The sequence below is a fragment of the Hordeum vulgare genome, chromosome 1H (genome assembly GCF_904849725.1).
Source record: "Hordeum vulgare subsp. vulgare chromosome 1H, MorexV3_pseudomolecules_assembly, whole genome shotgun sequence".
NCBI lineage: Eukaryota > Viridiplantae > Streptophyta > Magnoliopsida > Poales > Poaceae > Hordeum > Hordeum vulgare.
In genome coordinates, this window is record NC_058518.1 from 250,181,650 (window position 1) to 250,253,738 (window position 72,089).

At 45.0% G+C, this 72,089-nt stretch overlaps 3 protein-coding genes across 5 annotated transcripts; 2 read left to right on the plus strand and 1 right to left on the minus strand.

Annotated features, from left to right (window-relative positions):
* The first annotated feature begins 5,566 nt into the window (after nucleotides 1–5,566).
* LOC123398292 lies at nucleotides 5,567–9,576 on the plus strand. Its single transcript, XM_045092775.1, has 5 exons — nucleotides 5,567–5,888; nucleotides 7,358–7,609; nucleotides 7,927–7,994; nucleotides 8,089–8,205; nucleotides 9,564–9,576. Exons 1-5 carry the CDS (start codon nucleotides 5,721–5,723, stop codon nucleotides 9,574–9,576), a joined length of 618 nt encoding a protein of 205 aa, XP_044948710.1. The 5' UTR covers nucleotides 5,567–5,720.
* Nucleotides 9,577–15,522: 5,946 nt separating this feature from the next.
* LOC123430036 (protein fluG-like) lies at nucleotides 15,523–21,293 on the plus strand. Its single transcript, XM_045113964.1, is given in 16 exon segments — nucleotides 15,523–15,553; nucleotides 15,648–15,804; nucleotides 15,884–15,944; nucleotides 15,947–15,978; nucleotides 16,735–16,783; nucleotides 17,379–17,404; nucleotides 17,406–17,645; nucleotides 17,984–18,156; nucleotides 18,325–18,445; nucleotides 18,561–18,613; nucleotides 18,697–18,826; nucleotides 18,975–19,120; nucleotides 19,471–19,659; nucleotides 19,877–20,109; nucleotides 20,808–20,950; nucleotides 21,095–21,293. Coding segments are annotated over 16 exon segments (1,833 nt in total). The 5' UTR covers nucleotides 15,523–15,536; the 3' UTR covers nucleotides 21,158–21,293.
* A 749-nt stretch (nucleotides 21,294–22,042) lies between these two features.
* LOC123430044 (ras-related protein RABC2a-like) lies at nucleotides 22,043–27,580 on the minus strand. 3 transcript variants are annotated; one of them, XM_045113972.1, is made up of 6 exons: nucleotides 27,123–27,580; nucleotides 24,626–24,694; nucleotides 23,838–23,903; nucleotides 22,914–23,035; nucleotides 22,607–22,735; nucleotides 22,043–22,410 (listed from the first exon to the last, which is right to left on the minus strand). In XM_045113972.1, exons 1-6 carry the CDS (start codon nucleotides 27,274–27,276, stop codon nucleotides 22,297–22,299), a joined length of 654 nt encoding a protein of 217 aa, XP_044969907.1. In that variant the 5' UTR covers nucleotides 27,277–27,580; the 3' UTR covers nucleotides 22,043–22,296. The 3 variants fall into 3 exon arrangements, with proteins under 3 accessions (XP_044969907.1, XP_044969911.1, XP_044969914.1); XM_045113976.1 differs by having other exon boundaries at nucleotides 22,316–22,432; XM_045113979.1 differs by having other exon boundaries at nucleotides 22,377–22,469.
* Between the last annotated feature and the right edge of the window lie 44,509 nt (nucleotides 27,581–72,089).

The following is a 72,089-nucleotide window of genomic DNA, read 5'->3' on the forward strand; positions in this document are numbered from 1 at the left end:
CACCTTTTACCAAGTATATAGGTGCATTAAATTAATTAGCATTTTAAATATGGTGATATGACAAGGAACCCATGTTATCACATGGCAGCATCTGCACCTGCAACTAGCAACGCTAACACCAAGGTTAAGCAAGCAGTAACATAGCCAATCAGTGGTTTGCTAGGTCGAACAGGTTGAAGGTAATCATGGTATTGTTGAGAGGCTGATATTTAGCAGGTGGTAGGCAACGAGACATAAATGGTAGCAACGGTAAAACTAGCATGACAATGATAGTAATGGTATCTGGGGAAATGATCATCTTGCCTGAGATCCCGCTTGGAAGAAGAACAACTCGGAGAAGTCGGCGAACCAACGTGGTCGAACGGTTCCTCACATTCCGACACGCTTGCGGAACTCTATCGGAACGGAGCAAACCGAAAACAACATCAACACAGATATTCACCACACGATGCACAACATGATGCACAGCCTACTATGATGCATGAACAGGTTAAAATGCAAGGCATGGCATGGCAATTCATCTCACGCAAACTCTACGCATTAAGTGAAGCTCGATATGCAACGGGTTACATATCGACGAAACTCCTCGATTAATTATTTAGTTCACTCCCGGTTATTTACATGGCAATATTACATTATTGTTATCATGGCAAGGGTGAAGCGATGGTCCTACAAGTCATCCTAGTCGGTTAACACGCGGAGCATAGAACGGAGCTATGACACAAGAACATGCAACACAAGATTATATGCCATGAATGTGTTATGCATGCAAGTACAACATCACGGCAAGAAGGGAAAGAAGCATATGTCGCCACGGCGAGCGAGAGGGAACCATGGCGGCAAGACGGAAACGATGCCACGACAACGTTCCTATCCCGATACTTGTCGAGATATCGTGCCAATGTATAGGAAGCGAGTGCGGGAACGTTAAATAAGGAATGGGGTGATCCCGTATCTCGGGTTCCCATGTGTCGAGCACAACATAGAGGGACAACGTGCAACGGCCAATCATACGGTGCAAACATACGGTTCAACATACAATACAACTCGTACAACACATGCATACGGTTCTCGGCCACGTCTCATCGTTATACCTTCGACGCATGTGAATCGGAGGGGATCGGGTCATAGCGGACCAACGGTCGTCGTGGAAGTCGTGGTCGTCGTGGAAGTAGTCGTACACGCGCCAGTAGTTGAAGTAGTGGTACACGGTCTCGTCGACGGTAGTCGTTCTCTTGTCGTCGGTGCACGGTCTTCGCGTCGGTAGTCGATCACGGGTCTTCGGCGACGTCGAGGAAGTCGAACTCGCTTTCGGAGTCGTCGAGGACGACGGGATTCTCGGCAAACTTGTCGACGCACCACGCCAGGCGGGGATGGTGCACGCGACAACGGCAGGCGACACACAGCAACAGCAACAACATCTACCTAGCAGCAGCAACCTACAACAGCTATCAGCTAGCAAACAGCAGCAAAATCTAATGGCTACAGGCAGCAACAGCGGCAGCAGGCTACGTAGCTATAGCACCACCATCGCACAGGCAAGCTCGGCAACAGCGAGCAGGCAGGCAGCAAGCAAGCAACAAGCAGCAATATGACAAGCAGCAGGACAGCAACATGCAAGGCAACTGGCAGAGCAACCACGACAACGGCACAGCTCGGGAGGGGAACGCCAAGGGGGCTCGACAGAAGTAGCAGCATCAAAATCAACTGGCTACAGGAACAACGTCTACGCTACAGCATCAGCAACACGCCGGCCAGCAGGAAGCAATGCAGGCTACACAGCAAAACGACGGCGACAGGGATGGCGAGCCCACGGCGGCGCGGCGAGGAGAGGAGGGAGACCTACAGGCGGGCGGCGAGGACGGGAGCCAGGGCGACGTCGAGCATCGGCGAGCACGACAGCGACCTAGGGGACGGCGGCGAGCTGCTGGCGCGCAGGGACGCTGGCGGGGAGCTGCTGCAGGCGGGCACTGACAGGGGCTCGCGCGGGAGACGGGCGACGGGGAGAGGCCATGGCGAGCGGGGCCGGCAGGGCGCGGCGACCGGTGCGGGCGGCGCGGCGACCTTGACGGGAAGGCCTGGAGGCGAGGGACGAGGCGGGGCCTCCAGCGGTTGAGGAAGAGGCGGCGCGCGGGCACGACAGGGCGGCGCGGGCAGGACGGCGCGGCGACGCTGCTGCGGCGGCTCGGGCGCCTCAGGGCTGCATCGCGAGCACGGGCACGCGGGGAGGCCAGCGAGGCCAGGCGGCGCGACGAGGCAGAGGGGACTCGCGCCTGGCTGCCATGGACACAGACACGGGAGGAGCTCGGGGAAGGAAGAGGCGGCGGCAGGGAAGGAGCTCGGCCCTGGCGTGGGAAGGGGCTCCTCGGGCAGAGGGTCCATGGGGGCGCAGGGAGGACGAGAGAGGCACGAGACGGGGGCGAGCATGACGCTAGGGTTGGAGGGGGCCTGGGCCTTGGTCAGGGTCCTCTCCTATTGGGTTTTTTCTTTTTTTTAAAACAGAGAACACCACAAAAGAAAAGGATTTAACAAAATAAAAGAAATACTTTTTTTGACTCCTTTAAAACATACCCCAACTATAAAACCAATTGGGCATTTTTTTAAAAGGACTAAAATAAAACCTTTTGAAGAAATAAAATTAAAACCCGTTTACAAAAGAATAAAAATCGAACCCCTTTTAAGAATTAAATAAAACCTCTTTATTTAAAGAATAAATAAAAACCTTTTAAAAGAGAAAATAAAATGGGAGGGTTTTAAAATAAAACAAACGGAGAAATAAAATAAAAACCTAAGGGTTGCCCCTACATTTAATAAAAGGGCTTTTATTAAAAAGAAGAAGACGCACCCTTTTGAATAGGGGTTTAAACAAATACTTTAGCAAAACCACAAAAAAGAAATGAGAGAGGAGAGAAGGGGAGAAGGTTTAGGTCGGCGGTGCAACAGGGTTTAGCGGTGGCTCTCACGCACCCGCTCTCAACACGCCAACAAACGACGTCACACTCACAAGCTCTAACACCCAACAACACGGCAACAAGCAACACCGACAAAACACCGATGATATGATGCCATGCATGATGCGATGATGCAAACTAAATGACGATGCAACAAACGAAAAAATAACCACACGACGGAAACGGAAAGAAAGGGGGATCTTCTGGGGCGTCGGCATCGGGCTGTCACATGATGGACCAACACGGCAGCCAATACCTCCTTCTCGTCATCGGACGACGAATCGTCGGAGTCGCAAAAGAAATTGTGAAAAAAGAACTCATCGGCAGAGTCCATTTTGTACCTTGGCAAACTGTCGAACAACTTGCGGACGTCGACGAAGAAGATGGTCGGCGAAGGGAGTCGTGACGCGCACGGACTAGCTAGCTGCCCTGCCGATGTCCCACGAGCGTGCCGGTGAGGATCTGACCGGGCGGCGAGGCGGCTCCCCGATGGGCTCTGTGGTGGGGGGCGCGGGAATGGGAAGCAGTTGGCTCCCCGGCGGCAAGACAGCGGCGGCGACGTGGGAGTGGGGCGGCGTTGCTGGGCGGATGTGGAGGCGCCGACAGCTGGCAGAGTCGCCGAAAAAATGGGCGGCGGCGGCAACAAAGGAGGTGGGGCGAGGGTTGGATGTGGGAAGGCCAATGTGCCTCCGACCAACGGGTCCGGAGGAAGAGAAGGCGAGCGTGCGCGCGTCTGTCGTCTGTCCGCGCCGAAGCAAATCCGGCTCAAAAATGGACCGGGAATGGGTCGTCCGCGGACGAAAATCGGACGCGCGTTCGTTTGGGTCGGCGCGTTGGACCCGTTGGACCCAAACGGACGACGGTGGGCGAAATGGGTAGCCCCATTGAAATTGCTCTAACATACTCATTTTTGTTTGAAATTACTTATCACATAAATGAATAAAAATGATTGTATCTAGAACTAAAATATATTTAGGGCCTGTTTGGTTTCAAATAAGTCACCAACTTATAAGTTCAAAAGTGCAAAAAATGACTTATTTTACCAAACAGACCCAACTTATAAGTCACCCCAACTTATAAGTCATAAGTTGCTCCACCCCAACTTAAAACTTATAAGTCATCCACTTTTGCATGGTCAGGTGACTTATAAGTCAGATGACAACCAAACAGACGTGACTTATAAGTCACTGGTTTTAAGTCACCTGATTTATTGAAACCAAACAGGGCCTTAAATACATCTACTTTTATAACAAGTATTTTTAGGATACATGCTTGCAAATCCGGACAAAAAACAGTCAACCATAGTGAACCATCGTGAATGAATAGGTCGATAAGTCCCACTCCCATTTCGCCATACCCTCCTTTTTTGAGTAAAATAGTGTATGTGGACAAATTTTCAGATGTATGTACCTACACATGTTTGCTTATCCTTTTATTTTTTAGATCATGATATTGTCTATACATGTGAACATTAAAGATCTTGTCACACGTTTCGTATGGTATGTAAGAGAAACAACCTGTACGTCTACGTGTGGACAAAATAGGTAGCGCCCACACATTCAGCCTCCTGCCTCGCGGTCCGCACGCCCACCTCCCATCTCGCGGTCACGCACGCCCGGCGTCCCACCTCGCGGCCCCGCGTGCCAGGCGTCCAACAAAACTGGAGCGGGTTCTCCGCGTGATGGTCACCACGCGTCCTCACCCCAAACCTGTCCAAACCATCTTCTATGTTTGTTTAACTATAGTTGTCATAGTTGTTGAACTGCAGTTGCCATGTCTGGACAACTACAGTTGCCATCTCAGGTCAAGTGCAGTTGTCATTTATGAACAACTACAGTTGTTGCCATGTATGGCCAACTGCAGCCACCATGACTTTTCACTTGTAGTTGTCATGCCTGGTCTACTACAGTTGTCATGATTTAAAAACTACGGGACTTGCCACCTACTAGCACTAGGCAGTTGCCATGTAATACTGGAAAGACAATGCAAAATAATATTTTCGGGTATACTGGGAGTTTTCATATGCTTCTAAGCACGCTAGGCAGATGCCACATAAACACTGTAAAAAAAACATGGCAAATAATATATCTGGGTAGGAAAGAGAGTTGTCATATGCTTACAAGCACACTAGACAGTTGCCTTGTACCACTAAAAAATGACAACTGACAGTTTGGGATAAAGCGAGAGTTGCGGAAGGAATGAAAAGAGGAGACGAGTGGCGATCGTACGGGTGTGTGGACGCGACGACAGTTTCACCGCACGTCAGGGTGGCAATCGGAAGCTCTGCGTACGTGAAACAGACGTGTGGACGAACTAATAAACGTCCACACATCAGTCCCTTTCTAGGTGCATACAAAATCTGCCAAATCGTGTCAGGATTCGTGCATACTTGAATGGTGTGTGGGCGAGTTGCAAAACGTCCACGTGTGGGCGTTTTTTTTTTAATGCTTGTGGCAACGCTTGACTACAAGATAAGAGGACACGTCCAAGTGGATCCCACCCCCGCTTCTACCCTACCCCACCCGTCACTAGCCGAGCAGAGCAGCGGCAGGAGACTGACCGGTAGTTGTGCCGCGCCTGCGTCGCGGAGCGCCCACTTCGTGCATAAAAAACCCTTCTCTGTTCCATTTGCAATACTACAATACTCCGTCCCCAGAGAGACACGCAAGACCGTTCGGGTTTCCGCACGGTCAAACAAGAAGGCGCCGCCCCCGGAAAATCTCCCAGCACTCCCCGGCTGAAGCGTGAGCGAGCGACCGGCGGCGGAGCATGGAGGCCAGGTACGCGGAGCTGCGACGCGCGGTGGAGGAGACGGCGGTGGTGGACGCGCACGCGCACAACCTCGTCGACACGGCGTCCTCCTTCCCCTTCCTCCGCTGCTTCTCCGAGGCCGACGGCGACGCGCTCGCCTTCGCTCCCCACTCCCTCTCCTTCAAGGTACTACTGTACTACGGTGACTAACTGACTGACCGCACGCACCCAAGCTTACACCTCACGCCGCTGCTATGCTCGTCCACGGTCCACTCCCCGGCCGGCCATCCTCGACCGCGCCGTCTTGCTTACATCCTGCTCGAGATCGCAACATTTTCTTTTTCCAAAGTAAGATAGCACTGACATTTACAACGCCATCCTTTAGTCTAGTGTGTATGTGTTTGCCCCTCCCTCTGTTGCTGCCTGCTGGGGAGTGGAGTGTGTGTGCTAGTTTGTGTCGGCCATAGAGTTAGGTGTGCTATCAGGGTCCTATACATGTTGGCGGGTTGATTTACAAATGTGTGCTCTTAAGTTTTGTCTAAGATAAATTGAGCTTTTTGAAGATTGGCCCATATCAACATAAGACCTTACGTTCTTGTGTGGTGGGTAAGATGTTGTCAATGATCATGCAGGGCTGGTATGGACATCACAGTTCCGTAAATCAGGAACTAAATTATGGTGCCATTAAAACATGAAGGAAAATAAGGAAATGTATGATTCTAGTTGTTAATGTTATATTTGCTTTCCAATCTTAGTTTTTTTTTCTTTTTTTGCAATTTTTTTCAATCTGGTTTGGTCACGCTAGATCATACACTATTCGCGTAGACGATGTGGCGTATGTAAGAAATGCACATGAATATACCATGCACGTGTTTAAAAATACATAAATATGTTAGCTATATATTAATCACATGATTAATTTAGAGAAACTATATTTTTTACATTAGAAACACATACACATAGAAACTATCATTAGACATACTTAAGTACAAACAACAAAATTATATTTAAGTGGCGTATCATATGTTTTTTCTTCTAAAACCGTGGGATGTCATAAGATTAAGAAAAAATATAATTCAAGCATAACTGGTTGGTTTTGGAGGGCACAGATGAAAATGAGTCCATATTTATTGTCTATGCTACCATGTTTGATCCGTTAGTTATTACTGACCGGGGGTATCGGCAGAATATGCGGATGAATGAGTTTGTCTTTTTCCTTTAACTGGTGGCACGGCGGAGATCGCCAGCTTTATGCCTGCTTGGCCAATCGCCATTGTATGGTGGGGCGCAGTAGGCCTTTTGCCCCGTCTCTTTGCCCTGCTGTGAGGTCCATTCCATGGATGGGCGTGTGTGCTTTTAATGGCACGCTGCTGGACCCATGGGAGGTGCTGGGGCTATTTGGCATGGCTCTTGCTTCTGAGCTTAAGATGTTCATGCCATCATGTGATGTGGGTTATTTCTTCAGTGCTCTGTCTACCTCTTATGCACCAGTAATTTTTCTGTGGTTCCAATTTCCAAATGCTTGCAATGGGAGTGCTGCTCTTTTGTCTATAAATAGGAATAATGTGCCAGTTGCTTGTTCCATAGCTATTGCATGGTATCCAAGGATAGATTTTCAGCAACTCATGACATCCTTGCAATATCATTCAATGCAGAGAAGCCTCAAGGACATCGCCGCCTTGTACGGCTGTGAAGCCTCACTTGAGAAGGTGGAAGAGTTCAGGAAGTCCCAAGGGCTGTCGTCTATCGGTTCGAAATGCTTCCAAGCTGCCAATATATCCACCATCCTCGTGGACGACGGCATAGCATTTGATAAAATGCTAGAGCTGGAAGCCCACAAGGAATTTGTTCCCACAGTCGGCAGAGTTCTGAGAATCGAATGGCTGGCGGAAACAATTATTAATGATGTGAGCCTCTCTCTGTACTCAACGATAAAATCTTTTTTTGGGGCCACCCTTGCAATAACTAGATTCTAATAATGGTAAATGACATTTAAGAATATTTTCTGTACGAATTAGTTGCCCACATTTTCTCCACAAAAAGATGTTGCCCACCGTTCATCATCTACCAGCACAATGGTTGATTTACATGACATTGTGAGCCTGAAATAACAGAATAACTAGGGTAGTTAAATATCCATGTTTGATTCATTTCTATGTTGGCGTACTCCCTTTGCAGCTAAAGATTATGATGAGCTACTGATGAAATTACTTACTGCTTTCAGGATTCATTCAGTGGATCAAGCTGGACGTTGGACTCATTCACTGAAACTTTTGAGGCTAAGCTCAAATCATATCCTCCAGATTTTTTATTTGGGACAAAGTGGAAGTTTTTTTTTCTCTTTTTGTTCTTTCAACTACATGGATATCCTTGACCAAGTTCTCACAGTTGCCAGTAAAGTTGTTGGGTTGAAAAGCATTGCTGCATACAGAAGTGGCTTAGAGATTGATCCATGTGTTAGCAAGACAGATGCAGAGGATGGTCTTCGTCAGCTGCAGAGATGGTACGTAGTAGCATGTGTTTGTTTTTGTGTGTGTGACCGTTGATGTTGATGGAAAGACCAGACCAGGTATACGTACGCACAGACTTGTATCTTAGGCGTAGTCATGCCACACCTGGCGACGCGTGTGTCGCTTTGGCCGGCACGTAGATTTTGTCTGCGTAACTACGACATTGACGTGTCCGGCCGGCCTCTCCAGGCTCCGACCGAGATGACGTGATCGATAATGTCATGTGACTCAGCATGCGCATGTTTTTCAAACAGAATCTTTGTAGACATATGATACAGTATGATATATTCTCTTTGTTTAAAAATATTCATCGTAGGAATAAATGTATCTAAATGTATTTCAATTTAAATATATTTATACAACAAATAAGTTTAAACGAAGGGAGTACTTACCGCTCCTTCCCTTTTTAAATATAAAATTTTAAAGGTTTTTAAAATATAGATTTATTGATTTTTTTATATGTAGTCATTTAGTAAAATTCTTAAAAAGATTTATATTTGCAAACGGAATATATTTCAGTTGTTGTCTTTAGTCTTATTAAGGTGTGGTAGTTTGGAAGGTGTAGCTTTCATATAACTGTGTGCACGCAACGGCACTCACCGGGAGACTTCTTTTGCCTTGTGGCGTGTTTTTTTTACGCTGAGAATTATGTTAACTTAGAGTATCTACGACTGGATATTGCAAATATGATCTTTAAACGTTTATGGACGCTTCGATCAGTGACTGGGCGTGTCTTTTATTTATTCATATGTGTGGTCATAGTTTTTATTTTCTTCCTTGTATGTCCGGTCACTTGCACGTGATTGATGAAGAGGAAAAGAATGAATAAATAAAAGAAAAAGGTAGTTCGGAGTAGGGCCGCGTCCTATGTGGCGGACTGACCGGCCACGTTCGGATGCGTCCGCGAACTCTTATATCCTCCCCATATTTGAGATGTATATGAGGGTTCGCAGACAGTCCGGACATATAAGAACGATATGAGGGGTCCAATTTGATCACTTTTTTTCTTTTTTTTCTCGTATTCGGTCACTGACCAGGCGCGTTCGTGGACGTGTAAGGGGTCATTTGAAAGGTCCAGCTATAGATACTCTTACAAATGTTCTCATGCATCAACCGACCCCGACGAAAATGTGTGTGAGCCTCGGGATCATAAATCATAGGGAGCTCTACGTGTTGCCTATTCTCTTCTTCACTGCCCCTATATACGTGCATGGCCCGATCACCACATGTTGTTGAGACCGCAATGCCTCATGTGGACTTCAGTTTCATCTCCTAAAACTACCCATAATAAGAAGTAACATAGAGTAGTACTTTCTCTGTCTGAGTTTACATGGCATGCGCGTGATTTTAGGTTGAAAATTTAACTAGCTAAATATATATCATATGTGATGAAAAATATATGTTTAGAAACTACATCCGCTTAAGAATCTAATGGTATATTTTTTGTGACATATAACGGATGTTTAGTTAGTCAAATCAATGACCTAGAACCACACGCATGTTTTGCAAACTAAGACGGGGCGTAACATACATATGCTATCAATCCAAGTTACTACTTTCATAGTGAGTAGTAATATTGAACCTTTTATTTATTATTAGCTTATAGACTCATCTTGTCTTGATATGTGTGATGTTACTCATAGTATGAGTAACTAGCTATGTTACTCAATTTCTCTTTCTGCTCATGAATTAGCTGTCACAACATATTATTCGATAGGGTGACATCTATGTTACTACATACTCCCTCCTTTTCGGTTTATAGGGCTCGTCTAAAAAAATAGATTTTTATTATATTAGGCTTAATTTTTAGTATAAATGAGTCAAAGTATTTTGAGTCTCACATTGTATTTAATTCATAGAGATAAGAGGAAGGAATTAGTGGCTATGCATGCATCTTTCCTACATGCATCATGCAAGTCCAATGAGAGGGAGAGTGCTACATTTATTGCTTCGGAAATCAAATTTGTGAGAAATATTTCACTGGCTAGTTAAAACTAGTGCCATCCACTCACAATTCATCTTGGTTGATGGGATTTTAGATTTGAGCCCTATACACCGGAAAAGAGGGAGTATATTACTCCCATTATGGGTAGTCTAAGTCGTTGAGAAGGTTGTGGTTATGGTGAATGTTGCCAACGAGAAAGCGAGGTGAACAGCAGGGGCGGCTCATGTATGGTGGACGGTCATGTTCTCATGCAACTAAGATGTCGTCTAGTACGTGGTCGATTGATCCTCATCTGATATAGTGGATGATGGATATCGATCGGTTGGGATGGGATGCCGCGTCCAACAAGCTGGTACGACTTGGTGGAGGAGGGCGATAGCCGATCAATTGCAGTAGGGTAGTGATGGGGTCATCAACTAGTGGTAGGATCATGGATCGGACATCCAGGGCCCACCTAGGGCCCCGCATGGTCATTAAAATCTCAGGACTACATATGCATTCACATGTACACATGGATCCTGTAGGATCGAAAGTATGTCTAGAGGGGGGTGATTAGACTACTTGACAAGATAAAAACTTAGCCTTTTTCCAATTTTAGCTGTGGGCCAGTTTTACAAATTATAACTAGTCAAGCACACCCTACATATGCACATCTAAGAGTATAGCAGCGGAAAGTAAGACATGCAAATATAAAGTAGAGGGTAAGGTAGGGAGATCAAACGCAAAGGTTGACACAACGATTTTTGGCATGGTTCCGATAGGTGGCGCTATCGTGCGCCCATGTTAGTGGAGACTTCAACCCATAGAGAGTAATGACTGCGTGCGTCCACGCACGACTCCACCCACAAGGGGTCCACGAAGAAGCGGCCTTGTCTATTCCACCACGGCTTTCGTCCACACAGGACTAGCCTCACTCACGGTAGATCTTCACGAAGTAGGCGATCTCCTTGCCCTTACAAACATCTTAGTTCAACTACACAACACGAAGTAGGAGGCTCCCAAGCAACACCTAACCAATCTAGGAGGCACCACCCTCCAAAAGGTAATAGATGCGGTAGAATGATGAACTCCTTGATCTTGTGCTTCTAAAGATAGTCTCCTCAACACTCGATCACTCTCTCCTAGATTTGGCAGGGGTAGGAGAGATTGATCTTGTGGAAAGCAACTTGGGAAGGCTAGAAATCAAGGTTCAAATGGTTGGAATGGATCTCTTGATCTCAACACATGAGTAGGTGGTTCTCTTTTAGAAAAAATGAATCCGGAAAGTGTAAGTGTGTCCTGAGTGCTTCCTCTTGAACAAGAAGTAGGTGGAGGGGTATATATAGGCATCCCCCAAAATCTAACCATTAAAACATTATTGCCCAACTCGGTGACACCGAAAAGAATCTCACTGGTATCGAGTTGCACTAAATGTGGCAACTTTTGAATTCTCGGTGGTACCGATACGATGACCTAGACTGGTTTCCAAATCTCGGTGAGACCGTTTTCAAACTCAAAAATCCGATTATTGAAATCTTCTCAACAGAAAGTTGGTCACTGAATCTCGGTGGCACCCATGTGAAAGTTGGTGGTACCGAGATGGTAGGGTTTGGCATAGGATGTGTGTGGCACCCTGATTCGAAGAACCGGATTACCAGTGTTTCCAACTCAGAGATCATGTCTTCTGGAAACACTCAACAACTAGGAACAGAACTGAGCTGACTTTATTGATAGCATAAGGATACAAGCACATATTTTACAATGATAGTGAGGCCAAAGGCACCCTTGGTGCTACAACAGTATCTACATTATTTATAAAAAAAGTGAGGCCTCGAGACTACTAAGTACTTCTACGACGTAGCAGAATATAGCGGCAACTCCATACACAGGGACACTGTTGTGGACACTTCCTAGTACGGACCATCAGGACCTCCGTCCTCGGCTTCTCCTGCATCTGGCATGATACGCCAGGTGAGTACTTGGAATGTACTCGCAAGCTCACAATAACCAAGTAATGCAGCAAACAATAGCATGGCAACAAGTTATAAATAATACCACTGGCTATACCGATTATCAACTTACTCATGCCCGGGGTTGTCTCACAACCACCGGGATACTCATCAAGCATCTCCACTCATTTGAAGAGTTCTTCCATCATTACTAATATTAACATGGTTGACCATCTACTGAGGTCTGGTCGGGCTGTCCATTACCGTGGACTTGGCTATTCGAATAGGTTTGACACTCTGCAGAGGTTGCACACTTTACCCACACCATGGAGCACTAACCTCGTGATCCCATTCGGGTGGACCAGCATTGCTCCAACGGAACTTGCCTGACCCGTGACTCTCTCATCGTACCACTGGCAATCATTCTCCCCCGGAGTCTTGCCCTGGGTGGCCCTGTGTCCTCATGACACCTGCCACTGTCGTGGCCAAACTGAACTGTCCCAACCAGGGACGGGCCCAATACAACTCAACTGGGCTCACAGGGTTATCACCGCCTATCGGGCCAAGGTAGCACGCATGCATAACCCTCCCTCTTTGGAGGTAGCGGTGAAAGATCACGCGACCAGCTCAAGTCACGGCCGTCCCATATCGGCAATATGTGGATGTACGGTTATGCCCGGACAGTTGACTCTAGATCAACCACTAAGTTATTGCAAACATAGTTATTTATAACAGTAAGCACATATTTATATTTGATAATTTATTATGCATTTATGTGTAGCAAATATGTGAGAATAATGCATGAAAAGAATATGCTATGCTATGCAATACTACACCACATGGATATACTAGCTTGCCTTATTCATTGGGGTTGTTCAAACACTCCTGGTCTTCAAAGTTTCCTTTGAAATATATTTGAAATAGCAAAAGAAAATAAAAATTCATATAACACCTTTTATTAATCAGAAGTTATATGAGTGTAAGAAAAATACCAAACTTTACCAGAAAATAGAGGGGATCAGTACCAACTCAATGCAAAAAACAATCAAGTGATTTGGACTTAAGAACAAAAAGATATAAATGGTCAAAGTTGTTGGTCAATTATGAAAATAAATAAAAAGAAAAAGAACCTGACAGAGGCCATGTCGAAGACGTAAAGTGGAGGGGCGCCTCCACTTACCGCTTCGGCCGCGGGCCTCAGCCACTGGCAGGTGGGGCCTGCCTCTTTTAAACAAAGAGAGGAAGGAGGAGACAGGGACGTGGTGGCTCTCCGGCAACGGTCGCCGGCGCTGGAGACGACGACGATGCCTGGGAAAAGGAGGAATGGAAGGCTGGTCTACGACGAACACGCACGTACCCGCGGCGCGACGAGAGATGGACAAACGGCGTCGTCCCCTTCTTCCCCGGCGGCGGCGGCTTCGTGTGGTCATCGGAGACAGTGGTTCTGGCGGAGATTGGCTCGGGCGAGGGGTCGAGGAGCACCAGGGGGAAGCCCTGAGCTCGATGGTGTGGTTGGAAGGGCTCTCGGGAGGGTGGTTGGAGCTGGCGACAGAGGGGCTGGAAGCGGCGGAGCTCCGACGATGACTCGAGGCCAGAGGGCCTCTTGGCCTTGGCTTGCTCTTTGGGAGGCCAATTGGAGGCTGCTGGAGGGGGATGGAGAGCTCGAAGGGGTCGGGGCGACCCTTAAATAGGCCGGCGACGAGCTCGGCCGATCTCTCCTGAAGCAACAAGGATAAGCTCGACCACTCGAGCAGGGGGGGTGAGCTGGCCGTCACTGAGCGACCTGAGGTGATGGAGGAGGGCAGAGCATCGATGGGACGCTTCCTACGCCATTAAGGACTCGCGGACGACCATAGTGGCCGGAGCCGACTGTTCGGTCCGCGGAGGAGCTTGGCAGGGAGCGGCGGCGACCTTCTCCGGCGACCCAGGGCCTTCTAGAGGTGCCACGCGGCTGCCAGGAACGCCCTCGACACCACGGACAAGGAGGGGGCAGTGAATGACGGCACGAGCGGCTCGGCTGCCACACGGACTGCACAGAGCGCGCGCTATGGCATGCTGATACGTCTCAAACGTATCTATAATTTTTGATGTTTTCACGCTGTTATCTTGCCTTCTTTGTATGTTTTATGTATTTTTTTATATCTTTTTGGGACTAACTTATTAATTCAGTGCCAAGTGCGAGTTCCTATTTTTTCCGTGTTTTTGACTCTTTTCGGATCTGATTTTGGAACGGAGTCCAAACGGAAGAAAAAACCCCGAAATGATTTTTTCCCAAACGGAAGAAGTCCACGGGGCTTTTGGGCCAAGCCAGGTGGGCTCCAGGGAGCCCACAAGCCCCCACTCAGCCACCAGGGGGGAGGCGGTGGTGGGCAGGCTTGTGGCCTCCCTGGCCGCCCCTGACCTAGGTCTTTGGCCTATAAGTTCCCAAATATTCCGCAAAAAATCAGGGGAGCCTCGAAAATACTTTTCCGCCGCCGCAAGCTTCCGTTTCCGCGAGATGTCATCTGGAGACCCTTCCCGGCACCCTGCCGGAGGGGACTTTGGAGTTGGAGGGCTTCTTCATCATCATCATCGCCCCTCCAATGACTCGTGAGTAGTTCACTTCAGACCTACGGGTCCGTAGTTAGTAGCTAGATGGCTTCTTCTCTCTCTTGGATCTTCAATACAAAGTTCTCCATGATCTTCATGGAGATCTATCCGATGTAATCTTCTTTGGCGGTGTGTTTGTCGAGATCCGATTAATTGTGGACTTGTGATCAGATTATCTATGATATATATTTGAGTCTTTGCTGATTTCTTATATGCATGATTTGATATCCTTGTAAGTCTCTCCGAGTCTTGAGTTTTGTTTCGCCAACTAGATCTATGATTCTTGCAGTGGGAGAAGTGCTTGGTTTTGGGTTCTGCCATGTGGTGACCTTTCCTAGTGACAGTAGGGGCAGCAAGGCACACATCAAGTAGTTGCCATCAAGGGTAAAAAGATGGGGGTTTTATCATTGGTTTGAGATTATCCCTCTACATCATGTCATCTTGCTTAAGGCGTTACTCTGTTCTTATGGACTTAATACACTAGATGCATGCTCGATAGCAGTCGACGTGTGGAGTAATAGTAGTAGATGCAGAAAGTATCGGTCTACTTGTTTCGGACGTGATGCCTATAGAAATAATCATTGCATAGATATCGTCACGACTCTGCACAGTTCAATCAATTGCTCGACAGTAATTTGTTCACCCACTGTCTACTTGCTTTCATGAGAGAAGCCACTAGTAAACCCCACCGTCTACTTGCTTTCATGAGAGAAGCCACTAGTAAACACTACGGCCCCCAGGTCTATTCACATCCATCGTTTACACCTCGCTTTTACTTTGCTTTGTTACTTTGTTGCTTTCAGTTCTCACTTGGCAAACAATCTATAAGGGATTGACAACCCCTTCACAGTTTCACTTGCCAATGCAGATCCACACAGGGTAATGACTGGCATTTCAGATTTTATGAAAGCACTTTCCTGTCTGATCTTTTTAAGATCTCAAGTATATACATCTTCCTTCTACACAATTTTAGCTTTGGAGATAAAGACCTTGACTTGCGGAAGTGCAATCCTCTACATCTCCGTGCTATTCTTGAGGATGAAAGATTCGCTAAGTGCCAACTGGTCCTTTTACATGCTTCTTATCCATATTCTAAGGAAGCATCCTATCTTGCATCTGTTTACTCTCAGGTTGGAGGCTCGTCTTCATGCAATTATTCACCCATTCTGTTTTAAGTTAAGTTAATGATCACAAACAATCCACAAACAGGTCTATCTTGATTTTGGTTTGGCGATTCCAAAACTTAGTGTTCAAGGAATGGTGTCATCACTTAAGAGCTTCTGGAGCTAGCTCCCATAAACAAGGTACATATCCGTCGTTTGGATAATTGCTTCTATAAAATCTGAAGAAGTTATTAATAATATGAAAACATATTTTGCTTTTCCATGGTGCAGAAAAACTGAACTAATTAATATTCTCCCACAACTCAATAACGTATTATCCTCCATTGTGCCATCACATGTACATTTTTGCCATAGTCCTCCTTCCAGTGACAAAGATTGCTAATGTGGACACTGACGCTCAATATTACTGATGCAGTTTACTGATAAGACTTAGTAGCATTATAATATTACAAAATAATAAATTGAGATGGATATAATCGTATTTTTTCATATGTTCATTTGGAGGCCCTCAATATTCATAGAGAATCAATAGTCAAAGTTTAGAAAGTTTGACTGCACATATCCCAAAATGTCACTTTCTTTACTGGAAGGAGACTACTAGACACAGAGATTACTGCAGTAAAACATATGGTCCATGTTCTTGAATGGAAAAGTAGCACACATGGTCCAGGATCCAGGTCCGAGCAGTATTCGGTGCTTAGTATAGATTACTGTTGGCTTTTGATATTCGATGTTTGAGAATCTCTCGCTTATTTTTGTCTTGCAATGCATCTGATTTACTATCTTGTCTGAAATAGTTACTCTTAAGTTTCCTTTCTAATAGCACTCTTGATGTATGTCTCATTGTCAGTCACATATGTTCATTCTCATCTTCTGTTGCTTCTGGAGATACTATGTGCATGATGTTTTTATTTGTTAACTGTTAACCATTGGCAGGTCATGTTTAGTTCAGATGGATACGCTTTTCCGGAGACATACTATCTAGGTACAATAATCAGTTTTAACTCTTTCATAAGATGATGAAAGATCATTGTAAGTCAGTACAAATGTTAGTTATATTATCATAAATTAAGTAGGTCAAATAGTATCCTCTCATGGTAGGAAAACAAACTTTTGGGCCAATAGAAAATACAAAAAACAGAAAGATTTGGCACAGGATCTAGACCTTCAGATATACCACCTCTGTTCCAAAATACTACTCCCTTCGTCCCATAATATAAGACGCTTTTTAACACTACACTAGTGTCGAAAAACGTCTTACATTATGGGACGGGGGGGAGTACATGATTTCCTAAAAAGTGTACACTCAAACCTTTTCTATCTTTGACAACTAATTAACAAAAGGTTGTTCAGATTTGTTTGGTAACAACTGTGACGTTAGATTTGTCATGAAAAAATAATTTCAAAATATTTTTTACTAACATAAGTATATGAAAAATAGCGTCAAAGTTACGTATTTTGTAGTGGAGGGAGTATATAAATAAGTAGTGCAGACAAGGAAAGTTATCCAAAAACCACACAAGAGTGTCCATTTAGTTGTTGATTTTAAGTGATAATACATGGTTTGTACTGATTTGCAGGTTCAAGAAGGGCACGTGATGTTGTTTTACCATGTCCTATCAGCTGCATGTGAAGATGGTGATCTTAGCATTCAGGAAGCTATTGATGCAGTTGAGGACATCTTTAGAAGAAATGCATCGGATCTATACAAGTTGAACGTTGCCAATGGGTCAACTCACCAGAAAACTATGATAGCTGACAGTAGGATAGCATCATCTTGTGTTGAACAAGATGTCCTCTTTGTTCGCATCGTCTGGAATGATGCTTCAGGTCAACATAGATGCCGCGTAAGCACATCTTTCCAAGCACATGCTGCATTGTTTACATTGTGTGATGTAGTTTTCTCACTGATCATTTCTCTTCTTTTTTATTGACAAAAAATTCTCTTTAGAAAATTGTCTTAAATAAATTACCAACTAGACACAATAGTTAACATGAACTTTGTTTGAAGATTACCTACAAGTTGTTTCGTTTCAATAGATGGTCAACTTAGCACGTATAAAACTACTGATAATTGCATGGTGTTGACTGTGTTGACGGTCAGCTTACCCACCTGAACAACGGCATTGTTTTTAGAATTGCTAATGCCAAATCCAATTTTGAGAAAATAGAACTTCACTTTCAGGTTGTCCCAGCCGGAAGGTTTTATGAGATTGCAAGGAATAAGGGTGTCGGCCTGACTTTTGCATCAATGGGAATGACTTCCTTTTCTGATGGCCCAGCTGATGGGACAAACCTTACTGGTGTAGGAGAGATCAGGCTTATGCCAGATATGTCAACGCTTTTGAGACTACCATGGTAAAGTTAATTCATTTAACGTTTTCTCTGTACTTTGTATCGAACCACCCCTTAGAATCCCATAACTTAGGATCGTATATGAATAGTTTCTTGTTTGTTAACAGCAGGTCAATTCTCTGAACTTATTAAGGCATCATTGAACTAATGATAGTTTACTCACATTGCAAGGTCAACACGTGAGGAAATGGTGATAGCTGACATGCAAATTAGGCCTGGAGAAGCCTGGGAATACTGTCCTAGATATGCCTTAAGAAAAGTCACAAAAGTTCTGCTGGATGAATTCAATGTGGTAAGAATAATCCCAGAATGTTGCCTACATGACTCTGAGAAGATCATTTTCGTCTCATGAGTTCTTTCTGTGCACTTGTTTTTTGTATTTATGCTTAGTTGTTTGTTCTTTGTAGACAATGAAGGCAGGTTTCGAGAATGAATTTTATCTGCGGAGAAAATTAGTAAGGTAGCTTTTTCCCGACTCTCCAAAATAAATTATGATAAAGGCCATGTTGTTCTGTATGTGACCCAAATCAGAAAACTCTACAGTGAGGGGCATGAGCGTTGGGTTCCATATGATAATAGCAGTTACTGCTCAACCTCATCATTTGATGGTGCCTCATCTATACTACAAGAAGTGTATTCTTCTCTTAAAACGGCAAATATTGTGGTTGAGCAGGTAAGACTTTATTTTACCACCAAAAAGATGTCAAAACTCGTGATGTTATATATCAAACTGTTTACCTTTTTGATTGTATGTCATGATTTAGTGATTGATCATTTTTTCTATGTTTACATTCACTTTCTTGCTCAACAAAATATAAAAGCTGCATGCCGAAGCTGGGAAAGGGCAGTTCGAGGTTGCCTTAAAGTATGTGATGTGCACTCTTGCTGCTGACAATTTGATATATGCTCGCGAGATTATTAAATCTGTTGCTCGAAAGCACGGGTTGATAGCAACATTTCTTCCAAAGTAAGCCAATGGATCTACAGTCTGTTTTTTCATTAGCATGCTCTATAGTTTGAATTGTATTGTGTACACTGCTTTGTGTTAACAGCAAATCAGAACACCAGAGAGTGTGTCCAGGCAACATTACTGGCTTGTAAAAGAATTGACTTTTTACTTAGAAGCTTAAGAGAACTGAAATGAGCTGCGGTTGATCAAATAATACTTCTATTTGCTGATATCCCTATGTTATACTCTGATGCATTATGCAAATATCAGGTTTTAGCAATACAAATGTGTGATTTGAAAACATAAAATATTGCCAATAAGTGAAACTTGCCTTTCTGGTGCCTGATGCTTTATTCTGCTGGACACAGACCTGACCTGAATGATATTGGATCGGGTTCCCATGTGCATCTGAGTTTATGGAAGAATGAGCAGAATGTTTTTATGGGATCAAATGAATATAGCCACTATGGAATGTCAAAAGTTGGAGAACGGTTCCTTGCTGGAGTATACCGTCACCTTCCATCAATCTTGGCATTTACTGCTCCTCACCCTAACAGGTAACATCTTCCTGAAAAGCTTCGAAGAATACATGTTAATTCGATAATAGCTTTGATAACTGATTTTGGTATTTGTTTTTTTGCATAAACTCTCTGATGTCAGCGTATTTTTTATTATCTAGAATCTGGATAACACAGTTTTCTACTTGTTGGAAAAATGCCAGAACATCAAAGTAACCATTTTAACAATCATTATTATTGGTTTCTCTATATGTAGCTATGATCGAATTCAACCAAATACATGGAGTGGAGCTTACCTATGCTGGGGAAAAGAAAACCGGGAGGCTCCATTGAGAACCGCATGCCCACCTGGTGTGCCTCTCGACATGGTCAGCAACTTCGAAATTAAATCATTTGATGGGTGCGCAAATCCGCACTTGGGGCTTGCTGCTATTGTCGCTGCTGGGATTGATGGACTTAGGAACGGCCTTGAGTTGCCTGAACCAATTGGTAGGAAAAAAAAACCCGTTGCTTGACCTTTTTTATATTACTCTCATGCATTACTGATACTCCCTCCGTTCCTAAATATAAGACCTTGTAGAGATACTACATACGGAGCAAAATGAATGAATCTATACTCTAAAATATGTCTATATACATCCGTATGTAGTTCATAGTGAAATCTCTAAAAGGAGTATTTGTCATGCTGCCATGGTGTCTGAAAATGCCCTAGGAACATATTGAGCATGTTCGGTGATCCTTGCAGGAACATGTACAACATGATAGAAAGTTGTCGAAAAACACAACTGAAGGTCCTGAAAATTCTGGGGAAAACTATCATGACATGGACACAATGCACATCTGTTATGCCCACATAGTGTCAAATCCAAATGAAATTCATAGCTTGATAAAAGGAAAGAGCTCAGGCTGGTACTATTCTGTCGGATTTGTCTTCTTTTTTTGTTGATCTGTGGGATGAAATTTGGAGACATGGTAGATGTTGTGTAATGTTGTGAAAGAAAGTCAGATTTCCTCATTATCGTTAAAGTTGCTAATCAATAATCTAACACATTACTATAACTTATGTGCCTAATGGATCTGGCATGCCCCTAAACATGTTATGCTATATGTCTGGATTAGATTATTTCTGCCGACTAGCTTTTGGTTTCCTCAGTGCAAATGTTACATGTGTCTTGTGTCTCTTCCAGAATCAAATCCTGCAGATTATGCTACCAAGCTCAAAAGGCTACCGCAGGACTTGCTGGAATCTGTAGAATCACTTGCTGCAGACAAAACTTTGCATGAGCTAATCGGGAATAAGCTTATTACAGCTGTTATCGCTGTACGCAAGGTTAGTACTCATAAGTTGCTCCCTCCCAAAGTGTCTTGGGAGGGGGTATTATTTTCCTTCACGTGATATAACTCGACAGATTTGTCAGAAATGAAATGAAAGCATGAGCGCGACTAACATCTTAGGTTCTATTTTATTTTTCAGGCGGAGATTGATCATTACTCGAAGAACCCTGGGGCATTTGGCGATCTCATTCACCGTTACTAAGACAGAATACTTGTTTCAAGACCACTTTCTCTGTCGCTTGGAAGGTTAAGCCGACGAATAATGTTGCCCACGAGTTACTGATCCTCATGACTGAATTTGCGTGTTTTTCAGTTAATAATAAAGTGCTTTTAGAATATGAAATCTGTCATCGGACATTCTTTTTTATCTGACGAAAAATCGAACAGAAAAGATAAGACTTGATGCCTTCGTCTCTTGCTTGAACCCCCAAAATCACATAAGTCAACCACTTAAATATAGGCTATGTCTCCTGCATATATTGAGGTAAACAAAGATGGCCTATGCGCAGGTAACAAAGGTGGTGTATGTCCTTCTGGTCTTTCCCTAGAAATATTGTAGAGAAGATGGTACGAGTAGTCATTCCACTAGGAACATGGTGGGTGATTTTGCGAATCTCACAGCTGTTTCAGGGCTTTCCACAGCAACATAAGTGGAACAGAAGTCCAATATCAAATTTCGGTAGGGTTCTGTTCAGTCAAGTAATGCTTTCAGTTTCTTGCACTGTCAAGTGAACTCCTGGCTCGAAAACATTGGCCTATACTCCCTTGTCCCCTGGGCTCTTCGGCATCCGAAGCTGAATTCTGAAAAACTAACGCTCCATGGACATATCTTTGTTTGCTGGGAAATCTGGAAAGTGCGTGACGGAAACGATGAACTCTTTACTCCCCCAGGCCCTTTGGCATTTGTGGTGGAACCATGGAAAAGTTTCTTGCATCAAACTTTGTTTGTTGGAATTATCAAAGGATCAGAACGCACACGTCTTCACAATAAACATTCAGTGCCGTCCATGCTATAGTCACTAACATCAAGAATCAAGAAAGTGGGAAGAAAGTAGGGAAGGTCCGGCTTATCCCTGGGACAAAGCACTTTGCGCAAATTATACCTTATTAGATAGCAAGAATAGACACAGCGTTCCCTTTGTACAAACCAATTTTAACCACTCTCCAAAACCTTACAAACTACTGTACTTACTTTCCCAATCTCCCCACCTTTTCTACTCACAGATTGTTTAGACACAGCTCATGTACAACGAGAACGCGACAACAGCTACAGTTTGGGTATCTAGAACTTGCCTGCGATACGGTGACCACAGATAGCGAGCTCAATCATACGCAACGGATCTATTGACAGCATCTACCACCATACTTTGCATGACTTTCCTGCTGCTGTTTCAGAATGTTCCTCTTGACAACGGATGACGAGCCTTCCTCCAGGAGACTTGGAACTTCAAGGATCTGCACGTCGGCAAAACCGAGTCTGTTTGTGATGATGCATGTAGCTAGAGGCTTGGCTACTAGAATAAAAAGCAGTCACGAAACTGAAAATGCAACTGAATTCTTCAGTTGTGTCCCCATGTGTTTGCATCTTAATAATTGTATAAAATACTTAAGAATCTAAGGTTGTGGGGCACAGTATCTCTGGGGTCTTTACCTTTAGCACAAGTTCTTCAAAACAATTCTCGACGTTTTCTCGTGTTTTTGCACTGCTCTCAAGAAACAGACATCCGGATTCTTGTGCGAAAGCAAGACCTTCTTCTCTTGTGACTGTTCTCTCATCATCCTGCAAAGATGGGACCATCAAAATTAACTGAATCTATGTCCACTTAACCCACGAGTGATTTCCCGAATTGATATGAAGTTGTGTAGAAAAAGCAATTTATATTTGGGAACAAATAGTAACAAGTTTGGAACAAAATATTCAAGAAAAACAACAATTTATGTTCAGGAAAAAATGGTACCTTATCAACTTTGTTTCCAACAAGCATTTTTATGCAGTCTTTGTTTGATGAGTTTGAGTCTATCTCCTTAGTCCATACATCACCCAAATTTGTGAAGCTCTCTCTCTTCGCGACGTCATATACTATGAATGAAATACTGTATGATATTAGACCTTAATCCACTTTAGAGCATGAAAAACATAACAAACAAATGACCATAATTCTCAAAATAATTTACCACTACAAGTTATCAGTGTTTTCCATCATGGCTTTCATATTCGCCATGACCAAATGGTTAGTAGTAGAAACTAAATCATTGAAAATTATGATCAAAGGTTCCACTAGATGTCTAATTCATACTGTGATGAAAACATCAGCAAATAGAAAAGAACTTGGCCGGTATGCACTACCACCTGTGGCCTTCTTTTATTTCGAAGAACAACCGTGAGGCACCACCGGGAGGCCAAGCCTCGAACCCAGGTGAGCTGAGCCAGCACAGAAACACTAGCATACAGAACGGCGCTCAAACAAGAGTAAATAAGATACTCTTAACTAATAAGATTGTCCATGCATAGACCTAGAAAGAAGTATCCACAAAATCATAAAAATATTTCTAGTTTGATGGAAGGGCACATCCTTGTGGTCACTAACTTCTGATAATTTTATGCATTGCAAGTAACAGAGTTGATTGGGTTCATCAATGGAGAGATCATCACTACAAAGGGAAATGCAAGAGAACAGTGTTACAGAAAAAGATGATCTATGTATTGTAACACTACGTAGCTGACCTACTGGTGAGTATATATACGGAATGATTGAATTGACCAACCTAAAAAGTTCAATGGCGTATCCCGAATATCTAATCTCCGAGTGAAAAAAATTGACATCATCTTCGAACAACAATATATATAAGTACTCGAAAACAACTAAGAACATTACTTTTACCTAGAATAATTCCTTGAGCACCTCTATAGTAAGAACTAGTGATTGTCCTAAACCTCTCCTGGCCAGCTGCAAAACAACAGAAAATGACTTGTAGAATATTTAAAATATCGTAGATACCATGATAATTTACTTTGTTTACAGATAACTAAGACACCTTCCAGTAGGACTACTATCGTGAAGAGTAGGTAATATGGTGCAGCTCTGAATAAATCTTTAGGACAGCACTGGAGTGGGGTCATAAACTCATAATATTGGAACCTCTGATGGAAATGATGTCAGGAGAAAGACATGATGGGTGCACCCCAATGATTAAGTATAACACACAAAATGGGGTTTCAAATTTGTGAACTAGAACCTCCAACAGCCATGATGATGTTAGCACAGGGCAGGGGCAACCTCAGGGAAGGACTCCCAGACAAATTATGATTATGCACAAAGAAAAATATCTTATAAATGCTCGAAGTAATGATGGCAGAGAAGGATGGGAGGGCAAGATGACTAGCAAACTTAGCCTAGGAATTTTCCATGCTTATTGTTATTCTTTTTTCTGAGATGATGTTTATTGCTATTCTTTGCTCTAGCTGGTGCTTGTAGCAACTCCTGGTAGTTTTTGACACATTAAAACATTGTTGCATCTCTGTGAGTAAATTCCAACCACTTCTTCTTGGCTCGTAAAAGTTTTGCACACATGACTACTTACTTGGAGATATGACTTATTTGTGCTAGTTCCTACTGCGAAAGAGCCCACACTTGAACAGCCGGACAATGAGAGGCAATTGTGAACTCACCAGTATCCCATATAGTCAGCTTCAGTTTCTTTCCACCAACAGTAAGAAACTTGATTTTGAAATCAACTCCTGGCAATCAATGTGGAACAAAATTATAAGACGTGTTAAGTATACACATAATACAAATGAGCATGCAATTTATAGAGTTGCATGCACAAGCACAACACCACTATGCAGTCTCGGGTCTAAAGGTAGACTAGAGTTGGCTATAATTATTTTTCTTCGAATTGTACGAGCAAGATATTGAACTAGTGAGGACATATTGTCTCTCACACAATCTTGAGTTGCATAACACAAAAGGTTCATACATAGGCCAAGGGCAACTCCAACAGCGTCCCTTTGGGTCGGCCAGGCGGACACGAACGTCCGCTTCTGCAAATGGGTCGGCGCATGCGGCCAACGCTGGCCGGACCTATTTTTGCCGGCGTGTGAAAAAAATATATAGGTGCATAATTAAACATTAAAAGCCGGCCACGAAGGCCGGCGAGAGTCCACGCGCCCACGTTACACTAATTAAACATAAAAAAAAACTAAAACTACGCGGGCAACCCTAGCCGGCGGCGGCGGAGCCGGTGAGGTCGAGCAGCGTAGGCGCAGGGCCCGACTAGGGGAACGCCGTATTCCACAGCTCAGCTGCCTGCGCCTCCGTCGTCTGTCCCGCCGGCGCAGGCTGTGCGGTGGCAGCGCAGCAGCAGACTCCTCCTCCAACTTCCGTCGTTCCTCCTCCGCCTCCTTCTCCAGCTCCATTAACCGAAGGCCTTCGGCGCGCTCCGCCCACAGGTGCTGCGCCCTCTGGTGCTCGAGGTAGGCTTGCTCCTGCTGCGGTGTCGCGCCCAGCCAGATGGGCGGCGCACTAACAAACTCATTGACGATGCCGGTCCACTGGTAGACCTCCCGCGGCTCCATGGGCTCGGGCTTCGACGGAGGTGGCACGACGCAGTCGCCGGCGGCCGACAGCGCGATGGCCTCCGCGAGCTGCTGTTGGTACACCGCCTCCTCGTCGGCCTTACGCCGCGCTTCCTCCTCGCTGTCGCGGAGAACACCTGCCAGCGCCGCCTCGTAGGCGGCCTCAGCCTCCTGGTCCTCGTCGCTGCCGACAGGCGGGGGCGACAGAGGGCCTCCTGGCTGCACTTCGCGCACGCCACGACGGCGCTGCTCCTCGTTCTCCACCGTGGACCACAACTCCCAGTTGGGGGAGTCAGCCGCGTACATTGGGTCTCGCCGCTGCTCCGTCGTCAGCAGACGCCGACGGCGGCTCACCTCCTCCGCATGCACCCACGCCGACCGCGGCACGGCCGGCACTGGGATCCTCTCCGGATCCAGATGCCAGCCGTGCGGCAACGTGACATCGGGGTAAGGGAGCGGCACACGGTGCTCCCAGTGCCACCGCGCTTGGTGCGCCGGGACGCTCACACGCTGGCGAGGCCGGTGGGAAGACGGCGACGGGGAGATGGCGCGGGGGTAGAGCGGGGCCTTGCCCTTGTTTGGGAAGCCACCGGCCATGGTGCTAGGGTTTTGGTCGCCGAGGAGGTGGCGGGATGTGGACGGGCAGGGTTCTGGAAGCAGATGGCGGAACCCACCGCACGGTCGGATTAAAAAAGGCCGGTCGCAGTCGCTGACGCGTGGGTCCGAGGATGGCGGCCGTCATAAATAATGTTGACCACGGTGGTTGGGGGCGAACACCGAGAAGGCGCGCGCGTCCGCTTCGCGTCCGCGCCGACGCATTTCAGTCCCAAATTTGGGCCGGAAATGGGTCGACGCGGACGCGGAGCGGACGTGTTTTCAAAATGGATCGGCGCGTTGGGCCATCACTTTTGTCCGTGTCGACCCAAACGGACGGCGGCGGACGAAATGGGTCGCCCCATTGGAGTTGCTCTAAGTAGTGGCGGGAAGGACATAAGGGCAGTCAGGGAGTTGGGACCATTCCCATAGACTACGTGCAATGTAAAATTGTCCAAATGACTTCTCTGAAACGGTTGCTTGAGATAGAAAATAAGGTACCGCGTAGTAAAATTCTTTAGTGCGCAATCAGGTTTTGTTGCACAAAGCATGGATCGCTTTTTTCCCCTGGCATTTAAGCATTTCTTGTAAATGGGTTGATGGGGGGGACCAACCTATTAGTGGCACATAAGACCAACTACATATGGTACATAGCGATGGAGAATAAAACTCCCAGCCCTGGCCGGCCAACGCCAACAAACAACAAGAAAGTCGAGACAATTCAGCAGAATCAAAAGCAGAGAACAGCACGGACATTATTAATTGAAACTTAAAAGGAAAAGGTTTCGTTCACCGAAATGGGCGGAAGCGGTCGGTGATGCCCTTAATCCGCTACCTACTAGGCTACTACCGCTACACTATATACTCCGAAGCAATACGCCGAGCGTACACTGAACCTCGTGCTAGTCTGGTACTGGCAAGCAGAGCGAGAGAGCGATCGGAGTGGACGTGGCGTGCTGCGGCGGTGGGGTAAGTGTAGGCTAAGAAGAGGAGGTACCGATGGTGGGCGCGATGTCGTCGTCGAGGTTGGCGGCGGCGACGAAGCTGAGGAGGAGGCTGCTCTTGCCGACGCCCGAGTCCCCGATGAGGAGGATCTTGAAGGAGCACTCGTAGCCGGCGCTGGCCCCCGGCGACACCGGCGACACCCCCATCCCCCCGCGCCGTCCCAGATTCGGCGCCGGTCGAGCCGATGGTCACAGGCGGGGAGGGGCGGAGGATTAGAAGCGGAGGGGAAGGCGGCAGCCGCCAGCCAGGTTGAGGCTGGTGCTCTCTGGCTTTGACCGGGCGAGAGGAGAGGTGGGGCGCCGCGCGACGGCTGGCCTGGTTTATGGCAGGAGCCGCGGGGCCGAGAGCTTCCGTCCGGTCCAAGTGGCGCGGGAGAAGGCGGAGGCCGGCCGCGCGAGCGCGTCTGATCGATCGATCGATCCGGCTGGAAAACGAAACGATGATGCGTGCCAGTCTGCCGGGGTATGAGTCGGGTGGTGTTTGGCTTTGTCCCTGTCTGCGCGCTGCGATCGACCCGCGAGGCGCGCTTGGGTCGGTCAGGTTGGGTCGGGTCGGGGCGGGGCGGGGCGTTTTCTGGCTCGTTGCGCTGAGCGCGACGGGGTCCCGGCCCGATCGGTGCGGAGAGGTGGGGTTCGTTTCTTGACTTGGAGTGATGAATGATGACTTTTAAACAAACCGCCACGTATGAATTTTTTTAACACACAAACGTTTATATAACATGCATACACTCATATTTATAAACATACACACGCATATCTTATTCCTATGAATGCCTTCGAGAAATTAAAGCGACATATTATCTTAAAATTTAAAATTTACAAAGTCTTGACATATCATCTTAAAATTTACAAAGTTGCGACACATCGTCTTTGATGAAAACATCTCATCCGTAGCATCGGAAAATTTAAAATAAATACAAGAAGAAATATGAGCATTATGATTTAAACGCTTGGATATCACATTCTATTTAACCAGCCTCTTCAACCATCCAACTACGTGTTGAGTGTATGATTGATGGGGCGAATAATGTTGTTGCTGCTGCAGAGATGGTACGTAGTAGCATGTGTTTGTTTTTGTGTGTGTGACCGTTGATGTTGATGGAAAGACCAGACCAGGTATACGTACGCACAGACTTGTATCTTAGGCGTAGTCATGCCACACCTGGCGACGCGTGTGTCGCTTTGGCCGGCACGTAGATTTTGTCTGCGTAACTACGACATTGACGTGTCCGGCCGGCCTCTCCAGGCTCCGACCGAGATGACGTGATCGATAATGTCATGTGACTCAGCATGCGCATGTTTTTCAAACAGAATCTTTGTAGACATATGATACAGTATGATATATTCTCTTTGTTTAAAAATATTCATCGTAGGAATAAATGTATCTAAATGTATTTCAATTTAAATATATTTATACAACAAATAAGTTTAAACGAAGGGAGTACTTACCGCTCCTTCCCTTTTTAAATATAAAATTTTAAAGGTTTTTAAAATATAGATTTATTGATTTTTTTATATGTAGTCATTTAGTAAAATTCTTAAAAAGATTTATATTTGCAAACGGAATATATTTCAGTTGTTGTCTTTAGTCTTATTAAGGTGTGGTAGTTTGGAAGGTGTAGCTTTCATATAACTGTGTGCACGCAACGGCACTCACCGGGAGACTTCTTTTGCCTTGTGGCGTGTTTTTTTTACGCTGAGAATTATGTTAACTTAGAGTATCTACGACTGGATATTGCAAATATGATCTTTAAACGTTTATGGACGCTTCGATCAGTGACTGGGCGTGTCTTTTATTTATTCATATGTGTGGTCATAGTTTTTATTTTCTTCCTTGTATGTCCGGTCACTTGCACGTGATTGATGAAGAGGAAAAGAATGAATAAATAAAAGAAAAAGGTAGTTCGGAGTAGGGCCGCGTCCTATGTGGCGGACTGACCGGCCACGTTCGGATGCGTCCGCGAACTCTTATATCCTCCCCATATTTGAGATGTATATGAGGGTTCGCAGACAGTCCGGACATATAAGAACGATATGAGGGGTCCAATTTGATCACTTTTTTTCTTTTTTTTCTCGTATTCGGTCACTGACCAGGCGCGTTCGTGGACGTGTAAGGGGTCATTTGAAAGGTCCAGCTATAGATACTCTTACAAATGTTCTCATGCATCAACCGACCCCGACGAAAATGTGTGTGAGCCTCGGGATCATAAATCATAGGGAGCTCTACGTGTTGCCTATTCTCTTCTTCACTGCCCCTATATACGTGCATGGCCCGATCACCACATGTTGTTGAGACCGCAATGCCTCATGTGGACTTCAGTTTCATCTCCTAAAACTACCCATAATAAGAAGTAACATAGAGTAGTACTTTCTCTGTCTGAGTTTACATGGCATGCGCGTGATTTTAGGTTGAAAATTTAACTAGCTAAATATATATCATATGTGATGAAAAATATATGTTTAGAAACTACATCCGCTTAAGAATCTAATGGTATATTTTTTGTGACATATAACGGATGTTTAGTTAGTCAAATCAATGACCTAGAACCACACGCATGTTTTGCAAACTAAGACGGGGCGTAACATACATATGCTATCAATCCAAGTTACTACTTTCATAGTGAGTAGTAATATTGAACCTTTTATTTATTATTAGCTTATAGACTCATCTTGTCTTGATATGTGTGATGTTACTCATAGTATGAGTAACTAGCTATGTTACTCAATTTCTCTTTCTGCTCATGAATTAGCTGTCACAACATATTATTCGATAGGGTGACATCTATGTTACTACATACTCCCTCCTTTTCGGTTTATAGGGCTCGTCTAAAAAAATAGATTTTTATTATATTAGGCTTAATTTTTAGTATAAATGAGTCAAAGTATTTTGAGTCTCACATTGTATTTAATTCATAGAGATAAGAGGAAGGAATTAGTGGCTATGCATGCATCTTTCCTACATGCATCATGCAAGTCCAATGAGAGGGAGAGTGCTACATTTATTGCTTCGGAAATCAAATTTGTGAGAAATATTTCACTGGCTAGTTAAAACTAGTGCCATCCACTCACAATTCATCTTGGTTGATGGGATTTTAGATTTGAGCCCTATACACCGGAAAAGAGGGAGTATATTACTCCCATTATGGGTAGTCTAAGTCGTTGAGAAGGTTGTGGTTATGGTGAATGTTGCCAACGAGAAAGCGAGGTGAACAGCAGGGGCGGCTCATGTATGGTGGACGGTCATGTTCTCATGCAACTAAGATGTCGTCTAGTACGTGGTCGATTGATCCTCATCTGATATAGTGGATGATGGATATCGATCGGTTGGGATGGGATGCCGCGTCCAACAAGCTGGTACGACTTGGTGGAGGAGGGCGATAGCCGATCAATTGCAGTAGGGTAGTGATGGGGTCATCAACTAGTGGTAGGATCATGGATCGGACATCCAGGGCCCACCTAGGGCCCCGCATGGTCATTAAAATCTCAGGACTACATATGCATTCACATGTACACATGGATCCTGTAGGATCGAAAGTATGTCTAGAGGGGGGTGATTAGACTACTTGACAAGATAAAAACTTAGCCTTTTTCCAATTTTAGCTGTGGGCCAGTTTTACAAATTATAACTAGTCAAGCACACCCTACATATGCACATCTAAGAGTATAGCAGCGGAAAGTAAGACATGCAAATATAAAGTAGAGGGTAAGGTAGGGAGATCAAACGCAAAGGTTGACACAACGATTTTTGGCATGGTTCCGATAGGTGGCGCTATCGTGCGCCCATGTTAGTGGAGACTTCAACCCATAGAGAGTAATGACTGCGTGCGTCCACGCACGACTCCACCCACAAGGGGTCCACGAAGAAGCGGCCTTGTCTATTCCACCACGGCTTTCGTCCACACAGGACTAGCCTCACTCACGGTAGATCTTCACGAAGTAGGCGATCTCCTTGCCCTTACAAACATCTTAGTTCAACTACACAACACGAAGTAGGAGGCTCCCAAGCAACACCTAACCAATCTAGGAGGCACCACCCTCCAAAAGGTAATAGATGCGGTAGAATGATGAACTCCTTGATCTTGTGCTTCTAAAGATAGTCTCCTCAACACTCGATCACTCTCTCCTAGATTTGGCAGGGGTAGGAGAGATTGATCTTGTGGAAAGCAACTTGGGAAGGCTAGAAATCAAGGTTCAAATGGTTGGAATGGATCTCTTGATCTCAACACATGAGTAGGTGGTTCTCTTTTAGAAAAAATGAATCCGGAAAGTGTAAGTGTGTCCTGAGTGCTTCCTCTTGAACAAGAAGTAGGTGGAGGGGTATATATAGGCATCCCCCAAAATCTAACCATTAAAACATTATTGCCCAACTCGGTGACACCGAAAAGAATCTCACTGGTATCGAGTTGCACTAAATGTGGCAACTTTTGAATTCTCGGTGGTACCGATACGATGACCTAGACTGGTTTCCAAATCTCGGTGAGACCGTTTTCAAACTCAAAAATCCGATTATTGAAATCTTCTCAACAGAAAGTTGGTCACTGAATCTCGGTGGCACCCATGTGAAAGTTGGTGGTACCGAGATGGTAGGGTTTGGCATAGGATGTGTGTGGCACCCTGATTCGAAGAACCGGATTACCAGTGTTTCCAACTCAGAGATCATGTCTTCTGGAAACACTCAACAACTAGGAACAGAACTGAGCTGACTTTATTGATAGCATAAGGATACAAGCACATATTTTACAATGATAGTGAGGCCAAAGGCACCCTTGGTGCTACAACAGTATCTACATTATTTATAAAAAAAGTGAGGCCTCGAGACTACTAAGTACTTCTACGACGTAGCAGAATATAGCGGCAACTCCATACACAGGGACACTGTTGTGGACACTTCCTAGTACGGACCATCAGGACCTCCGTCCTCGGCTTCTCCTGCATCTGGCATGATACGCCAGGTGAGTACTTGGAATGTACTCGCAAGCTCACAATAACCAAGTAATGCAGCAAACAATAGCATGGCAACAAGTTATAAATAATACCACTGGCTATACCGATTATCAACTTACTCATGCCCGGGGTTGTCTCACAACCACCGGGATACTCATCAAGCATCTCCACTCATTTGAAGAGTTCTTCCATCATTACTAATATTAACATGGTTGACCATCTACTGAGGTCTGGTCGGGCTGTCCATTACCGTGGACTTGGCTATTCGAATAGGTTTGACACTCTGCAGAGGTTGCACACTTTACCCACACCATGGAGCACTAACCTCGTGATCCCATTCGGGTGGACCAGCATTGCTCCAACGGAACTTGCCTGACCCGTGACTCTCTCATCGTACCACTGGCAATCATTCTCCCCCGGAGTCTTGCCCTGGGTGGCCCTGTGTCCTCATGACACCTGCCACTGTCGTGGCCAAACTGAACTGTCCCAACCAGGGACGGGCCCAATACAACTCAACTGGGCTCACAGGGTTATCACCGCCTATCGGGCCAAGGTAGCACGCATGCATAACCCTCCCTCTTTGGAGGTAGCGGTGAAAGATCACGCGACCAGCTCAAGTCACGGCCGTCCCATATCGGCAATATGTGGATGTACGGTTATGCCCGGACAGTTGACTCTAGATCAACCACTAAGTTATTGCAAACATAGTTATTTATAACAGTAAGCACATATTTATATTTGATAATTTATTATGCATTTATGTGTAGCAAATATGTGAGAATAATGCATGAAAAGAATATGCTATGCTATGCAATACTACACCACATGGATATACTAGCTTGCCTTATTCATTGGGGTTGTTCAAACACTCCTGGTCTTCAAAGTTTCCTTTGAAATATATTTGAAATAGCAAAAGAAAATAAAAATTCATATAACACCTTTTATTAATCAGAAGTTATATGAGTGTAAGAAAAATACCAAACTTTACCAGAAAATAGAGGGGATCAGTACCAACTCAATGCAAAAAACAATCAAGTGATTTGGACTTAAGAACAAAAAGATATAAATGGTCAAAGTTGTTGGTCAATTATGAAAATAAATAAAAAGAAAAAGAACCTGACAGAGGCCATGTCGAAGACGTAAAGTGGAGGGGCGCCTCCACTTACCGCTTCGGCCGCGGGCCTCAGCCACTGGCAGGTGGGGCCTGCCTCTTTTAAACAAAGAGAGGAAGGAGGAGACAGGGACGTGGTGGCTCTCCGGCAACGGTCGCCGGCGCTGGAGACGACGACGATGCCTGGGAAAAGGAGGAATGGAAGGCTGGTCTACGACGAACACGCACGTACCCGCGGCGCGACGAGAGATGGACAAACGGCGTCGTCCCCTTCTTCCCCGGCGGCGGCGGCTTCGTGTGGTCATCGGAGACAGTGGTTCTGGCGGAGATTGGCTCGGGCGAGGGGTCGAGGAGCACCAGGGGGAAGCCCTGAGCTCGATGGTGTGGTTGGAAGGGCTCTCGGGAGGGTGGTTGGAGCTGGCGACAGAGGGGCTGGAAGCGGCGGAGCTCCGACGATGACTCGAGGCCAGAGGGCCTCTTGGCCTTGGCTTGCTCTTTGGGAGGCCAATTGGAGGCTGCTGGAGGGGGATGGAGAGCTCGAAGGGGTCGGGGCGACCCTTAAATAGGCCGGCGACGAGCTCGGCCGATCTCTCCTGAAGCAACAAGGATAAGCTCGACCACTCGAGCAGGGGGGGTGAGCTGGCCGTCACTGAGCGACCTGAGGTGATGGAGGAGGGCAGAGCATCGATGGGACGCTTCCTACGCCATTAAGGACTCGCGGACGACCATAGTGGCCGGAGCCGACTGTTCGGTCCGCGGAGGAGCTTGGCAGGGAGCGGCGGCGACCTTCTCCGGCGACCCAGGGCCTTCTAGAGGTGCCACGCGGCTGCCAGGAACGCCCTCGACACCACGGACAAGGAGGGGGCAGTGAATGACGGCACGAGCGGCTCGGCTGCCACACGGACTGCACAGAGCGCGCGCTATGGCATGCTGATACGTCTCAAACGTATCTATAATTTTTGATGTTTTCACGCTGTTATCTTGCCTTCTTTGTATGTTTTATGTATTTTTTTATATCTTTTTGGGACTAACTTATTAATTCAGTGCCAAGTGCGAGTTCCTATTTTTTCCGTGTTTTTGACTCTTTTCGGATCTGATTTTGGAACGGAGTCCAAACGGAAGAAAAAACCCCGAAATGATTTTTTCCCAAACGGAAGAAGTCCACGGGGCTTTTGGGCCAAGCCAGGTGGGCTCCAGGGAGCCCACAAGCCCCCACTCAGCCACCAGGGGGGAGGCGGTGGTGGGCAGGCTTGTGGCCTCCCTGGCCGCCCCTGACCTAGGTCTTTGGCCTATAAGTTCCCAAATATTCCGCAAAAAATCAGGGGAGCCTCGAAAATACTTTTCCGCCGCCGCAAGCTTCCGTTTCCGCGAGATGTCATCTGGAGACCCTTCCCGGCACCCTGCCGGAGGGGACTTTGGAGTTGGAGGGCTTCTTCATCATCATCATCGCCCCTCCAATGACTCGTGAGTAGTTCACTTCAGACCTACGGGTCCGTAGTTAGTAGCTAGATGGCTTCTTCTCTCTCTTGGATCTTCAATACAAAGTTCTCCATGATCTTCATGGAGATCTATCCGATGTAATCTTCTTTGGCGGTGTGTTTGTCGAGATCCGATTAATTGTGGACTTGTGATCAGATTATCTATGATATATATTTGAGTCTTTGCTGATTTCTTATATGCATGATTTGATATCCTTGTAAGTCTCTCCGAGTCTTGAGTTTTGTTTCGCCAACTAGATCTATGATTCTTGCAGTGGGAGAAGTGCTTGGTTTTGGGTTCTGCCATGTGGTGACCTTTCCTAGTGACAGTAGGGGCAGCAAGGCACACATCAAGTAGTTGCCATCAAGGGTAAAAAGATGGGGGTTTTATCATTGGTTTGAGATTATCCCTCTACATCATGTCATCTTGCTTAAGGCGTTACTCTGTTCTTATGGACTTAATACACTAGATGCATGCTCGATAGCAGTCGACGTGTGGAGTAATAGTAGTAGATGCAGAAAGTATCGGTCTACTTGTTTCGGACGTGATGCCTATAGAAATAATCATTGCATAGATATCGTCACGACTCTGCACAGTTCAATCAATTGCTCGACAGTAATTTGTTCACCCACTGTCTACTTGCTTTCATGAGAGAAGCCACTAGTAAACCCCACCGTCTACTTGCTTTCATGAGAGAAGCCACTAGTAAACACTACGGCCCCCAGGTCTATTCACATCCATCGTTTACACCTCGCTTTTACTTTGCTTTGTTACTTTGTTGCTTTCAGTTCTCACTTGGCAAACAATCTATAAGGGATTGACAACCCCTTCATAGAGTTGGGTGCAAGCTTTTGTGTTTGTGCAGGATCTTGAGATACTCTTCCGCCGGATTGATACCTTGGTTCTCAAACTGAGGGAAATACTTACCGTCGATGTGCTACATCACCCTTTCCGCTTCGAGGGAACACCAACGCAAGGCTCCAAGGCCACGGGGGAAATCCTTTGCATACTTGCCTAGGAAGTCCCTTAAGGCGTAGCCGTAGCTGAAGGATTCCTAGTGCCGTCGACACAACTATTGTTGGCGCCGTTGCAAGGGATACACAGCAAACATCAAAAGTATTTCTGGCGCCGTTGCCGGGGATACACAACAAACATCAGAAGTATTTCTGGCGCCGTTGCCGGGGAGGAGAAATCAAGATCTATCCAAGTAGGTCTCACAAACTCTTCTCTTGCATTTACTTTTGTTGCCAGTTGCCTCTCGTTTTCCTCTCCCCCACTTCACATTTGTCGTTTTTATTCGCCTTTCTCCTTCGCCGTTTTCTTTTGCCCTTGCCGTTTTCCTTTGCCGGCTTGTTGCTTGCTTGTGTGCTTGTTTGTTTGTTGAAGACATTATGTCTGAAAACACCAAACTTTGCGACTTCTCGAGCACTAATAATAATCATTTTATTAGTACTCCGATTTCTCCCGCCCCTAGTGCGGAATCATATGAAATCAACGCAGCTCTGCTGAATCTTGTTATGAAAGAGAAATTCTGTGGCCTTCCTAGTGAAGATGCAGCATCCCATCTCAATACCTTCATTGAGCTTTGTGATATGCAAAAGAAAAGAGATGTGGATAATGACGTGATTAAGTTGAAACTTTTTCCTTTCTCTTTGCGAGATCGCGCAAAAACTTGGTTTTCTTCTTTGCCTAAAAATAGTATCTATTCTTGGGATAGGTGCAAAGATGCTTACATATCCAAGTATTTTCCGCCGGCTAAGATCATCTCCTTACGTAACGATATCATGAATTTCAAGCAACTTGATCATGAACACGTTGCACAATCTTGGGAGAGGATGAAACTTATGATTAGAAATTGTCCCGCTCATGGCTTGAGTTTGTGGATGATTATACAAATCTTTTACGCAGGCTTGAATTTCGCTTCTCATAATATTTTGCACTCCACCTCAGGTGAAACGTTCGTGGAAATCACGTTAGGAGATGCTACAAAACTCCTAGACAATATCATGACCAACTACTCTCAGTGGCACACTGAAAGGTCGCCTGCTAGCAAAAAGGTGCATGTTATAGAAGAGATTAACTCGCTTAGTGCTAAGATGGACGAGTTGATGAATTTGGTTGCTAGTAGAAACGCTACCGTAGATCCTAATGACATGCCACTATCTTCTTTGATTGAGAGTAGCAACGCTAGTTTGGACGTGAATTTTGTTGGTTGGAACAATTTTGGCAACAACAATGCTTTTAGAGGAAACTATGTTCTTAGGCCTTTTCCTAGTAACTTCTCTAACAATTATGGAAATTCCTACAACAACACTTATGGAAATCACAACAAATTACCCTCTGATTTAGAGAGTAATATCAAAGAGTTCATTAACTCTCAAAAGATTTTCAATGCGTCCATAGAGGAAAAACTACTCAAAACAGACGATTTGGCTAAGAGCGTTGATAGGATGTCTTGTGATATTGATGCTTTGAAAGTTAGATGTGCTCCTCCCAAGGTCAACTTGGATGAAACTTTGAAGGCTATGCGTATCTCCATGAATGAGAGCAAAGAAAGAACCGCCCAAATTCGCGCTAGGCATGAATGGTTTAAAAGGGTGCGTTCTAGTGATGCAAATCACGAAGATCTTAAAGTGCTTGGTGTGTCTCCTCTTGAATCTTTGTTTTTGCGTGTCAAACCTATTTATGGAGGGGCTGGATATGAATCCACTTTGGTTGAAAAACGCCCCAATGATTCGGAGTCCACCTATCTTGATGATAAAAGGTGTGGAGAGTGGAGTAGAAGAAGTCAAAATTTTGGGTAGTAATGAAATTCCAACTTTGGATTTCAAGGAATTCAATTATGATAATTGCTCCTTGTTTGAATGCATTTCTTTGATGCAATCCATTGCAAACTCTCCACATGCTTATAGCCAAAGCAAAGCCTTTACCGCGCATATCGTAGATGCTATGATGAAATCTCTTGAAGAGAAGCTCGAACTAGAAGTCTCTATACCTAGAAAACTTCATGATGAGTGGGAACCTACTATCAAAATCAAGATAAAAAACTATGAGTGCAATGCTTTGTGTGATTTGGGTGCTAGTGTTTCCGCGATTCCAAAGTCTTTATGTGATATTCTTGGTTTTCATGAGATTGAAGAGTGTTCTCTTAATTTGCATCTTGCGGATTCTACTGTTAAGAAACCCATGGGGAGGATCGATGATGTTCTTATTGTTGCAAATAAGAACTATGTACCCGTGGATTTCATTGTACTTGACATAGATTGCAATCCTTCATGTCCCATTATTCTTGGTAGACCTTTCCTAAGGACTATTGGTGCTATCATCGATATGAAGGAAGGGAATATTAGATTTCAATTTACTTTAAAGAAGGGCATGGAGCACTTTCCTAGAAAGAAAATAAGATTGCCTTACGAATCTATGATGATGGCTACCTATGGTTTGAGCACCAAAGATGACTATACGTGATTCCATCACTTTTTGCCTAGCTAAGGGCGTTAAACAAAAGCGCTTGTTGGGAGGCAACCCAACGAATCTATCCTTTTTTCTGTTTTGTGTTTTCCACACTTTCATAATTTTTATGATTGTGTTTTTGTGTTTCTTTTTGCGTTTGTGCCAAGCAAAACCGTTATGATTAGTCTTGGGGATGATCGTTTGGTCATGGTGGAAAAGACAGAAACTTTGTGCTCACGAAAAGAATTTTCATTTTGTTTCTGTAAGAGCTTTTGAGTTGATTATTTTTGCTGCTGATTTCTACAAACATTCTTCAGAATGTCGAAATTTTTAAGAATTTTTGAAGTACCAGAGGTATACGAAATATACAGATTGCTACAGACTGGTCTGTTGTTAACAGATTCTGTTTTTGTTGTGTTGGTTGCTTATTTTGATGAAACTATGGATAGTATCGGGGGGTATTAGCCATGGAAGATTGAAATACAGTAACCCAACATCAACACAAGTAGAATTTAAGTTTTCTGCAGTACCTAAGGAAGTGGTGGTTTGCTTTCTCATACTAATGTTATCACGAGTTTCTGTTTAAGTTTCGTGTTGTGAATTTTTCAAGTTTTGGGTGAAGTTCTTATGGACAAAAAGATAAAGAGTGGCAAGATCTCAAGCTTGGGGATTCCCAAGTCACCCCAAGAGATTCAAGGATGTCGTAAAAGCCTAAGCTTGGGGATTCCCCGGGAAGGCATCCCCTCTTTCGTCTTCAATCCATCGGTAACGTTACTTGGGGCTATATTTTTATTCACTGCATGTTATGTGTTTTTGCTTGGAGCGTCTTGTATCGTAGGTGTATTTTATTTTTGTTGTGTCACAATCATCCTTGCTGCACACCTAGAGAGAGATACATGCACTCACGGTGATTTTGTCGGGCTTCACTTATATCTTTTGGTAGACAATTCAGCTCACATGTGCTTCACTTATATCTTTTGAGCTAGATACTTTTGCTCTATGTGCTTCACTCATATCTTTTAGATCACAACGGTGCGTGGCTTGGTAGTGGATCTATGCTTTCAAAGTAGTCTCAAAAGGGGTAGTTATCCAAAGGGATACGAAAACTTCCACCTTCATGTGCATTGAATAGTTAGAGAAGTTTGATTCATCTCAATTAGTTTTGAGTTGTGGTTATGGTAATATTAAAGTCATGGTAGTAAGGTGTTGTGGATCTAGAAATACTTGTGTTGAAGTTAGTGACTCCCGTAGCATGCACGTATGGTGAACCGCTATGTGATGAAATCTGAGCATGATTAGTATATTGATTGTCATCCTTTGCGTGGCGGTCGGGATCGCGCGATGGTTTATACCTACCAACCCTTCCCCTAGGACTATGCGTTGAATGCTTTGTTTCGATTACTAATAAAACTTTTGCAACAAGTATATGAGTTCTTCATGACTAATGTTGAGTCCATGGTTTAGATGCACTTTCACCTGCCACCATCACTATCTTCTTAGTGCCGTGCAACTTTCGCCGGTGCACAAAACCCACCATTAGCCTCCCTAAAAACAGCCACCATACCTACCTACTATGGCTTTTTCAAAGTCATTCCGAGATATATTGCCATGCAACTACCACCATGACATGTGCCACCACGTCTACATTGCCATTGCATGATCGTAAGATAGCTAGCATGATGTTTCCATTAATGTATATGCCATGCTAGATCATTGTCACGGTACACTACCGAAGGCATTCCATATAGTCATAGTTGCTCTAAATTTTGAGTTGAAAGTGTGATGATCATCATTAATGGAGCATTGTCCCATGTGAGTAAATAAAAGAGGCCAAATAAGGCCACCAAAAAAAAGAGGCCAAAGAGCCCACAAAAAAATGAGAGAAAAAGAGAGAAGGAACAATGCTACCACTTTTTCCACACTTGTGCATATTAAGCACCATGATCTTCATGATTGTGAGTCTCTCATTTTGTCACCACCATATAGCTAGTGGGAAATTTTCATTATATCACTTGGCTTGTATATTCCAATGATAGGCTTCATCAAAATTGCCTTAGGTCTTCGTGAGCAAGCAAGTTGGATGCACACCCACTAGTTTTCTTTAAGAGCTTTCACATACTCTTAGCTCTAGTGCATCATTTGTATGGCAATCCCTACTCATTCACATTGATATCTATTGATGAGCATCTCCACAGCTCATTGATATGCCTAGTTAATGTGACTATCTTCTCCTTTTTTGTCTTGCAACATCCACCATACTCCACACCATCTATAGTGATATAACCATGGCTCATGCTCATGTATTGCGTGAGAGTTGAAAAGGTTTGAGAAAGTAAAGGTGTGAAACAATTACTTGGCCAATACCGGGGTTGTGCATGATTTAAATTCATTGTGCAATGATGACAGAGCATAGCCAGACTATATGCTTTTGTAGGGATAACTTTCTTTTGGCCTTGTTATTTTGAAAGTTCATGATTACCTTGCTAGTTTGCTTGAATTATTATTGTTTCCACGTCAATAGCAAACTATTGTTTTGAATCTAATGGATCTGAACATTCACGTCATATAAGAGGAGTTACAAAGGACATCTATGCTAGGTAGCATGTAAGAATAAAAAATTCATTCTTTATCACTTCCCTACTCGAGGACGAGCAGGAGTTAAGCTTGGGGATGCTTGATACGTCTCAAACGTATCTATAATTTTTGATGGTTTCACACTGTTATCTTGTCATCTTTGGATGTTTTATGTACCTTTTATATCTTTTTCGGGACTAACTTATTAATTCAGTGCCAAGTGCCAGTTCCTGTTTTTTTCTGTGTTTTTGGCTCTTTTCAGATTTGATTTTGGAACAGAGTCCAAACGGAATAAAATCCCCGAAATGATTTTTTCCCGAACGGAAGAAGATCAGGGGGCCTGTGGGCCAATCCAGGAGGGCTCCTGGGAGCCCACAAGCCCCCACTCCGCCACCAGGGGGGAGGCGGCGGTGGCAGGGCTTGTGGCCTCCCTGGCCACCCCCTGACCTAGATATTTGGCCTATATATTCCCTAAAATACAGCAAAAAATCAGGGGAGCCTCGAAAATACTTTTCCGCCGCCGCAAGCTTCCGTTTCCGCGATATCTCATCTGGAGACCCTTCCCGGCACCCTGCCGGAGGGGACTTTGGAGTTGGAGGGCTTCTTCTTCATCATCATCGCCCCTCCAATGACTCGTGAGTAGTTCACTTCAGACCTACGGGTCCGTAGTTAGTAGCTAGATGGCTTCTTCTCTCTCTTGGATCTTCAATACAAAGTTCTCCATGATCTTCATGGAGATCTATCCGATGTAATCTTCTTTGGCGGTGTGTTTGTCGAGATCCGATTAATTGTGGACTTGTGATTAGATTATCTATGATATATATTTGAGTCTTTGCTGATTTCTTATATGCATGATTTGATATCCTTGTAAGTCTCTCCGAGTCTTGAGTTTTGTTTGGCCAACTAGATCTATGATTCTTGCAGTGGGAGAAGTGCTTGGTTTTGGGTTCTACCATGTGGTGACCTTTCCTAGTGACAGTAGGGGCAGCAAGGCACACATTAAGTAGTTGCCATCAAGGGTAACAAGATGGGCGCTGTCGTTGATATGAGATTGTCCATCTACATCATGTCATCTTGCTTAAGTTGTTACTCTGTTCTTTTGGACTTAATACACTAGATGCATGCTGGATAGCGGTCGACATGTGGAGTAATAGTAGTAGATGTAGAAAGTATCGGTCTACTTGTTTTGGACGTGATGCCTATAGCTATAATCATTGCCATAGATATCGTCACGACTTTGCGCGGTTCTATCAATTGCTCGAAAGTAATTTGTTCACCCACCGTCTACTTGCTTTCATGAGAGAAGCCACTAGTAAACACTACGGCCCCCGGGTCTATTCACATCCATCGTTTACACCTCCGCTTTTACTTTGCTTTGTTACTTTGTTGCTTTCAGTTCTCACTTGTCGAACAATCTATAAGGTATTGACAACCCCTTCATAGTGTTGGGAGCAAGCTTTTTGTGTTTGTGCAGGATCTTGTGATACTCCTCCACTGGATTGATACCTTGGTTCTCAAACTGAGGGAAATACTTACCACCGCTGTGCTACATCACCCTTTCCGCTTCGAGGGAACACCAACGCAAGGCTCCAAGGCCACGGGGGAAATCCTTTGCATATTTGCCTAGGAAGTCCCTTAAGGCGTAGCCGCAGCAGAAGGATTCATGGTGCCATCGACACGACTATTCCTGGCGTCGTTGCCAGGGAAGCATAGCTGACATCAGTCTCGCACCAAATGATGTCCAAGATCATGCTCCAGATTCCGAGCCTACTCAAGATCAAGTGCAACCACAAGATCAAGGGAAATCTAGTGAGCAAACTCAAGACGGTGCTCAAAGTGTTCAAGAAGAAACCCCTAAATTATGAAGTATGGAAGTCATGAAGCTGCCCTACCAGGATAGCCAACAAGCTCCGAGTTCCACAACATATCTTCCAGAATGTGCTTGCTAGCTTCAATAGAGAGGTAACCACTCGTCAACAATTATCAAACTTTTGTATGCATCACACGTTTGTTTCGTGTGTTGAACCCCAAAAGGTACATGATGCGCTCGATGATGAGGACTAGCTTGAAGCTATGCATGATGAACTTAACAACTTCGAGCGCAATCAAGTTTGGGAATTAGTGCCAAGGACAACGAAGGAACATAGAGTCATTGGAACCAAATGAATCTTCAAGAACAAGCAGGATGCAAATGGTGTTGTCATTCGAAACAAAGCAAGACTGGTGCCACAAGGCTACTCCCAAGTCGAGGGTATCGATTACGGTGAAACCTTTGCTCTCATCGCTCGTCTTGAATGTATTCACATGTTACTAGCTTTTGCTTCTCATCATGACTTTAAATTGCAACAAATGGATGTGAAGAGTGCTTTTCTTAATGGTCCATCAAATGAGTTGGTATATGTTAAACAACCCCCGAGATTCGAGGATCCCAAGTTCCCCACTCATGTATACAAACGCAAGAAGGCACTCTACGGTCTTAAACAAGCCCCACGTGTGTGGTATGAGTACCTTACTAAGTTGTTGCAAGATCGTGGGTTTGAGATTGGGAAAGTTGTTCTCACTCTTTTTACCAAGAAGGTCAAAGGGGATTTGTTCATATGCCAACTATATGTTGATGATATTATATTTGGTTCTCCTAACGAATCTTTCAATGAAGAGTTTGTTGCACTTATGACCGAGAAGTTTGAGATGTCGATGATGGGAGAGTTGAAGTTCTTTCTCGGGTTTGAAGTCAAACAAGGAAGAGAAGGAACCTTCATCGAACAAGCCAAGTACACTCAAGACATGCTCAAGAGGTTCGAGCTCGAGGACGTCAAGCTGGTCAAATTTCCCATGCCAACCAAATGCAAGCTCGACAGTGATCCCAATGGTAAAGTCGTGGATCAAAAGGTATATCGCTCCATAATTGGATCCTTGCTTTACCTTTGTGCATCTAGACCCGTTATCATGCCGAGTGTGGGAATCTGTGCACGGTTTCAACCCACCAACGGAAAGCCACTATGCGACAGTCAAACGAATCTTTCGATATTTAGCTCATACCCCAAACTTTGGCTTATGGTACCCCAAAGGAGCAAGCTTTAGTTTAGTAGGTTACTCTCACTTAGATTGGGCTGGAGACTATGTCGGAAGGAAGTCAATCTCTGGAGGATGCCAATTCCTTGGTCGTTCTTTGGTAAGTTGGTCTTCAAAGAAGCAAAATTGTTTGTCACTTTCTTCCACCGAGGCTGAGTATGTAGCTGCAGCAAGTTTTTGTGCTCAGTTATTATGGATGAGGAAAACTTTAAAGGATTACGATGTTACTTGTGACAAAGTGCCTCTTGTGTGCGACAATGAGAGTGCCATCAAGATATCTCTTACTCCGGTGCAACATAGCAAGACCAAGCATATTGATATACGTCATCATTTCATTCAAGATCATATCAAGCAAGGAGATATTGAGGTCCTCTTCATCAACATTCAAGAAAAAATTGCAGATATTTTCACTAAACCTCTAGATGAAGCAAGGTTTCACGAGTTAAGGCATGAGCTAAATATCATTGATTCAAGTACTGTAGATTGAAACTAGGCACACCACACCTCACTCATCATTATATTTGGATCTAGGTGCAGGCATAGATATAGGGGGAGTGTTGTTCTCTCAATGAACTTCCCCTCCCCCATTATGCATAAATTGATCAAGTCTTTCACATTAGCCATTGTTGATGGCACTTGTGCTTCAAAGACGAGCTGTGGTCATGAACTCAAGGATAATTCTTCCTGGTGTCATACCATTTGTCTCAAACATTGGTGGCTTCGGCCACCGCCCTCTCTTCGTCAGAAGATTTGGTTCTATGTTCCAGTGCATACATGTCTCTTCTTATTTTCTTTTGGGTTTTCTATGTTTTTCCTTGTTCACTCGCAAAGTTCAAAGTCTCTTTATTGTCAAGGAGAGTGGAGCAAAGTTTCCAGTTTTTTTGTCAACAAGGGCACGGTACTACCCCCCCCAGCATGACAGTAAAGTTTTACTGCCGCTGGGCGACCGGTGGTACCGCTCAGCCAGTGGTACTACCGCGATGACTGCGGTACTACCGTGCCGCCAGGACCGCAGGGGGTTATTTTAGGGCAGGGGCAGTTTTTTTTCTCCCCCTACCCATTCATCTCGTGGCCTTCTTCTTCTCCTCTCTCTCCTCTCAAAAATTGCTTCCCAAGGGACTCGCCAGATCTCCTTCTTCGGCCACCCTTCTGCAATTCCATTTGGTGGGATCCTCTCCCTTGTGCCATGGACCTCGGTACTGCCCCTCGTTCCCTTCGTTTTCGCCTCGTTTTTGTTGAATCAAGGGTTAGGGGCATGATTGTTCGTTCTTTATATCATGGCACCATATCCTCATGCTAGGAGGATTGGGGAGTTCTTGGTTGGTAGATCTTTCATGTGTAGGGTGACATATGTGTGTTTGGGTCTCCGGTAGTACCGGATCTGACAGTTCATGGTCAGATCTGGCACTCTATCCCTCTTGCGGTACTACCACTCCTCGTGGAGCGGTACTACCGCTGTGGAGCGATACTACCGCTCAAGCAGCGGTACTACCACTATGAGGGCGGAACTAGCACCGTCAGAGCGGTAGTAAAATTTTACTACCGCTCCAGCGGCGGTACTACCGCCGTTCCATGAATACACACGTCTTACCCTTCCCGCTCTCCTTTATCTGGGATTTTCTGGTGCGTGTTGATCTTTGCCTTGACTTCTTGTGTCTCTGTGTCGTGTTTGCTTTTGCGTGTCATAGGTGGTGGCTTCAGGCGCTCTAAGCCACCTCGGGATGCTAGTTCCAAGCGACCTCGCTCTTCCAATCTCCCCGAGGGTTCTCAAGCTTGAAAGCACAATTTTAAGAACACTGCTCAGAAGAACAAGAATAGTGTTGGTTGGGATGCCATGCCGCTTGCGGAATTTTAGCTTCGCCGAAGGGCCGACCCCTATGTCAGCAGTAGGGTTCAGTTCCCTAGAGGTAACATGTTTTGGACTATGGATAAGTTTCTCATTTATGAAGACGTCATCAAAATGAAGAAGAATATATATGTTCATGTGCAGTGGATTGATATGAGCCATTTGAAGAAAGACCGTGCATACTTTTGGTGATGCTTTGGCCATGGTGGAACAACTTCAAATTGAGGAGCTCATCACTTTTCATCATGATTTTGATCCCGAGGTAGTAGCCCATTTCTTTGCTACTATCCACTTTCACCGTGATGATGACCGCACGATGACCTGGATTGACAAATGGGGAGCTACTGTGTGCTACGTGGAAGGAGTTTATGGACCTTCTGCATGTTCAGGATGAAGGGCTTGAGCACCCAGTTGGCTTGCGCCCACACACTAAGTCTACTGCTCTAGCAAAGGAGAAGTTGTGGCCGTACTATATTGTGAAGGAATCCCCATCTGGTGAGGTCTTCCATGTTATGAACCCTTTTCTGATGTCATGCACCGCATATTTTGCAACACACTATTTCCACGAGTTGACAACAAGGACCAGGTCTACTCATACCTGGTAGATATGCTTATCATGTGTCAGAAGGGGCGGACTCGCTCCTGTGGACCTCTGGATGTCTCTCACGTCATGTGGAGCAAGCTTCACTTAGCAGTCTTCAATTGTCAGGTCCCAATCTACTAAGGCCTTTCCAGCTATTGAGTTACATGCTCCTATGTGGATTAGCCATGAGCCGATCAAGCTGAGACATAAGGACAAATGGGACAACACCACAACTACGCGTGCTGCTGCCACCAGGGATTCTGAAGAGGATGAGTCTGCTGCCGAGGATGAGGCCGTTCCAGAGTCATGTGTGCCTTCCTCTCCCGAGCCATCGTGGGCCAAGAAGCTCACAGATAGGATGAAGACCTTATTTTGCATGCAGGCAAAGGGGCAGTATAGGACGCATGTCGCTCAGAAGGAGAGCCGTCAGCGCGACAAGCTGATTATGAGGAAGCTCGACGTGCACATCTCTAGTGGGTCTAAGCGAGACATCACCCCTGAGGCTGAGTGGATGCAAAAGAACAATCTGCAATGGGCTGCGTCTGACAAGGACTCATAGGAGGATACCGAAGGCGAGACAGATGAGGAGTATGTTCAGGAGTCTGATGGCTAAGTTCTCCCCAGTTCGAACTACCACCTGTGTCGTAGGTGTCCTCTCTGCCTTTTTGGTGTCCCGATGCCAAAGGGGGAGAGAGTGTAGGATTTGCGAGTTTCCTCGTTTTCGTTGTTGCTTTATTTTTTGAACATTAGTTGCTTCACTGGTTGTCTTTGCTTTGTGAGTGAGACTATGAAATGTCATCCTTTATCATATGGTGTGAGACATATGCTATCTTTTCTCTATCTTCATTGTCTCATTATTATCTAGTTTATTAGTAGCTTGTGAGTCTTATTATCTTGTGCCCTTATTTTCATGCTCACATGCTATGCCTTGCTTCCATGCATAATGTTTATTCTATTATGTTGGAAGGATTGCCTCGTCTATAAAATCTAGGGGGTGCTTTTCTTTGGTTGTGTGTAGGTATGCACACATCCAGGGGGAGCCTGTCACTACTTTGTAGATTTTGGGTTTGCATATGCTTTCTCTATATCCTTTTTGTGCAAATCTTGTATTGTCATCAATCCACCAAAAAGGGGGAGATTGTTAGGGCATATTTGTCCCTACGTGGTTTTAGTGATTGATGACAATATATGTGCGGACTAATCGTGTGCATTGAGCATTTCAGATAATTCATGTCTAGGCACAAGACGATTCGATGCCCCTCGGAGTCTCTCGAAGACGGTTGCTTTCTACGTTTCTCTTTGGTGGATTTGAGTCATAGGAAAGCCGTACTATTAAGAGGGCTTTCGCGTCGGAAATGTTTGGGTGGAATCATCACGTACACATTTATAGTGCACCACCTTTCCCTTGCTATAATGGACCTCCAACCTTGTCTTTCATGCATATGTAAAAGGGGACTACCGCTGGCACATCGGTAGTAGCGCTCTAGGGGCGGTAGTAATCTTTTACTACCGCTCCATGAGCGGTACTACCGCCCTCAGGGCGGTAGTAGTTTTTTACTATCGCTCCATCGGACTTTTTGTGCATCCTTTTCCCCCCACACTAGTAGGCACGATAGTATTTTCTTACTACCATGGTTGGTGAGCTGCAGGGCGGTAGTACCGCTCTTAGGAGCGGTAGTACCGCTTGGCTATTGCAGTTGGTGGTGGTGGTGGTGGGGTAATGGTTGGATTGTACTCCCTACTATATATAGGTGTCTTGTTCCCTGAGAAGCTTACCTCTGACCTCCCCAAGCTCCATTGTTGCTCCAAAAGCTTATTCCTGCCCGATCTCTCTCCCTAGCCAATCAAACTTATTGATTTCCTAGGGATTGCTTGAGAGGGCCTTGATCTACACTTCCACCAAGAGATATTTGATTCCCCCCACTAATCCCTTGCGGATCTTGTTACTCTTGGGTGTTTGAGCACCCTAGACGGTTGCGGTCACCTCGGAGCCACATTCCATTGTGGTGAATCTTTGTGGTCTTGTTGGGAGCCTCCAAGCTTTGTGTGGAGATAGCCCCAACCTTGTTTGTAAAGGTCCAGTCGCCGCCTTCAAGGGCACCAGTACTGGAATCACGACATCTCGCCTTGTGTGAGGGCGTGAGGAGAATACAGTGGCCCTAGTGGCTTCTTGGGGAGCATTGTGCCTCCACACCTCTCCAACGGAGACGTACTTCGTGTCATAGGGAAGGAACTTTGGTAACACATCCTCGTCTCCACCAGTTCCACTTGCAGTTATCTCTTACCTTTACTTTGTACTTGTTATTGTTGTGGTGTATTCCTTGCTTGCACTTGTTATCCTTGTGGTTAGAATCATATAGGTTGCTCACCTAGTTGTTCACATAGAGAACATTTTGTTACTAACACTAATGTTTAAGACAAGCTAAAAATTGGTATTTGCCTATTTACCCCCCTCTAGTCAACCATATCGATCCTTTCAACATGCATTCTGATTGGGAAGCATCCTAGCTCGGAGGAACGTCACCAAGATATTCTTCACCATCTCCAGTTGTCTCTTACCTAGTCATTGAAATAACCAGTGGCAAGCCAATGAGTACTTTGAATGTACTCGCAAGCAACCCATGTTGTGGAACAATGCAATAATGAAACATGATATAACACTGGTATGTTGTTTTGCGGAAAGCAGTTTTTTCCCTAGTGCAATGACATGATCAAATTCTTGTGCGACATGCATCACAAGGCATAACGGTAAGTGAACATGTTACACATATAAATATGAACTAGGGGTTGAACATCCCATGTTCACCCATCATGCCAAGTCACATGACTTAGCTCAAGCATCATCCTTTCCACATCACCATCTATTCCTCATACCCCCCCACACACACTTGGTTTATGCGGAAACCACTAGACGTAGTTTAAGCAACACCACCCAACTGTCCTTGACCGTGGACACGATTATTCAAATAGTTTTACACTCAGCGGAGGTTGCGCGCTGTACCCACGAGACTCAGGGAACTTCCGTGTCATCCACGACTCATGATATAACATACCCGAGGTAAGCACCCGAACAATGCCTGTCCCCTTGCGACACTAAACAAAGAGTCCACTCATTTGGTACACAACCCACATTATGTAGATCGTATGAGCCTTGCTCTAGATCGTATCATCCGTGCAAGGACCAATGGTGTGCCCGGAACATGTAAAAATAGCATAGTCGTCCTACCTGGCACGACCCCGTCACGAGAGTGACCACGTCACTCCCGCCACTAGTAATCCGGGCTCTCTGCTTGTATCGACCAAAAAGTAATCAACAACGCCCCGTTCCCATATTGGGGTATCGTGATCGCACATGTAAGGTTATGACATGCGCCAAATCTTAAATCTAATCCCGTTTCCGAAACCACGCACACAAAACCTTTCTTGGTACACCATTTCTTTTCTTAAGTAGTCATCCATCTCAACGCCATCACCCTTGGGCATTAGTGGCACCCGCCGGGGTTTTCGAAAAGCCTTTGTAACACACCCTTCATCGTCACCATGCATATTCCCATCCCTTCTTGCGTAGCAACTACTAGCAACTAACTACATCCCACATGCACAACCCTCATAGGTGGCAGGGTCATGCCCAAATGCAGGTTTCAACGAGGTGTTCTTCAGGGACAACCCAACAAGGGGGTCTCTGATTCAACAGGAATATATGCATAAGTAAGGCATCATATGACATGCAAGTAAAAGCTTCTTAAGCATGGTCACTGGGCTGCTTGTATGGTTCAACACAGTCTTCGGGGTCTTCTCATGCTTCTCGTCTATCTCCGAGTACTTCATCTACTTCGTCAAGTATCATCGGAAACCACTAGAGTAAGCCACATAACAAGCAGAAAGAAAAAGTGCTATATAAATAGGAGTTTTATTACTCTTGGACATCTCTGGTCATAAGAAAAAGTGCCAAAGGTTGTTCTAAGGGATTTGGATCATGAGATATTTCCGAATTGTGGAAATGGAGGCATGAGTGGCCCCACAAGAAGTCTACAGAAAATATTCTACTAAGAATGAGTGGAGGCACTCATTTAATATGGCATGATTTCAGAAATATTTAGGAAGTGGTTTCACCGGATTTGGAGTTGGTATGATTTTCCTATGGATTTTCTAACATGGAATAAATAGAAATAGGTGCTATTTATTTGATGCAACAAAAATATGGCAGAGAAAAATGTTGACCAAGGCTAGAAAATTAGAGCATGATTTTGTAAGTGTGTGGAAATTCGAATCACTCCATTTGGAGTTGATTTGAGCTCTCTAGGAATTTTGCAAGGTGGGGTTTCAAATATTCAAGTTTTTATTTGAATAATAATACTACAGAAAAGCTTCTTGGAAAAATATGCAATGCACATATATGGATAGGTGGTGATTTTATGATCTGCAGGAATTTGAATCACCTATTTTGGAATTCATATGAATTTATTATGGATTTTACAAGTTTCTCCGAAATAGAAAAAAAGAAAAGGATTTACCCAAAGGCCTAAACGGCACACCGGGCAAGAGATAGCTACTCGGACGGCCCAATAGCTTAGCTACACCCGCGCAGCTACCATGCTGAAGGCGCATTCCGCGGAATGCGTCTCCCACGCGGGGAGGCGACATCCAACGGAAGGCGTGGACACTTAACAGGGGGAGCCCGGGTCCTAGCGATTGACCGGCGCCGCCCGCCAGTCAGCTCAATCGTCCTCCTCCCACCCGAAACAAAGGAGGGCAGGGGAGGGTGGCCGAGCCGGTGCTGGTGCTCGCTCCGGTGGCTCCGACCACCTCCTGTGGCGCTCCGGCCATCGGCAGGCTCGGGGCGGCGCGCACGATGGGTGCCCTTTGGTCCCGGGGAATGGTCGGGGGGCGACAATGGCCGAGGCCACGGCAGGGGATGCCACGGGTGTCACGGGGGATGGACATGCGAGCACGAAAAAAATGAAATAGAGCGCGGGAAGGGATCAGTGGAGATGCAGTGTGCCCTCAGGTGAGTCCTATGGAGTGGAGGGGCTTGGGAGTGCCCGGAACCGAGCGGGGGCCAAGGAGGAATCACCGTGTGCAGGAGGAGAGAGAGAGCATGGGGAGTGCCCGGGAGGCGATTAGGAGGGAGTGGAGTGGACGAGGGGGTCAAGGTGCTTGGGGAGAGGAGTATATGGAGGAGGGGCCAAAGGGGGAGCTCGGTGGACTCGGATGCGCTTCGGGCGTGGCGAGCACACGCGTCAGGGCCACCTTGGAAGCTTGTTGGCGTCGCGAAGGGGCACAGGTGGTCAAGGGGGGTCTTCTGGCACGCTGGGACACGCTGCCACAGCCGGACACAAGCTACAACACAAGGATAAGGTGCAGAGCACCACTACTGCATGCATTCAACATGGTCACCATGCTAGAGCTTGTCCAAGACCACCCTTTGGCCAGACCAAGTTGTCCAGCATGAAAGGCATGTGTGCCAGTGGGCACGGGTGCAATTGGGACCTGAATGAAGTAGGCTGGGTTAGGTTTCACCTTTGATTCACTTTGCAACAACAAACTTGGGGCTAGCAAAAGGTGTTCTTACTGGGAGGCCTTTTAAATTAACCCTTGTCTAGTAGTCATAGGCATGGAGGGACTACAAGATTGCCAAGTTTTAGATCAAGGAGAGGAGTGTAGCTAGCACTTGTAGTTCAAGGCCACATTTTTGCCAAAAATCAAGTTTCAAAAGGGCTGCTCATATTTTCCACATGAGCATGTCATATCTTTGCTTGAAATAGTGTATTAGTATACTAGAGATGCTCTGGAAGGATGTGGGGGCATTGGCTTGAACAAAATTATGGGGAGAGAGTAAAAGAGGGGCTGCCATGGTAGAAAGGAGAGGTAAAGAGAGGGAGCCACCCTCCAATAATTGACCAGGGGCCATGGCAAAGTTACTGGAGGTGATAGAGGGATAGAAGAAGTTGTGGTAAAAATTTGAGCTCAAGGAGATTAGTAGAAGGGGTCAAACAAGGAAGTTTGGTAAGTGAGTAGAAGGTGTTTCATGGGTGTTAGGGCTGGCAAATGGATTCCAATTGCTATGAAACTTAACAGGATCACATGATAGGTGAAAATGAGACACGATACCAAATTCAGGATTTGTTGGAGAAATTTTCCAATGTAGACTTGAAAAACCCTAGAAATAGGCAGAAATGACTTTCTAAAGATAAACCCATGCAATTTAATTCCCACAAATGCACCACTTGGTGTGGTGACATTAATTGAGTATTATAGCATGCCCAAAAAGTTTGGGACCAATTGGAGAAACTTCACAATGTAATGTTTCCCAATTCCAGAAATCAGCACACAAGGTTTTGAGGGGTTTTGGACAAGTCAATCTATTCTACTTCATGCACCACTTTAGTTGCACGCTTTATTCGACTCTCCTTTTGTATGATTATTTCTTTGCACTTTCCGGATGCTTGCCGGCTTGACTTATCCTGCCGCAAGCCCTTAGAGGAGCGGATCCTCAAAAAACTCAACAGAGGAGGTCGTCACCGGCAAGGCTCCTTGACGCACTCAGTGCAACCATGTAAATCATCGAGCACGGCTCGAGGCGAAATAAGGTGCTATGTAGCCGTCCGAAACGTTGAGCGAGTTCGAAACGAGATAAGGGCGCTCTATGGCCGCTCAAGTCGTTGAACAGGATCGAAACGGACTCAGAGTGCACTGATCCTAGCAAAGTCCTTTTGTGCACGGGATTCTCATACAAAAGTCGATGCTTCAAAAGGATACCACTAATCTACCAAGAGTGTGGCAAGAAGTTTGCCTCTATACTTATCTGGCGCGTCGCGGCATTCCTAGCCGCAACGTCTAAAGGTGCTACCGGGGAGGAGTATCCCTACCCCCGGCAAGCTGATGTCGCCTCCAGCGGCCTCCTTGCCAATGAGGTTTTCAGCGGTGGCCTTTGGCCACTCTGAAGGAAAGAGGCATGCTGGGGCATAACGCTTTCTCATCTCTTTTGCAATAGTTTTGCTGGTGGAGCCCCCAAGCGCATCTTTCTGGCGTCACAGCGCTCCAAGGAGAAATGCGAGCCGAAGGGCGCGTGAAGGGGCGGTTCGGGGCCTCGGATGCGTCCTCGGCGACCATGGAGTGCTCCGGAGAGGTGCGTCGATCGGAGTAAGCGTCGGAGGCCTGGCCGAAGCGCCTTGTCACGCCCTCGACAACAGCGCGGCGTTCCAAGGAGGTGTATCGGTCGGGCGATGCGGATCTCAGGCCTTCCGCTCCTTCCACCCGCGCTCACATAGCACCTATGGAGGCGCTATGAGCTCTAGCGTGGGCAGAGCAGCCACTGCTTCCTCCCACTCAGGGAAGATGCGGTGGCGAACTGGGATCCGTGGAGGCGACGAGCGGCTCGTTGGATCACGGGGTGGTGCCGACGCTGGCCTGCTTCCGGCGATGCACCCTACATGGCGCGCCAAAGATGTCGGTGAAGGATCGACACCTATGGGGGCCTCAATGGTCCCCTTTTTGCTAGTTTGGCGGGGAGAGGGGTCGCGGCAAGAGCATAACCAATAGTCAGGGCCCGGCAAGATATTTTTACCCAGGTTTGGGCCGCGTGGTGCGTAAAACCCCACTCTTGCATGCGTTTAGTTATTCGTTTTGGGTTACTGTAGGTCTGTTCCTTTTTATAGTCTTTCGATTTGTCAAAAAGCCAAAAGCCCCTACTACTGAGCCTCGAGCCTCCTTTTATAGGCAAAGGGGTCACCACACTGGCTTAGTGGGTGAATAGTGGGTTCACAGGTGAAACAACGCCGACCGACAGTTACAGTGTTACTGCCTTGTGAGAGGGGCAATAAATGCTTCAACAGACTACCCTGACCTCGTTAGGGGGGGGGGGTGGACACGTACCCACACGTGGCAACTCCGGGGTGTTGCGCTGGCGTGCGGACGGTGTCACATCCCTGATCCCTAATAGAGTATAACAAGTTTGTGCTCATGTCTTCTTCATTGCATCCAAGAAAATGAAATGAAATCAAAAGCAAAGCAAAGAAAACCAAAGGAAACCCTAGCAACTCCATATTCAAAAGCTTTTCAATTTGGTGGCAAATTAAAAATTCCAAAATAGCCAATAGAAAAGTTCATCATTTATGGTAAATGTTGAAAACAAAATATGAGAGGTTAATTATATTTTCAAAGTGCTTTTGGCATTTCATGTTAAAGTTAAAAGCTACTGAAATCAACTATATAATTGATTTCAAATATTTCAAAGTTTTCAAAAATGCTGAAACTTTTATATATGTTTGGAAATATTCCAAATAACATTTCAGCATGTTTCAAACTATGTTATGAATAGTTTGGAGCCAAAAATAAAACAAATCAAAGTTAGTAAGTAATTAACAGAAACAGAAATGAAAAAAATAGAAAGAAACCTTACCTGCTGCTCACCCCTGGCCCAGCCCAGCTAGCCTGTTGTCATCCCCGTGCCAGCGAGCAGCAGGAGGTGGCCGCCGCTCCCTCCGGCGCGGCCACGCACCTGCATGCTTGCCTCGCCGCCGCTTCGCGCTGGCAAGGAGGAGATAAGCCTCCCAAAGCCGTCCTCGAGCTCCTCCTCACCTCATTCCTCCCCCAGCTCTCTCCTCTCTCAGCCGCGATTAGAGCCCGAGCTGAGCTTGAGCTTGCCGTCGCTCCAGCCCCTCTCCCTCTCACCTGAGCTGCGCATTAGCTTCGCCTTGGTCCCCTGAAGCTCTCCAACCAGTCGCTCGACGCCGAGAACCCCTGAGACGCCGTGACGCCATCGTCTTCCACCTCGGATCCCCGGAGCTCGCCGCCGTCGTTCTCCCTCCTCAGACCCTCCCCGAGCCAGCTCTCGTCGCCTTTGCACTCCTTGTGAGCTTAGGGTGCTTTCCCCCTCATTTTCCCCTTCGACCCCGAGCTCTAGGCCCCGATTCCACCGGAGCCCGACGAGATCCGCCGCGGGACCTCGTCGCCGTAGCCCTCCGGTGATCGGCTGGTCATTCTGAGGCCACCGTTAGCTTCAGTGCATCGTGTAGGTGTAGTATGAGCCTAGCCTCGTGCGTGATAGGCCCCGTAACTATGATCCCGATGGAGCCCGAACTCCGGCAGCCGCTGAGCTCGTCGCCGACGTCATTTCCGGTGGTTTCAGGCCCTGCTCTTTACAAAAATGGAGCTCCGATCGAGTGGCCGATCGTCTGGTGCCCTCCGCCATGCGTTTGGTCACCGGAATAGCAAACCCGAGGCCCTCCGTCGTTCTGGTGGTCGCCGGAGCCTCGCCGCCGGTGGGTTTGACCCCATCACCGGTGGGGTTGACTCCCCTGAGTCTGTGGCAAGTGGGTCCAGCCCCCAGACTAATTAAGTTTTGTCAAAATAAAAATAATAATTACATTAAAAGTTAAATAATCACTGACATGTGGGTGCAGCTCTGTTAATTAGCTATTTAAGTTTAAACTTAATCTAAAACTGGCCAGAGTCACTGACCAGTGGGACCCACTGGTCAGGTTTGACTTTCAACGGCCAACTGACCTGCTGATGTCATGCTGATGCAATAAATGTAATTCTGGTTTTTATATAATTCCAGAATATTTGCAAAACTTTGGAAATTCATAGAAATTTGAATGTAACTCCAAATCAGACAAATAATATTTGCAAATTGATTAGAAAAATTCAAGGAACACAATGGTGCTACTTTCAAGCATGAAAAACAAAGTTATGAAACAACATCAGGTCAAATAAATTAAATAATTAAGATGAATATGCCATTTGAAATAATATTTGAATTTGGATTTCAAACGAGATGCAAACTAAGGTTTCACCAACCACACTGAATCTTTTCACCCTTCATTTCATGTCATGTTCATGCACCATGATTGTTGCATATGATTGTTAATGTTGTATGTTGTTATTCGGTAGGCCCCGCCCCTTCGGATACGACTGATTATCCGACTGATGGATATCACCCCTCTGCTGAGCAACAAGGCAAGCAACCATTTTGATCATCCTGATAAATCCCGTGTTCCCGCTCCTGCTCTTACTTCTTGCATTAGGTCAAAATGCTTTCAATGCTTTTACCACATTAGTTGAACCCATTCCTTTGCATGAAATGTCTGTGTAATAGTAGTTAGCTAAACCTTGCAACCTAGCATACCTGGTAGATGCTTGAGCCATGCTGTGCCTTATCCTGCTATGCATGCTATGCTTAGAGTTGTGTATGGTCTGTCATCTGGGCGATGAACAGGATCGTGAGAATGTGTTTTGTTAATAAAGGTTGTGTGATGAACCTGATTTGGTAAAGGCACCGGTGAAAGGCTATGTAGGAGTACATAGCGGGTTGTTTCATTGAACCGTCCTTAGGAACTGAGTTCTGTGTATGTAATCCAAGACAAGATACTACCACATGTTGGGCCCTGAAATATGACCCCGCTTGACTTATTAATCGCTTAGTACTCGGTCCAGGAGTTGCAAGTAGTTTCTGGTGTTTATAGTCATGCTGGAGGCCGTGCATAGTGCTGACCTTAGAGGTGGGCTATGGTGCGCTAGGCAGTGGCACGGTGTACCAAGTGGCACCCGGATGGTGGGCTTGGGAACCCTGCGCACATCATTTGGGGCCGTGGCGGAAACCTCAGCCGAACTTCCGTGCGGGTTACCCTCAGATAGGCGATAAACCTGGACTAGGTATTAGCGTGGTTAACGGTCGTGGCCGACTCCCTCGCTGGACTTCCGCTTGAAGGTTGCCGAGGTGCATGACGTGCACATAGCGATAAGTGGCGAGAGCGTGTGTGAAGAAGTACACCCCTGCAGGGTTATGATCTATTCGAATAGGCGCGTCCGCAGATATGGACTACTTGGAAACATATGTTGTTCATAGACAACTATAGTGGCTACTCATAAAAATGTCAAGATAAGTGTGAGTGTCGTGCATGGCATTTCCTTAGGGAGACGAAATGATTCCACGATGGACTATTGTTGTGGTGTTAGTGGACTTGTGTGCAAGAAAACAAAGTTGTCAAAACTATTTGAAAATGTAGTTTGTCTAGCCAAGAGTCAAAGCTGGATTTCCGCTTGAAACCGCACAACCCCTTGTTGATACATTTGCATGAGTAGACAGATTATTCTAAAGTCTTGCTGAGTACTTTTGTACTCACGTTTTCTTAATAAATCGTTGCTGAGGATGTTAATGGCCCTAATGGTGGGTTCTATCTAGACGTTGATGACGACGAGTAGCTGGTGTCCCAGCTACGATCTGGCCCTAGGTTGGGTCTGTAGATAGTCAGGCCATGTGCCTTTTACCTTTCGATCTGTCTGTACTCAGACAGTTTTAATCTTCCGCTGGCTTGTAAGTCTTGTTTGAATGACTTGTGATGATGGGTCGTGAGACCCCTATCTGTGTAATATTATGTGTGACGCTCTTCCGAGCCTTCTAAATAAAGTTTGTATGTTTATGGTTATGTTGTGATGCCATCGATGTTTCTATGCATATCGGTATGTCATGCGTACATGTGTTGTACTTGATATGCATGGGATTCGAACACCTAGTCGTATGCCTTAGTAGCACTCCTTACGGGGAAATGCCCCTTTGTGATTTCACCGAGTCATGGTAGTTCGCTACTGCTCCGGACACATTGGTTTTCCGGCATGTGTCCTTCTTCGCATTTGTGACTGTCCCTTTGGGGAAATGTCACGCGGTGTAATGGAGTCCTTGTAGCTTGCTATGACTCGTCTGCACTCGCTGATGACCGACATCTGCTTTGCTGGGTCATGTATGCATGTCGGTGTACGGAACTGCCACTTGAGTTTATGACTAGACATGTCGATCCGGGTTCTTTGACATCGGAATGCTAGCGACACAATTGCATACGCGAGTCAAAAGGCGCAATCGGTCCCGGCTAAGGTAAGGCTGCAGCCGTGGGGATAATCGTGCGTGAGACCGCAAAGAGATGCGATGTGTTACAGGCTGGATTCCTATGGCTTAGGATCGGAGTCCCGACACGCGGATGCTTGGCGCATGCATCATCGGTGGCGTGCTCGTCGGTGGAGGCGTTCGCAGGTTGCAAGGGCGCCCTGGGCCCGCGCCTCTCCTCGGGCCTTTCTCTTCCTTGCCGACAGGGTTACCTTGCCGGGGCTCTTCCTGTTCCTCTCGACAGGGAGGTGATGGCCTGCCGAGGCCTTGTCAATCTTCCCGGCAAGGGTGGCTTGCCGGGGCTCAGTCCTTCTTCCTCGATGGGTGGGTCTTGCCGTGGCATTGTCTATCTCCCCGGCAAGGAGCTCGTGCCGGGTCTCTTCTTCCTTCCCAGCAAGCGAATGCTTGCCGGGGCTTGCAATCTACACTTGGTGGTTTCTGAGTCTTGCTTTCGCCCTAAGCCCCAACAACGCGCCTTGCCGCTGCACAGGGGCTGCCGGTGTGTGCACATAAGTCTGGGGTAGTGGAGACCCCATTCTTTAGTGCACCGACATCATGATTTTAATTTTCAATTGGATTATGCCACTCAAGTATCACATGATAGTTATTTTATTGAATTTGGTACCACTACTATGAATGATAAGAAATTTGCTTATGTGGAGAGTAATAAAAATTCTATGCTTGTGCATCATGAAAATAATGTTGTATCTGATAGTTATGTTGTTGAATTCCTTCATGATGCTACTGAAAATTATTATGAGGGAGGAACATAAGCTTGTATGAATTGCAATATTATCAAGTTTCCTCTCTATGTGTTCAAAGTTTTGAAGTTATGCTTGTTTTGCCTTCCTATGCAAGATGATTCTTGCTACAATAAATTGTTTTCTTTCAGAATCCCTATTCTAAGAAGTGGGTCATACTTAAATGTGCTTACCATGTGATTCATGATGCTCTCTTGCATGTTTCAACTATTATTCCTATATGAGCATCACTGAAATCATCTTGACTGGATAAAAGGCATTAAAGAAAAGCGCTTGTTGGGAGACAACCCAATATTTACTATTTCTGTTTTTGAGTGTTCACATGATTAAGCTACTATATTAATCATGTTTTATAGCTTTTATTTCAATAAAGTGCCAAGTAAAGCCTTTAGGATAGTGTGGATACTTGCTTGTTTGATTGTGTGAAAAAATAGAAACTTTTACATCTAGTGCATGATTTCTCTGATTTTACTAGAGCGTCGAACAATTCTGAAATTTTTACACAGTTTTGGTATGCAAATTTGTGCATTGTCCTATTTTTTTAGAATTTGTAGAGTCATGTAAGTATGGTTTTAATGCATATCTTCACAGGCTGCTCTAATTTTTAGAGATTCTGTTTTACATGCATAGTTTTCTTGTTGTAGTGTTTCCATATCTTATACTGAGTGATATAAATTATGGGAATGATATAATACTGTAGGCATCATGTGAGAACAATTATAAATCTTGTCTTGGCATTACCTAAGTGAATGATCTAAATTTATTATACTAACCCATCTCAAGAAGTTTCGTTAAGTTTTGTGTGATTGAAGTTTTCAAGTTTTGGGTGAGATCCAAATATGGGGAGAATAAGGAGCATCAGTAAGCTAAGCTTGGGGATTCCCAAGGCATCCCCAAGGTAATATCCAAGGATGACTCAAGCGTCGCGTCTAAGCTTGGGGATGCCCCGGAAGGCATCCCCTCTTTCATCTCCAACTTAGACCAAGAAATCAAATGGGCCCTTAATGGTAATCTTACTTAGAGCTAAGATATACCAAAAACTTATTCCAACTTAGACCAACATTGTCGGTATATCTTACTTGGAGCTATGTTTTTATTCATCACATGATATGTGTTTTGCTTGGAGCATTATTTTATTTTGTTGTTCTCTGTTAGATGTTATTTATAATCTTGCTTTTCAATAAAAATTTCCAAGAATTGCCTTTAGAATGCTTGAATTGCATGTGTGATGTGTGCTATAAAAAAACAGAAACTTATGTTGTAGTATTTGAATTATCATATTTTACTGGAACATGGAAGGGTTTCTGAAAATTTTCATAGTACTTTCATACAAATTGTTTATCACACCCTAAATTTTTAGAATTTTTGGGGATACATAAGTACACTTTTTAAATAAATTTCTATAGACTGTTCTGCATGGACATATTGCTCTCATAGTTTAGTTATCTACTTATCCTAGAGTTTTCATGGCTTATATTGGTAGATATAAATTGTGGAAATAATAGTATACAATACCCGACATTTAAAAATTATTATGCAACTTGTCTTGGCAATACATGAAGTTCTTATTTACTTTTATGTGTACTAACTTTCTCAAGAGTTTTTTTCAAGTTTTGTGTGGATGAAGTTTTTGAGACTTAAGTGAAACCGGGATATGAGAGGATTGAAAAAGACACAAAAGCTCAAGATTTGGGATGCCCAAGGCACCCCAAGTAAATATTTCAAGAAGTATCAAGCATCTAAGCTTGGGGATGCTACACATCCCACCTTTCTTCATCAACAACTATAAGTTAGCCTATGTTGAGACTAAATTTTTATTTGTCCACATGATATGTGCTAGTCTTGGGGTGTCTTTTGTTTTATTTTCTGTTTGAAATGAATTATAAGATCTGGAAATCTTTATTGAGAGAGAGTCGTCACATAGCTACTCAATTTTTGACTACTCATTAATCTTCACTTATATCTTTTGAGAGTAGTTTGATTGAATTGCTCTAGTACTTCACTTACATATTTTTGAGCATGGTGGTGCTATTATTTCGAAGAAGTATGCTGTCATGATTCACTTAGATTATTTTGTGAGTTAGTAGAAACTTTGAAGAAATCCTCTCTTGCTTCACTTATATTATTTCGAGAGTTGAATTGTTTGAAGAAACTTATGCTCTCGTTGTTCACTTATATTTGTTTGAGAGCTTGTTATTCGCAATGGCCCCAAAGTGATAGATACCTAGGGGAGATACAATAAAAACTTTCATGAAGATCATTGGATGCTAAACTTGATTCTTTGCAATAGTTTTGCGATATGAAGATAGTGGTATGTGAGTTATGTTGATGAGTAATTATGCTTTAGTAAGAAAGGTTTGTGATTCCCTATGCATGCACATGAAGTCAATAGTTATGCTATGAAGTTACATCCTACTTGTGTTGCATTATTCAGTGTTAGTTATGTTTAATGTTCGCTGATGATGGTTTTCGTTCCTTGGTTGGGCGCTTCTCAATCTATTTGTTAGCCTTCACTTGTATTAAGAGGGAATGTTGCATGTGCATCAAAATCCTAAACCGATAATTGTGCCAAATTAGTCCATCGTACCTACCTATATGCGGTATTTCTGTGCCGTTCTAACTAAATTTGTATTTGCCAACTCTAATATTCAAAATAAACTTTTGTCTTCTGTGCCTGTACCGCTCATGAAGCGTCAAGGGGTGGTCGGTATCTTCCATGTTAAATAGGTTATTCCCAAGATGAATGTTTATTCATTTTTCATTGCACGATAGTATGGCACTAATAGGGATGCCCCATCCCGAAACGCAAACAAATTTACTTTTTGTTGTCAAGTAATAAATTCCTTGGGAAGTGTTGGTTTGGATGCACCTACCCCCCTAGGGCTCAACTTGGCCACTGCCTTGGCGTTCCGATAGGCAACAACGTCCTCATGCATGATCCTGTATCCGTTCCTAGCAATAGAATCAAACAAAGCAGGTGGAGGCAACGGGATAACATCTCGGGTATCCTCACTAAAAACTAAGTTATATGGGAGGTTATCCAAGGAATCATCACTGTCAATAAATTAATGATCAACCATGGACTAGCGATCTAGATAAGCTTGTGGTAAAAGATCGTCATCATGATGAAAAGGGATGTTAAAGTATTTCATTGAGCGAGTGGCATAAATACTACCATGGCAAGGTCAGGAGCACTAAGGATATGCCGCCGCCCGCAGCGCATGCCACTGGACGGGAAGCACAGGCCATCGGCTCCCGCCGCCGCGACCCATGCCGCCTACCGGCCAGATCCGACCGCCATGCTAGTCGCACACCCCCGCCGCTTGATGTCGTCGGAAATCCCTCGCACCAGGCTCTCGCAGCCCCGCCGCTCCAAGCTCAGCCGAGCCAACACAGCCGCCACAGACCCACATCCGCCCACATCGCTCGCACGAACGTCTGCATTGTCGCCTCCGCGCCTTGCGCGAGCGCTGCGCCTCGAGGTGGCCGTTGCATCCCGCGCTGCAGAGAGCCGCCGAGGGAGGAGAAAGGCCCCTCCAACGCCTATGCTGACCGGGCTTTTCCCAGTGGCATGCACCGGTGGCGGCAAGGGGGAGGGCAGCGAGGAGATGGCTCGCGGCGGCGTGATTAAGGGTTCACCCTCTCGCTCGCGGGAGCGGGTTAGGCGAACGGGTCTTCGTTCCTCCCCTACAATCAACCCCTATGCATAGATTCCCAAGGTCACCGAAATCCGCAAGTTGATGCCATAACATATATCAAGTGAATCACTTGAATACCCCAATGTCACTAAGGGTATCCGCATACAAGGCATACGTCAAGTGTTCTCAAACCTGAATATTCAATCCAACATAAAAAGATCTTAAAGTGAAAGATTCAATTCATCACAACAATAGCAAGGGACAAACACCATATGATCTAACTATATTAACAAAGCCCATGGTACATAAAGATTGTGAAATCTCAAGAACACGTGAGAGAGAGAGAGAGATTAAACACATAGCTACTAGTACAAAAACCTAACCCTGAGGGTTAACTACTCCCTCCTCGTCATGGCCTCTACCGGGATGATGAAGATGGCCACCGAAAATGATTTCCCCTCTCCGACAGGGTACTAGAATGTTTCCATATTGGTTTTTCGTCGATAATAGAGTTGCGGCGGTGGAGCGGAAGTTCTCTCTTTATTTCCGGAGTTTCTAGTATATATAGGATTTTTAGCATTGGAATCACGCCAAAAGGAGCTACGTGGGCCCGACAAGCCATCTCACCACGACCTAGGGGGTCGCGACTTGTTGGCTTGTGACCACTGGTGACTCCCCTTCGATGGTTCTTCGCTCCAATATTACTTATTTCCTCCATAAAAATATACAAAATAGTTTCGGGCGATTCTAAGAACTTCCATTTTCTGCTCAAAAAACAACTCCATGGTAATTCGCTGAAAACAACGTCAGTCCAGGTTAGTTCTAAATTAATCATATAAAGTGCATCAAAACCATATAAAAGTATTGTAAACATAGGCAAACATGGCAGGAATACTTCATAAATTATTGATACGTTGTATACGTATGAGCATCCCCAAGCTTAATTCCTACTCGTCCTTGAGTAGGTAAATGATAAAAGAAAGAATTTATGAAGTGTGAATGCTAGCATAGTATATAAGTTTGATCAATGATAATTCCAATCACTTTCTCTAGCATCATAACTGACAACTTTTTCATAAAAATCATCATGGTTGAGTAGCAATCAATTCACATGTCATGGTTCAAACAATGCATTCTATTGAAACTCAACATCATATGTTATTAGTCATCAAACAATTTTAATGCATCATTAAGTCTAAGTAAGAGTTCCACATACCCAATTATCATATAGTCTTCTATGATTGCTAATACTCAAGGCATATTTTCAGAACAAATAACATCCATCGAACACAGAAAAAGATAGGGTCTTAATGTTTTGCCTCACACCATATTTATAATAAAGATAATTGTCAACAATAATGAATCATGATCAAATATATTTGACTGGATGTATATGTTTGGATATTTCCCCACCACATGGTGTTTGCCAACTAATATATTGAGGTTCGAATAAGAAGTTGACTCAACGTGAAAAGTAAGTAACATGAAAGTAAATAGATTGTCCCTTTGCACACGGAAGCAGGGATTTGCAGAGGTGCGAGAGCTCATTGTTTTAAAACAGAGATGAATATGTAATTTTGGGTTGGGTGACCTTCATGTCAATGTCACAACATAGTTTTCAATATCTTCCATGATAATCACATTATTGTTGGTTCCCAAACATAATTGAAATTTTACTCCCCCTCCACCATTCAATCACATTCCATGGCTAGCCGTATCCATGGGTTCCCTCCAAGCAATTAATTTTCTAGGGGGAGTTCTTGTTTATTTATTTTTGTATTATTCAGGACTAGGTATCCTTTTTACGACCCCCTCTCGTGCAATGACAAGTGAATAAACACTCATCTTGAGAATAACTCGCTTAGCATGGAAGATAATGACTGCCCCGTCGCTCCATGAGCGGTACGTGCACACAAAACGGATGTTGAATGTTTAGAGGTGGCACATGCTAATTTACTTGGAATGGCAATGAAATACCATGTATAGGTAGGTATGTTGGACTATCATGGAAGAAACTTGGCTCAAGGGTTTGGATGCACAAGTAGTATTTTTACTTAGTACGAAGGTTTGGCTAGCAAAAGGTTCTAAACAAGCACCCCACGTTGGAGGATCCATAACAATATAACTTCTATGCAAAATATATCCAAACACGACCATTACGTTGTATTCCTTGTCCAACTTCAACTATTTGATTAAGTTTGAAAATAATTAATGGGTATTCACAATCATAAAAGATTTCCAAGATAATATATTTGTATGTGAAGGTTCTCTTTCTTATACTAATCATTCATGAATTGCTCATATGACCAATACAACGATTGTCAAACTTCAATATATTTTACATTATAAACCAGATGTGAAGCTTTACTAAGAATAAATCACATTGATAATTTTATATTTATGATATTTCATTCATTCACAATTTACCCTTAGGATATAATTGAAGCACAAGAGTAAACATCTAAACCACTCTCAAGAGGCATAAATGAAGATCAATGAGTAATTAAACAATTAAGTAGCTATGTGAGGATTCTCTCTCTCAATAAATATTTTCAGATCTGATTATTTTATTCAAACATAAAACTAAAGCAAAAAACACACTCCAAGAATAGCACATATCATGTGGACAAATAAAAAATTTGGGCTCAACATAGGCTAACCCATATTTGTTTGATGTAGAGAGGTGGGATGTGTAGCATACCCAAGCTTAGATGCTTGAGACTTCTTGAAATATTTACTTGGGGTGACTTGGGTATCCCCAAGGTTGAGCTTTTTTATCTCGTTCAATCCTCTCATATCCCGGTTTCACCTAATTCTCAAAAACTCCATACTCGCGAGATAGGTTAGTACATATAAGAATAAACCAACACTTCATGTACTACCAAGACAAGTTGCATAATAATTTTCAAACATTAGTACTGTATACTATCATTTCCACAATTTATATCCACTAATATAAGCCATGAAAACTCTAGGATAAGTAGATAACAAAACTATGACACGCAATCTCTCCAAATAGAACAGTCTGTAGCAATTTATTAAAACAATGTACTTATGTAACTCCAAATTTTTGGAAAATTTAGGAAGTGATATAAAATTTGTATTAAAGCAATGAATACTTTTTTTAGAAGCTTTCCATTTTCCAGTAAAATCTGATAATTCAAATACTTCAGCAAAAGTTTCTATTTTTGTACAGCACACATCACACATGCAATTCAAGCATTCTAAAGGCCATTCCTGGAACTTTTTATTGATTTTTTATAAAAAACATCTAAAATATAAAAAATAAAATTATTCTCCAAACAAAATTCATATTATGTGATGAATAAAAATATAGCTCCAAGTAAGGTATACCGATAATGTTGGAGACGAAAGAGGGGATGCCTTCCAGGGCATCCCCAAGCTTGGACGCTTGAGTCTTCCTTGGGGGTGCCTTGGTAATCCCCAATCTTAGGTTCTTGCTTCTCCGTATTCACCTCATAATGGTATCTCACCCAAAACTTGAAACTTCAATCACACAAAACTTAACGAAACTTCGTGAGATAGGTTAGTATAATAAGGATAGACCATTCACTTAGGTACTGTCATCACAAGATTCATAATTGTATTCACATAATACCTAAGCAAACAAGCAAACAACAATCACATCAGTATCACAAGCACTTCTCAAAAATTTAAATTGGTCCTACTTTTTAAGCTATGATAATTTAGCAAAGTAAGGCAAAACACAGGGTGTGACATACCTTACCCCCTTAAGAAAAATCTCATCCTCGAGATTTGCTAAGGTGGTTGCAAAAGTCTGCTCCTACTATGTTGTGCTGATAATATGAAAATGAAATATTTAAACACGTGGTCCAATGTGGTACCATAAAAATGCTCATGATTGGTGCAGCTGGGGTGAGACACTGGTGCTTTGAATAAAGTCTATGATTGGGCAACTGAGACGTTGCTGCTGAGGGCTACGACAATTTTCGACAAAAAAAAAATCCAAATTCCAAATAGTGTTGGTCATACCCGAGTGCAGGGTGCTCTCTCTGGCTGACAGGTGTACCCAGGGCCCACTATCAGTCTCTTCTCACTTCCTCCATATCTCGTCTTCATCCTCTCTCTTGCACGCTCTGTGCACTTTATGCACTTGCGGCACCTAGCATGTAGGGCACCTAGGGTCGTACTATGGTAGTGCGCAACGTGCTAGCTGCCGACACATCATGCACTCACCTTGCAGGCCAGTGCCGTGTCGGCACTACTCGCGGATGCGCCTCTGAACACCGGCGATCGAGCGATAAGCAACGCTGGTGAACTTCACTCGTGTTACATCAAACTCAAGCTATAAAATGACCATTGTGTTCCTCTCTTCTTCCTCACACCTGGACTCACTCCTACTTCTTCCTCCTTCATCTTTTCTGCTTCCAAGAGCCTAAGGCGAGGCTCTAATGGCGTACAAGCTTCTGAGGTGGCTTATGATCCTCCTAGCAAGAGCAGCAGCGGCAATAATCGGGCTCTCAATGCTGCTCTACACGATCATCCACGATGATTGCCGTGATGTTGTTGCTCGAGTGGTGGCTCTCCGTTGAGGAAGTGACCATGAGGAGTAGGCATCTTCATAGTGTGCGAGCGGGTGCTAGTGTGTTGGCAGCAACTCTGCAAAAAAACACAAATGTTTCCTTTCAAAAAACTGTGGGGTGCTAGAGAGGCAATCATTTAGGTACTAAATGCGTGTGTGGTTCTACACTTAGTGCATGTGGCATAGTGAGTGTGGTTGTGATCCGGTTGGACGCATGTTTCCGATGCGTCGTACTTCTTGCCATAGTTAATGCAACCGGTAAAGGAGTGGTGGTGAACTCTTGTTGTCTCTTCTTCATTGTCGTGGCTTCTCAAATGTGGTGGTTCTTCACCTTGCTTGGGTAGGATTTCCTTCTACTGCTTGAAGGGTGCTTCGAGGACCCATCTTCTCCAAGATAAAACCTTATACTTGAGAGACATGGCGATCGCGGTTCTCGGGGCTTATCCAAACATGACTAAATTTCTTCTCACTTTTCTTGGATAAATAATCTTGCCATCCATGAGACGACACCGTATTTCTCCAATCATCACACAAGCATTATGCTCATCGAATGTGTGAGGGGAGCAAGTACTTGTCCAGGGTGGTCACTTGCCCAGGGGTTTAGTGGTGGTCGAGGTGGAGTATTGGCTATAGTCTAACAACTTACAGCCAAGGCCTACGGTCAAAATCCGGCCATTTTATGGCTAGGGAGAGCTTCAGGTTTCAAGGAACTTAGGATGTGAGTGAACATCCATCACCTTATCCTCGAGTACACTTTCTCAGATGGCAATAGTCCTACCAAATCCTCCAAACTGAATCATCCAATGTTATAAAAGGTACCATGTCATATAAGTCAACCCCAACATCACTTATGCTACTCAACTCCAAGGTTTGAGAGAAAGACTAAACCAAAACCGCATAAGTACGTTGTAAATAGCTTATGCCTATCCCTATGTAAAAATCCTCGGGAAGCATACAAGTGTTGGAAATATGCCCTAGAGGCAATAATAAAATAGTTATTATCATATTTCCTTGTTCATGATAATCGTCTATTGTTCATGCTATAATTGTATTAACAGGAAACAGTTTACATGTGTGAATAAATAGATCACAATGTGTCCCTAGCAAGCCTCTAGTTGGCTAGCACGTTGATCAATAGATGATCATGGTTTCCTGATCATGGACATTAGATGTCATTGATAACGGGATCACATCATTAGGAGAATGATGTGATGGACAAGACCCAATCCTAAGCATAGCACTAGATCATGTTGTTCGTATGCTAAAGCTTTTCTAATGTCAAGTGCCTTTTCCTTCGACCATGAGATTGTGCAACTCCCGGATACCGTAGGAGTGCTTTGGGTGTATCAAACGTCACAATGTAACTGGGTGACTATAAAGGTGCACTACGGGTATCTCCGAAAGTGTCTGTTGGGTTGGTACGAATCGAGATCGGGATTTGTCACTCCGTGTGACGGAGAGGTATCTCTAGGCCCACTCGATAGAACATCATCATAATGATCTCGGTGTGACTAAGTAGTTAGTCACGGGATGATGTGCTACGAAACGAGTAAAGAGACTTACCGGTAACGAGATTGAACAAGGTATGGGATACCGACGGTCGAATCTCAGGCAATTTCTATACCAACAGACAAAGGGAATTGTATACGGGATTGATTGAATCCTTGACATTGTGGTTCATCCGATGAGATCATCGTGGAACATGTGGGAGCCACCATGGGTATCGATACCCCGCTGATGGTTATTGGCCGGAGATGTGTCTCGGTCATGGTCTGCATGCCTCCCGAACCCATAGGTTCTACCACTATTGGAATTCAGAATTTTGCCGTCTGCTTGGCCTTTGCCGTCTGCTGACACATGGCAAAGGTACTCTTTGCCGTCAGCTGACACAGTGCTACCGGCAAAGAGGTGGCTGATGGCAAAACTTTATTTTGCCGTCGGCCACCTCTTTGCCGTCCGGTGGCGGACGACAAAGAAGCCCTGTGCGGACGGCAAAGCCCCCCCCCCAAACGGTCGAAACCCCACCCCACCCACCCTTCCCTTTGCCGTTTGCCTGGGGGGCCTTTGCCGTCCGCCTCGGAGCGCGGCGGACGGCAAAGGGGACGGCGGCCCACCAACCCAACCCCCACCCGATGTCCCCCCGGGACCTTTGCCGTCTGCCTGGGGGGCCTTTGTCGTCTGTCTGGGAGCGCGACAGACGGCAAAGGCCCGCCAAATACACTCACGCCCGCCCCCGTCCAACCGACACTTCCCGCCCACCCCTGCTCGAATCCCCCACCGCGCGCGCCGCCGCGTGCCGACGTCCCGCGCCGCCTGCCCCGCGTTGTTGCCCCGCACCGCCTCCTCCCTGCGCCGCCTGCCCCACGCCACCTGCCCCGTGCCAATGCCCCGCACCGCCTCTTCCCTGCGCCGCCTCCTTCCCGCACCGCTGCCCCGCACCGCCTCCTCCCCGTGCCGCCTCCTCCTCTACGGTTGTCCTCCCAGCGCCATCCTCATCGCCCGGCCGGCCCCCTCCCGTGAGTCCCTATTTTTTTCCTTTTTCGTATAATTTGTTAATTAGGTTAGTTAGGTTAGTTGTTAATTATCTACTGTTAATTAGGTTAGTTAGGTTAGTTGTTAGTGGTAGATTCTGTTAATTAGTAGATTTAGTAGTGGTAGATTAGTGGTAGATTATGTTTTGTTAATTAGTAGTAGCTAGATTCTTTTTTAGTTACTTAGTGGTAGATTCTGTAGTTTAGTTAATTAGTGGGAGCTCAAATTAACCGGTGCACTATGTTCTGGTGTGTGTGCTTCCACCGGACAAAACAATGAAATTTTGAAACATCCCTGTCAACCATAATATTCTCAACAACCCCCGACGCCACTCACCCTTGACCCCCGACCCCATACCCCGACCCCGACGCCACTGGCCCCCAACTCCCGAGCCCCGACACCTCTTCGGCCTCTTGTTGACCAAAAAGACCCCAACCCTCGACGCCAGTGACCCTTGACCCCCGACGACACTGACCGACATAGTTATGAGTTAGGTCACATAGTTATGTTAATTATAAAAACATCGTATTTGTGCTGATCGTGTGAATTTCAATATGTAGTTGTTCGATGACCTCCACGTGCTCTGCCCTTGCGTTTGTAGGTGAGCACAAATGACTTCTCCTCCTACCCCTTAATTTGCTCTGTCCCGGTCTTCGTGCCAATGAAACTTGCTAGCTATAGGTTTCTTCAATCATGAGTATGCGTGACCAGTATGCGTCTCCCGTTCGAAAGGGCGACATCTATAAATATGCATTTCTTTGCATATTTATAACCGCCATCCTTTCGAATTGTCGAACATTATCCATGGACAGTCCGAGTATGTGTAGATTGGGTTCGTTTTCCCGTATGTTGTGCTCTGGATCCGATGCAGAATTTCGTCAGTGCCTCCATGTTGTTCTCCGAGTACACATCCTCTCTGCTTATTGCCGAGACGTGTATCAGGAGAACAACGGGGAGGTGCTGCCGAAATTCTGTGTCACATCTGGAGCAGAGCATGGGAAAACGAACCCAATCTACGCATACTCGGGTGGGATTAGGACCTATCTTTACCTATTAGCGTGTAGGTTGCATGGACGTAATAAAACTGACAAACTTGATTAGCGTATGAATATAGATGATGAGTTATATATTTATTTCTTGTTCCCCCATAGGTAGCTAGGCAACATGAGTGATTGTGCTTGGATGTACACTGGTCACCCTAGTCAGAAATACAAGACCCATGAATGGTTAACAAAAACCAGGGGGTTTGTGAGAGCCGCATTTGCAAATGGCCAGCAAAAAACATGGTGCCCCTGTCCCAACTGCGACAACTGGAAAAAACAGACAGAGTTTGAAATGGGTAAACACCTGCAGAAGTGGGGTTTTACGCCTAATTATACGGTGTGGACTTTTCATGGTGAGCCTGACCAACTGCCAGAGCTGAGGTGATTCGTCGTCGCACCGACGAGCATGGTACCGGGATTGAAGACATGGTGCAAGACTTTGATGATGCTCGGGATTCAGACGATGAGATGGAGGAATCTGCAAAGGCCTTCTATGAAATGTTGGAGTATTCAAAATGTCCTCTCCACGAGCAGACTGAGCTTTGTCAGCTGGATGCCACCGCGCAAGTAATGGCTCTGAAGGCTCAATTCAACCTAGGCAGAGAATGCTACGACACGATGATGACGATATTTGGACGCTTTCTACCCAAAGGCCATGTACTGCCTGCAAACCTGTACCAGTGAGAGAAAATCCTTCGTTACTTAAGATGCCCCATGAGAAGATACATGCCTGTGAGAATGGATGTGCCTTATTTAGGCTTGAGTATGCGGCATTGAACTATTGCCCCATTTGCAATTCTTCCAGGTATATTGTGGTAGACAACGATATGGGTGAGAAGAATCAGACCAAAATCCCCATTAGTGTTCTTCGGTATCTGCCAATCGTACCAAGACTTCAACGTATTTTCATGGTCGAAGAGACGGCCAGACAGATGACATGGCACAAATTGGGCAAAAGAACCGAACTAGATGCGGACGGGAACAAGATGCTGGTACACACTTCAGATGGTTTAGCGTGGAGGCACTTCGATGCATTACATAAGGATAAATCGGAAGATCCAAGGCAACCTAGAGTTGCCATCAGCACGGATGGGCTCAATGTGCATGGTACGACGGCAGCACAATACAGTTGTTGGCCTGTATTTGTCATTCCACTAAATTTGCCACCCGGAGAGATTATGAAAAGAAAGAACATTTTCCTGACGTTGATAATTCCAGGGCCCAACTATCCGGGGAAGAATATGAATGTGTACATCAGCCGCTTAAGGATGAGTTGCAAGAAGCCTGGGATAATGGGATCAAGACCTACGACGCGGCTACCAAAACAAATTTCAAAATGCATATGTGGTACATGTACTCGACGCATGATTATCCGGCGTTTGCGCTATTCGCTGGCTGGTGTGTGCATGGAAGGTTTCCGTGCACCACATGCAAGGCAGCTCTTCAGTTCCGTTGGCTGCAGGCTGGTCGCAAGTATTC

What these genes read in the sequence shown, in the direction of transcription:
- LOC123398292 (XM_045092775.1), top strand. Translation starts at nt 5,721, where the DNA reads ATGGAGGCCAGGTACGCGGAGCTGCGACGCGCGGTGGAGGAGACGGCG. An exon ending in CCCACTCCCTCTCCTTCAAG is followed by an intron (nt 5,889 to 7,357) that starts GTACTACTGTAC and finishes CATTCAATGCAG; the next exon opens with AGAAGCCTCAAGGACATCGC. An exon ending in TTTGAGGCTAAGCTCAAATC is followed by an intron (nt 7,995 to 8,088) that starts ATATCCTCCAGA and finishes CCAAGTTCTCAC; the next exon opens with AGTTGCCAGTAAAGTTGTTG.
- LOC123430044 (XM_045113972.1), bottom strand. Translation starts at nt 27,276, where the DNA reads ATGGGGGTGTCGCCGGTGTCGCCGGGGGCCAGCGCCGGCTACGAGTGC. An exon ending in TTGGAAACAAAGTTGATAAG is followed by an intron (nt 22,736 to 22,913) that starts GTACCATTTTTT and finishes CCATCTTTGCAG; the next exon opens with GATGATGAGAGAACAGTCAC. An exon ending in TTGAAGAACTTGTGCTAAAG is followed by an intron (nt 22,411 to 22,606) that starts GTAAAGACCCCA and finishes GCCGACGTGCAG; the next exon opens with ATCCTTGAAGTTCCAAGTCT.